The following is a 70,559-nucleotide window of genomic DNA, read 5'->3' on the forward strand; positions in this document are numbered from 1 at the left end:
GAGATTATCCATTTTTTACAGCACTCTGACTAAGTTCTAAAACTTGCTCATCCCAGTTCACTTCAACAAGTTCTACCAGTTCAAGCAACGCAGTTCTGAGATCCTATGTATGTTATGCAGATAGAATTGAACAGTGCAGGAATAATCTCTGACAGCTTTAAGAGCTCCGTTCTGCTTACAAACTCTCAGTCCAAAATTATTCGCAGTTTTAAGGAAATGAACACCTGAAGCAGTTGGATCATCTGCCATTTGCTGCATTCTGCTTCTTGGCATCATGATTAGCACAAAGGGTTTTCTGCTGTCCTGCAGAGATGGACGAAGTCCTGCTTACAAATGAACCAAGTTCCAGTGTACAGCAGAGTTTGTACCAGACTAACAAGCCACGTCATTCAATTCATGTGCTCAGGTTGTTATGCACTCAGAAAGGAAACAGAACTAACTGTTGAATTCTGAAGGTAATCTGTGGGGTCCTGTAGAGAGTGTTTTTTACAGCTAGTTAGCTGAGAAGGGTCGTAAACACGGTGCGGTTAATCAAGCAGCCATAACACCTGCAAGGACAGTGAGAATATCAGGATGCCCTGTGATGGTTAGAAACTAGCCATGGTTCTGGGAACTCAGCAAGGGAGTAGCTTTCAGGATGATAACAACAAGCTGTTAAGATACTCGGGGATGGTATGTAATTGGGAACCAATGATGAGCTCCACTTTTGCAATATGTATGAGCTAATTATCCGTATTATAAAGGTACACGCAGCCAAGGAATAAACGAGATTCGCTGATCATGTCAATGACAGGTGTGGTCGTCTGCTTTTCTCCCGCCGTTCTGCAACATCGTTGTTGTTTAGTGTCACTGGGTTTGTTAAACTGCTGTTCATTCTCAGATCGTTGGTTTTTTTTTTCATTTTTTCCCTCCTAGACCCATTCACAATCTCCCTTCCCTTCCCCTCTCGACCGCGCTGCACCGCGCTGTTAGAGAGGGGAGGTTCTTTGTTCCTTCTCTCCCTGGGTTTGTTCCCAGGTTCCCACTGTCACCGAGTGAGCTCTAGAGAGAACTCCGTGACACAAACTCATTGCAAAGTCTAAGCTAGAAGAAGCGTCACCTCAGTGTATCCCAGAAAAAGAACAGCGTTGAGATTTTAATTGGTTTTGGTTTTTGGTTTTATTGAGGGTGGGTTGTTTTTTGTTGGTTTTTTAGGGTTTATTTTTGTTTTTTTTGTCTTTTTTTTTTTTGAGGGGGGGGGGGGGCCGGGGTGGAGGGGTGCAAGGGGAAGGGAGAGGGAGGGGACAGTTGTTTGGTTGTTTTTAATATACAATAAAGCTATGCCGTTCCGCTGTCAGTCGCCTCAGAGAGTTCCCGAAGGAGCTCAACCACATTCTGCTCAACATCGAGTTGTTCCATTGAGTGGAGCAATGGTAGTCTTGCAGATGGAGCAATGCAGGAATTCTGACAGGATCTCCAGGTGTATCCAGTTCATCAACTGAAAGCTCCGCAATCAAATTGGAAGGGACCAGTCCTCTTGTGCCATCTGTCAGCTCTCCCTGAAACCAGCCATTCTCACCCACATCTCCAAAGACATTACGTTTTGTCCAGCAGTCAGAGGAAGCTCGTTTTCTGGGTCCTCATGAGGACCCTCAACAGGAATGTAGCTGTGTCGAGCTAAGAATCTTCAAACTGCTGATGATATCTGTCCTGGAGTATGCAGGATGAAGGACAAAAGCTCTGCTCTCACATTCAGGGCCGTCCTCTGACAGAAGGCAGCACTCAGGACTGTTCCCAAGGATCTCTTTCATGGCTTTCAGTTCAAGCTCCCGGTCTTCCAGATGACCTTGAAGACTTCGGGCCTCTTCAATGGCAGAATGGAACGGACTGGAGCTATTACGGAGATTCTTGTTTGACTGGGTCAGAGTCTGTCTCGTTGCCTTCCCCAGCTCCATCTGCTGCTTCTGCTGCTCTCTTTTCCCTCTTGCGCGCTCTGTGAGAATGAGTTTCACAAAGCACTACTCACTGACAGGAAATAAGGGGAAACTTGAAAGACTTTGCAACCTAAGTCCTGGCAGTGTACTGCCAGCGGCTGATTTGGCCGTCCAGGATCCTGGCACCACAAATGCTTCATTGCCAAATGCAGCAATAAGGTGTTCTGGGGAAAGGCCAACTCACAGGTAGTCTTTGAGCACCCATATCCCAAAAAAAACGGCCAGCACCAGCGCAGGCAGCAGCATCGCTGAGACCGTCACCGGAATGCGGCGCTTCCGCACAGATGTGTGAGCAGCAGCCTCTGTGCTTTTGCCTGTGTTCATCCCTGGAAGAAATGAGACAATGTCCCACGTTGCCTTCAGCTGCGCTACAGATAATCTCTCAGTGTGCTTCATGGACCCAAGAGGTCATTTTGTCAGTGGGTGCCTCCGTCTCTGGTGCCGAAGCACCGGAGGACAAGAAGGATTGCTTCCACCTCTCGTTGGGTACGGAGAGGCTGCACAGGCACTACCCGTGTCCTCCTCTGGGCCGAGAGCTGGGGCTGTACTCTGGGGTCTGGGCTTGGTCCGTGGGGAGAGCTACAGAGCAGAATCCCTCACGCTTTTCCCGGCATGCGTGTCCTGAGCTCCCCCTGTGGGACGCCCCCCAGGCTGAAGGTCAGGCTTCAGCCAGCACAGGGCACAGCCAGAGCCAGCCCAGGGGAGAAACACTCCTGCTTCTTTTACATGTGCTCTATGCTCACACGCTCAGGTCTGGCTGCTGACCTGGTGTGCAAGAGCTGGCAGCAAGAGCCTGCAGGCACGCAGTGACTCTGGTTCGTGACACCGTATGATCATGGGACAGAAATTACCTGGCATGCCGGTTGGTGCTGCCTGCATTCCTCTGTCCGGGACAGGCAGGGTGGGATATCCACCTTCCTGCAGCACATCCGGGACTGGCAGTGTGGGATATCCACCTTCCTGCAGTGCATCCGGCTCACTTTGTTGGTCCGTTCCTTTAGAAAGAAAGCAGGGCAGTCGGATTGGGATGTCACATGCCCTCATCAAAAAGTGAGCTTCTCCAATCCCAAGCTCAGGTAAAGTCCAGGCCCCCCCCCAAGTACACTGTGAGCCCCTCTGTTACCCAAGGGCATTTGGGCCCTCCCAGCTATTGGACAATGCTGACTCCCTCACACCTCTTGAGGAATCAGCTCCTGTGCAAGGCCCTCACATACTGTGCTGTCACCAGCCCGTCACAGCCAGGTATCTGCAGGCTGAAATCCAAGCTCTAACACACAGTCCAAGCCTTCAGAATTAGCATCTCCACCTCATTTCCAGCATTAGCAAAGGCAGCCAACCCTGCTTAGGACGCTCCTCCTGCCTTGAACTTGCTCAGCTGCACGGAGGGCTTTGGATGAACAGAAGCACAGCGCTTGCCACTTTGCCACTTGCTGCCATCTGGGTGCCAACGACTGCACAAAGCAGCTCTGACAAGTAATGGTTGTGCTGGGGGAGCAGCTGCCACTGGGTCTTGGCTGGATGCAGACCATCTGGCAGCAGACCAGCTCTGGTGCTTGACAGCACCTGCAAGGTGATACACGGAACACGGCTGCAGCACGGCTCTGACCCATCCCTTCCTGCTGTGCAGGCTACAGCCTGCCCACACCTGTATATCACACCTCAGCTTCCCAGGTCCCACAGTGAACAGACTGAAGTATACCCACCACGCTCTGCCTTCTCCATTTCCTTCAGCAGTCGCTTCAGGAGACGGGATGAGCCCTGAGAGTATTTTCCTCGTGTGGATTCATCCTCTTCTCTTTCCGGACCTTAACAGAATGTATGAAGTTAAATATCATGTGCATGAAGATCTGAAGATCAGCGGCGAGTCAGCCAAGTCAGTGAAGACAGAGTACTCACTGCTGGGATTCCAGCTGGGCTCCAGCACAGGAGGAAACCGATGACCGGGCAAGGCCCACACTGGGGACACTTCTGCAACCAAAAACCCATGAAAAGTTTTAGTCACACACTACAGCATCAACTGAGTAGCAGAGCGTACAGGGGACAGGGCCTGCAGACACAAGTGTGATCAGACACAGGTGAGGAGAGCTTCCGGCACATGTGGGGGCCTCCTTTTCCCTGAGTGACCTGTAGGGTCTGGCGGTGGTTGGGGAATGCCACAGCCCAAATACAAAGGTCTGGGCTCCCTCAGCTGCAGAGGGGCAGCGGTAACCTTCCCACTGAAATGTTGCAGCTCTCCGAGAGAAAAAATACTCATGGCTCATCTGTGCAAACCCTTCCGGGCACAAACAGGCTTGGAAGACCTGGAGAGGATCTCCAGTAAAATTGCACCCAGGTAAACCATGAGAGCATGAACGTTTCAGCCTCCAAGGAAACAGACACTCACAACTTACCCCTGGGTTGTCCCCCAGGCACAGGCATGAAGTCCGGATCCAAAGGAGCATCCGGAAAGGGAGCACGAAGCTCATCATCTAGAATCAAGAACAGATGAGATAAGTTCCCACTTATATACACTATATGGTGTGATCTCCTTCTCCCTCAGTAACTGGATGTGGGGCATGGGAGAATAACTCAGGTCATGATTTCCAAAGTTGCAGGGTGGACGGGATGACCCGTAGGGTGGCACCTGGCAGCGTATGCAGTGCTCTCTCCGGGCCACGTGCCACATCTCTCACAGATTACGTGGAAGAAGATGCAGCCCCCCAGGGCTTTCTTACTGGGAGGCCTCTGATGGACAGCAAGGTCACACTGAGGCACTGGAGGAAAGCACACCTGTCTCTTCCCCTGGGCTGTGGACTGGGGCTCTGGCTTGGAAACTGGGGAGTGCCATGAGCCTGAAGCAGAAATGCTCATGCACGCCCAGCACGCCTCTTCTGAACTCTCCCCGGGCATCTCCCAGGACGAAGGCTGTGCTGCAGCCAGCAATTAGCAGAGCTACAGCCTGGCATGGCTGGAGCCAGCCCTGGGGAGCAGCGCAGCCACGGGCTCTTGCCCGGCTCCTGCAGTGCTGCCCATCACCCCCTACCCAGCAACACCCCCATGGAAGGCAGGCCCCAGGCAAGTGTACTACAGGGCCGTGGGGACACAGCCTGACTTCTTGCTCCCAGCGCTGCTCAGTTTGGGTCCCATCTCTACCCACTCACCTGCTCCCCGTGCTCGCCACGGAGCAGCACAGCTCTCCTGGAAACTCATGGCCACCAATAGGAGGAAGAGGACAAGGCGGGCAGGGTCCATGGCCGCCCCCACACTTGCACCACGCTTCCAACACCACCGCTGCAGCCACAGTGAGTGTCGCACTGAGCCAAGCCTGCGGCCAGGCCTTGTGAGCTCATGACGCAGCTCAGCACAGTCATAGGATGGGGCATTGTGACCTCACATCTCTGTGATTCCGGGTGGTGGCTCCCCGCAGGCTGTTGCTCTTGTGATGCACTGCACCAGGGCTGTGTGGGGCTGGTGCTTACATCATAGAAATGCAGAATCATAGAATGGCTTGGCTTGCAAGGGACAGTGAAGAACTCAGAACCCCAGCCTTACTGCCTCGGGCAGAGATGCCACCCACAGAGTCTTGCTGCCCAGAGCTCCATCCAGCCTGGCCTTGAACACCTCCAGGGATGGAGCATCCACAACTTTGCTTGGCAAACTTTTGCAGAGCTTCAACAACCCCAAGAAGGCATTATTTCCAGCCTGGTGCAACACCTCAGGCCACAGGGGTAGTGACGCAATATGCACAGGTTATCCACGCGTGTGAAACGTGCTGCAATTAAGCAAGCCAAGCGGATAAATCCTCTCCAGTGTGGAGGATGATGGCTGAAATACAAGCTGAACTGCTGAACCAGGCACCAATGGGGCTTATGTGTTTGCGTCAAAAGAAAAAATACCAAGCAGAGAGCATGGGAATCAGATATTGTTTCTGAAGCAGAATTAAGTTTAAAAAAATTGATTTCACAGTCTGACATCAACCCTCCTCCACCCCTCCCATTCCCCCCCCAGCGCACCCCTCCCTTCCTTCCCTCTTTGTTTAACAAAGACTTTGAATAAAATCATCATATCAATACTACAATTGCTGGCCTGGGATTATTATCACGTCTTTCGGGTTCCTGGACAGGAGAGGTGCACCCCACTGATTTCAGCAGTCCTGCCTGGGTGGTGAGGTGACTTCACAGAATCACAGAATCACAGAATTGTAGGGGTTGGAAGGGACCTCTAGAGATCATCGAGTCCAACCCCTTTGCCAAAGCAGACTCCCTACACCATGTCACACAGGCAGGCGTCCAGGCGGGTCTTAAATATCTCCAGAGAAGGAGACTCCACCACCTCCCTGGGCAGCCTGTTCCAGTGCTCTGTCACCCTCACTGTAAAGAAGTTCTTCCGCACATTTGTGCGGAAATTCCTATGCTGTACTTTCATCACATTACCCCTAGTCCTATCCCCACGCACTACTGAAAAGAGACCAGCCTCACCACTATGGCTCCCACACCTCAAATATTTATAGACCTGGATCAAGTCCCCTCTCAGCCTTCTTTTTTCAAGGCTAAACAGACCCAGTTCCCTAAGTCTCTCCTCATAGGGGAGATGCTCCAGGCCCTTCACCATCTTTGTGGCCCTCCGCTGGACTCTTTCCAAGAGATCCCTGTCTTTTTTGTACTAGGGAGCCCAGAACTGGACACAATATTCCAGATGAGGCCTCACCAGGGCAGAGTAGAGGGGGAGGATCACCTCCTTTGACCTGCTGGACACGCTCTTCTTAATGCACCCCAGGATGCCATTGGCTTTTTTGGCTACAAGGGCACACTGCTGGCTCATGGTCAATCTGTCGTCCACCAGGACGCCCAGGTCCCTCTCAGCAGAGCTCCTCTCCAGCAGCTCTTCCCCCAGCCTGTACCGGTGCATGCAATTATTCCTCCCTAGGTGCAAGACTCTACACTTGCTTTTGTTAAACCTCATCCGGTTTCTTGCTTCCCAGCTCTCCAGCCTGTCCAAGTCTCGCTGAATGGCAGCACAGCCTTCAGGCGTGTCAGCCAATCCTCCCAACTTTGTGTCATCAGCAAACTTGCTGAGGGTGGTCACTATCCCCTCATCAAGGTCGTTGATGAAGATGTTGAACGAGACTGGACCCAGTACAGACCCCTGGGGGACGCCGCTAGTTACAGGCCTCCAGCCAGACACCGCACCGCCAACGACAACTCTCTGCTCTCTGCCAGTCAGCCAATTCTCAACCCACTTCACCGTCCACTCATCTATCCCATACTTCCTCAGCTTTGTTATAAGGATGTCATGGGGGACAGTATCAAAAGCCTTACTGAAATCAAGGTAGACTACATCTACCGCCCCGCCCCCTGTCCACCCAGCTAGTGACATCTTCATAAAAGGCCACCAGGTTGGTCGAGCATGACCTCCCCTTGGTGAACCCATGCTGAGGACTGCTGATAACCTCCTTATCACCCAGTTGTCTGGAGATGGCATCCAGCACAAGCTGTTCCATCACCTTCCCTGGGACAGAGGTGAGGCTGACCGGCCTATAATTGCCCGGGTCTTCATTCTTGCCCTTTTTGAAGACTGGACTGACACTGGCCGTCCTCCAGTCTTCAGGCACCTCCCCAGTTCTCCAAGATCTCTGATAGATTACAGAAAGCGGCTCAGCAACGACCTCCGCCAGCTCTCTCAGCACCCGCGGATGCACCCCATCAGGTCCCATGGATTTATGGACCTTAATGTTTCCTAGGCACTCACAGACCACCTCTTCCCCGACTAAAGGGAAATCTCCCATTCCCCGGACTCTCTCATCAACCTCCAGGGTCTGGGATTGCTATTGCTGAGGGAGAGTCCTTTCACTAAAGACAGAAGCAGATGATCCTGCGGGGTAAAAGCCCACAAAAGGCAAACCACAATTAATATCGAGACCCTGTTGCTTTTGTTGCAGAAAATACCGCGGTTTAAATGTGATAATGATCCAGATTAGAGAAACAATAGGGTTGTGTTACCTCCGCTTTAACATGTTAACTTTACGAAATTTGTTTTTGAACCATTGCTCCCCCTCCTCGTGTGTGTAGGAACATAAGGGAAAGAGATACCTAAGAAAATCTCTTAGGATGTATATTGGCATATCAGAGGGATATTGCTGGGGAACCGGGAGGGAATCTAAGCAAGAACACCGTCATCAAATAATGTAATCATTGGTGGTTAGTATATAAGTTGGAGGATGGGTTAAAATGATCCCAAAACCAGGAAAAAGGATAGGGAAAAGATGTTTAAATATTGTGTTAGATATGGCCTAGAGATCCACTACAGGGAAAATCAATATTTGGCCAAAATATGGATCTGATGAAGGTTGGGTTTGTCAGATCTCGAATTTATATGTAAAGAAGAAAACCCCTTTTCAAAGGAGGAATCAGAATATGCTGCCTGTTGGATACAAGAAATCAGCCTGTTATTAGTAAAAAGAAAAAGGCCTGGACCAGGAAGGAGAGGAATTAGAAAAAGGAACTAATCAATGGGACCCTCCTGAGAATCTCCCCCCCATATAACCCCAATGTAGCACAAAGGGAGACAGGCACTGCCCCAGTAAGAGGAAATGGTAAAGCACACAGGGACATTTCACAGAAAAGAGGGGCATGCTGGGCTCAGGAGAGAATTAAAACAATGTAAAAGGGACATAAAAATTTCTCCTTTCCCAGACACTAGCTGTACCAGCACCTCAGTGTACCCCTTATGGGAGGTCCCATTGGGACAAGGACAAATATGCTATGTAAACTCCCCACTCACTAGTGGAGAAATTAGAAATTTTAAGAAGGAAATGAAATCTTTAATTGAAGATTCTATAAGAGTAGCAGAACAATTAGATCAATTTCTGGGGCTTTCAAAACTTTGGTCCCATCAGGACCCCCTGGTAAATATAAAAGTGGGACCTGAGGGGGAAGAAGTTGTGGTTTTAGTTGATACTGGGACAGCTCGTTCATCACTGGCCCGTAAGGTGTCAGGACTCAAATTAACAAATGAGGCCTTAAAGATAACAGGGGTAGAGAGAACCGGGATGACAGTACCACTTTTTGAGAATACTGTATTAAAACTAGGGGATAAAGATGAAATTGGGAATCAAGAAAAACATGAAATAAGGCCATAAAGATAAGGGTGGAACAGCCCAAGGAACTGAATGATATGGATTGCTAAGGGAAAGTTATATGGTATTAAGGGTGTTTGTGGAAACTGAAAAATTGTACTGTTTGATCTGTGGGTTTTGAAGGGAATGGGACAAACTGCTTTGATGGTATAAGAAAGTGTAATTGCTATTGGTATACAGAAGTATAATTGAGGGTGTGTCAAAGTGTAACTGAAGGTACAAATAGTAAAATTGTGTACAAAGGAAAAAGAGTTAAAGAGAAAGTGAGTTTATGTGTGCTGGTATGAGAGCAACCCCCTGTATTGTTTCCCCCCCCTTGCAATAACTCTTGGAGTGAGAGAGAGCCGGGTACGGAGACTGTTGCTGTAAGCAGCAAAGGGGGGAGGTGGGGAGGAGGGGGCAATGGAAGTGAGAATAGCCTTCATGTGCAGAGGTGTAGGAAACCTGAAATCCCAGTGTTAGCACTGGACACCTGGAGAGAAGGAGGTGAAACTGAAATAGGATGTTAGTAGTTTTTGTAATGATGAGAGTTTGGAAAGTGAGAAAGTTTGGGACAGACACAGGCTGGAGGAGTAAGGACTGGCAAGGTATAACAGGGATGTCAGGACTGAAAAGAGGTGAACGATATGAAAACAAAACAAAACTGATTGACAAACAGATAGTAAGGGAATTGGTGATAATAACAGCTGTTACTGTTGTGGTGCCAGAATAGGGCCGTAGGACCCAGAGATCCCCTCAGGGAGAGGTGGGGGGAGTGGGGGCTTGAAGTGCCCAGGGAGGGCTCCGCCCCACTGAAAGGAAAGCAGTGTGCAAACTGCAACGGGAAATTGCATCTAGGGAAGCAGGATAAAGAGATTTATTTTCTGGTGGATATGGGTGCTTCTTACTACTCATAGATGGTTTTGTAACAGTAATAGAAGCTACTGCCCAACAGGAAAAGGTTTACGTTTTTTTTGGATTAATTAAATATAAACTAAGTAGGAATACAGAAATTCTTGTACTTGCCAGGTTGCTCTGGCAAGAAATTTAATAAAACTGGAGCTAAAGGTCCAACAATATTGACTGTTTAAAAACTGTAAGTCTGACATTAACACAAATGGGGAAAAACAATGTTGTACCCCAGGAGTCACAGCAATATCAAACATGATGCACTTAGGGGTGTGGGCATCAGGGCCAAACATGAAGCCCTGAATAGAAGTTAAAAGCAAGAGATTGCCCAGTCAGGGTAAAGTGGTACCCTATAAGGATACATAACTGTAGAAGGATAGAAGACTTTCTGGAGTTTGGACTCCAATTTTGCAAAAATTTTTGATAGCAAGTGCTGTAGTTTGGTACAACACTTGAAGGCAAGTAATAGAATTGTTAAATGCATACACTCAGTGGTGGCAAATCCATGCACTTTATTAACCCAGTTAAGGAATGAATAGGTGGAGTTTACCTTCTGGATTTGAAGGATGTTTCTTCTGCCTGCTTTCTGTATCACGGCTTTACAAGTCGGTGTGCAGGTTTGGAGGAGCTATCCCCCTTACACCCGGCGCTGCGCAACGCTGGAATAAACATACCTGCTTTACAACCCATCTCTGGATTATAGAGTTTGATTCCGCAAGTCAGCTAAACATTTGTGGTTGGTTTTTCTTTTCCCTAAACAAAGCAACCTGTTTTCTGCACTTGCTGTGCCTTACGAAAATGCACAGAAATTAGGCAAGCCTGAGACTCACCAAACACCACATGTGACGTTTTGTAAAAGGTCAGTTTTGCAGCAGAGAACCACATATAATTATACCAAGTGTGCAACTACTTTTCCCATGCAGCAGCAGGCAGCAATGAGGCTGTTCTCATAATAAAAATACCATTTGAGAAGTAGTGTAATTAAGTGTATATCATGATGTACCCAGTAGCAACGAGAGCTCTGTTAACAGCTTCTGGAACAAGTAGATCACTCCCATGCCCTGCAATGACTTTGCCTCCAATATCGCATGGCTGATAAATTGCAGTCTTCTGGATATGAAATATTTGCAAGTAATTTGCAAACTGCAGCTAATCAGAACCGTCTTCCATATTGTCACCAACCACTTCAGGCAGCATTGTTCCATTTTGACATCTGGCTATGAGGCATTCATGCACGGCATTCACATACATAGGTCAATAAATAGGAGGGAGGGTGATTTCAAGTACTTATGCTTCCATCAGTTTCTTCTGTGTACCTGTGCAGTAGCTGCCCATCTCACCTGGTAGGTACGAATGCTGTTTTCTACTCCAGGTCAATAAAAGCCTCCATGTTGACATCCACATGCAGATTTGCCCAGATAACACCATGGAGAAAAGCTTCTAAAAGTCAGTTCAAGTTTTTAATGAGATTGTTGAGCATAAAACCACATGATCCCCATGATTTTTCACAGATTGTTTTCTGCAAACCTGGATCTCACAAGCCTACAAGCAAGGAGAAAGCTTATCGGCACAGCAACAAATAGTACGATTGTGGGTTTTTTTAAATACAATCAGTATATTGTTCTATCACCAGCTGCTTTTAAGGCAATTCACTCCCATCAAACTCTCAAATATTCACCCAAGTCGGCTTTCATCCATGTTTTTACCTCCTGAGCAATTGAATCTATAGGAACTATTGGACTTGGAGACAACACAAGGACATACTGCCAGCTGAGAACCTTTCAGCTAATTCATCCAACAGCATCTAAAGGTTCGAAGCTCACTGAGGGGGAGAACAGTATTTGGGATATTAGAATTCCCCCCAAATGTATTGGGTTTATTTTTCTAAGTTTATTAATTTAAAGCTGAACTTGCACAAGTGAGGGAAAGCACCTTTCTTCCACACTGAGGAATTGGCACCATCTTCTCTCCAAAGAAAATTCTTTAAAAAGGCCCAAAAATTAAGTATACATAAATATTAATGTGTATTCATGCTCTTCTCTCTGCCAGAGTTCTGCTAAGTACACCAGTCACGTGAAAAAAGCAAGCCAGGCCATCCTGAACAAGTACAGTTATTACTGCACAATGGGTAAATAGCAATCAGTCCTAGAGATACTGTTCCTATACAGGGGAGGCAAGACAAAAATAAATAAACCCTTAACCACAATAAAATCCAAACCCAGTTTAAGAAAGCTTGTATTTATTTCAGCCTCAATGGAGTCAGTTTGAAACTGTCAGAGAGACACTGTACACCTATATACAAATTTAAGAACACAACGGAGTAACTGTTACTGTTTATTAACAACCAGTTTTAATAATACGATAAAAGTATGTCCTGAGAAAGGGGAACAAACACGCTTCTTCAAGGTTTTTTAGCTGTTCTGGATCTCAGCCGTCGCTTGATGATCAGATGATCACTTTCCTTCTTTTGTTCCTCAGATTCCTGAAGAAAACATTTCAAAAGTTACTCATCTTTTCACACAAGACTGACAAGCTCTTCTTGACCCACGCAAACATATTTCTTCCCCTAAATGGATTTCAGAATGGAATTTGCTTATTATATTTTATTCAGAAAACTATGGGATACCGAGATCATTTTAATGCAGCTTAATCACAAGGAACAAATATGGAGAATGTACAAAATCCTGTTTATCTTAAAAAAGCACACACATCTGAGGAAAGCCTGAAGGCAGCTTTCATTTTGACATACTTGTTTTCAAAAGAGTATTATAATACTTGTTTTGTGAAACATGAAGCGTTCAGAAAACATTTTTAGCCTCAATCCCTGTAGCTATGACTTGCCCAGAATTTCAGATCTCGGTTCAGTTCCATGTTCTCAGAACTACAGTGAGAGAAGAAATTGTCTCATCTTCTTCATCCTCTAACAAAAAAAATATAACATTTTGGTTTCTGCCCCTATCATTCGTCAAATCATCAAAAAATTCAGACGGATATTACAGTATGGGCAAATGATCACTTTGCTGAACAGAAAAAGGACTCTAATATAATTAAAAGATGCAGTTCCAACAGAGCAAGAATGTTCTTAGCACAATAGCTGCCGACAGAGTCATGAAACTGGCACATCAGATCCTTTGCAAGTTGGCTTAGACAGGAGATCATAGTTTAAGCATACCTAAAAAGCTGTCTAAGTTGTGCTCTAGAAAAGCATGTAGTAGAATAATCCCACTCCGACACACTGAAATTATCTATGATTCCAAATTAGAAGACATCTCCATGATTGCTACATCACCTACTTAGTAAACTGTAAGCCAGCCAAACACAGAGATCTTTGAGGACAAAATAAAACAGAACAGCAGGAAGACCAACAAGAATGACTTGGTAGAATAAAGAAATACCTCAGTACTTTCAACCTCCTCCTGCAAATAGATGAAACCTCCAGTCTGTTTGGACTCCTTAGTAGTTTATTTTAAGCCAAGACTACAGTATAATCGCTTACCGAAGAAGCAGGTATATCTAGAGGGCCAGAAACGACAGTGGAATACAGCTTCCTTTTGGATCGTTTTGGCTTGGTCTCTCCTTCTTCAAGACTTTCAGGTTCATTTGATTTAGGAGAACTTACTGCTGACATCAGCTTCTTGGCTAGAAGAAATTTTTTTTGATACGTAAACCAATCAACTTACTGGTTTTGTGAGTCTTTGAATCACTGAATGCAAAAAAAGCTTCGTAACAAACTTGGTTTATAAATGACACGTAAAATTTAAGTGAAAATACTCAGAAATTGTATTTGTTCATCGAGGTTCTTTATTGCTTCTATAGCTGAAAATGTTTATAGGTTCAGGTACGGCAGATTAAAGCACGCATTAAAATGGAGTATGAAAGACAATCATGGCTCAGAAGTCGCTGGAAGTCAGAAACTTCAGCAGGAGTTAAACAACAGGCCTAACTTTCGTGCTGACAGAAGCACAAGACAGAACCAACTTTCTCTGTATACTTGTAGGTTTTCACAAATGTAATAATGAATCTCTGAAGAGACGAATAAATGCATTTACTTCATAAATCAAAGGACAACTTAACATGGCAGACAAGTCTAAGAACACATACATTAATAGCCTACAGCAGAAACAAGCCATTCTACAATGTCTAGAAAACATGGAATAAAACTTATTCTACACCAACCTTTAGAGTGTATAATAGAAGGAGAGCTTTGAATAAAATCTCCAACTTTTTGCAGTGTTTCATCCTTCTTTTTAGTCAGTCTTGAAGCATGTACTCGCTTTCTCAGGAAGTAGTCTTTTCCAGATTTCTGTTCAACAGAGATGTGAACATGTGAAACAAGAGCGTTGTTTAAACTTCATTTTAGTTCAACGTTATTTTAAGTTGACATTTTGAGCTTTACTACTGACACCTCTGTTCATTATGCTGATGATACCACAACGGCAAGTAATGTAGACAATTTTATACCCTTTAGGGAGTTGTCAAAATCTCAGCTATTTCAAGGCATACGTTTCTTACAGTTTCTTAATAAGGCAGTAGTTTCTTTAAAAGTAGCTCCCAAGCTGTGGAGTTGTTTCTTACATAAGCTGTTCTAATTACATAAAATAAACAAACATACAAAACAGAAGACAACAGATGGGAAAAATCTACTACTCATACTCTGACCATGCCAAGGATACTGCTATCACATGTGAACATCTGTTTTTAATAACTGCCATGCATATTAATGATATGAACCTTAGTTTAATACAAGGTCTTCACTTACAAAAGCACACGATAATACACTAAAGCTTCTCTTCCCAACTATTCAGTGTGCAATATCCTTCCCTCCAAATCATTACACAGTACAGCCATTACACGCTCTGGGGACAGACTGACTTGCCCTTTGGTTAGCTTATGGAATTTAATAGGAAGAGCTCATAAGCATGTAAGATTCCCATTCAGGTATACACATAAGGATAAGACACTGCTTCTTTCGTGTGACCACACAATTACAGGAAGTCCCAAGCTAGCTTCAAAACTAGAACAAAAAACAACCATTTTCTCGTCACTTGCAGAGGGTGAATTAAAAGCCATGACAGATTTTGTATTTTTCGTGTTCTCATTTTTCACAAAATCCTGGGAAAATAAGACAAGTTTCAGCCATGATTCTTTTGGAAAGAACAATTGATGTCACAAAAGTGAACACTTTAAAAACTTTTGCTAATAGTAGGGAAGTATCTGCTGGTGGTAACTATTCCACTGTAAATCAAATAATAAATAAGCATTCAATTATAAAAACAGGACATTAAGATATCAGTATTAGACATCTCACAATGTCTAAAAAGCTGATTTATGTCTACAGGTTTCAAAGAAAATACACAATGGAGTTAAGAGAAATTCCCTTCTCTTAAACCATTATCACTGAGCTTCGCTATTAGTTTTGTTCATTAAAGCAGTTCATTGATTAAATTCTTCAACTACTTTACTGAGGTAGAAATAGCATTTTTTTAATGCTTAAATGAGAATGGTAAAAAGGCATCAGATATTTTGTTTTCTGTTGGGTCTAGGTCATACCTCATCCATGTCATCACTTCTTTTCTTTTTTGCCTTAGGCATTTTCACTCCTAAAGGTATCATGCTGCCGTGCTGCTTTATCTCCATCTTATCAGGTTGCAGAGGTGTCAGTGGGATTTCCAGCTCCGGTTTTGGGAACCGACTAGTTTTGCCATTTTCTGCGGACACTCCAGAAGAGTCGAGGACAGTTTCCAAATGCTCCTGATAGCACAGAAGAATTTTAAGTGCAAGTGTTAAGGTAGCCATGAGATTAAAAAGCTATAAAGCATCTGGAAAAGGATATGTAAGCATTCGATTTTCCTGCTGTAAGAACACTTGTAGGAAGACACAGAAGGAGTCTATTTCAGTTACAGCAGAGTTTTACCCCTCTTTCCTAGAACTTGTTACATTTAAAATTATTTCCAATCTATGATCACAAAAAAAGTTCTCCATGTTAAACTGAGCCTGATACTTTACAAGTCATTTTTTCTCAAGGGCACAGACAACTACACTTTTTTTTTAATAGAGAATGGTGGTAGAACTGACACGATTTTCTTCATCTCAACTCTGCTGTGTCAGAACTGGGCAGGAAAAGGAGCATTTGATTCAAGTGTTCGATTAACTTCCAGCTTAATCTTAGGGAATTTGCCCTTCCTCTTCTACACTAGAGATGTTATTTACATAAGTACGGTCCAGCTGGCAAGGTGCAAGCCCAGTACAAGTCATTAAAGAACTCCATTGCTATCTTTTCCCTGGAGAGAATACAGACATTCAAGCAATGACACCGTACTTAAGCTGAAGGCTATCATGTACCTGCTCATGGTCAAATGGCAGCAAATGCACAGCTAAGTGACAGGGAAATGTCAGTATGCATTTCCCCAGCAGCACTTACTGTCCACAATCCACGCAATCCTGTTTTTCTCAACAGGAACAACAAAGTCAGAACTGAGATCACCTGGACTCCTCCTTCTCTATGGCAGGAATTCAGCTAGCATATCAAAAATGAGTTCAGATGCTGGTAGAACACATGGAAGACAGGCTGCTGGGGACATCAGAAAATGGTAGATGGCTGCTTCTACTGCTGCTAGTAACTAGCAAACTCCAGTGTCCCAAACACAGACTAGCAGCTTTTACTACTTACACTGTTCCGACCCCCTGAGGGGAGTCTTCTTCCTCTCAAAAAGTTACCAAAGATTGTAGAAAGACAAAAAGTAGTCAGAGCCACTTTATCAGGCTCTGCTAAGAATCTGAATGGAGTATCACCACCCACTGTATTTCCAAGAATTAAGTTGGTTAATAAATCCTTTGTTTTTAAAATATATGTAACTGCTATTTTATGAAAGTTAGCAATTAAAAACTTATATAGGAATGATTAGCATCATCTGCTAACAAAACAATATCCAGAAATCCTGCAGAGGAAGAAAATAAGTTCAATTTGCTGTGCCCGTTTCAGTGGCTCCATGAATTTTTTCCAAGTAACTTATCTAATCATGAGCCACTTCATAAGCATTAACATGAGGAGAGTTTTCAACAGCACCTGACAAAAATTCATCACACAATTGTTTCAACAGCTTTTATTCCTATCAAAGGCTATAAAAACAGGTGATCTGATCACCTTGAAAGGGATAAATAAATTAAAACTTGGGAATTGTTTAGAGAACATGAGATCTTTTCCTACTCATTCCTTATCAAAAGCAATACAATCACAACATTTTCAGATCTGAAGTTTCATACTAACCTCAGATTCATTTAATGAAGTGAGGCTCCTAGTACATCGACGTGACAAATAATTGTCTTCAGCTTTGCATCTTAATGGAATACTTTCTCCAGTTTTAGTTTTGCTTTGTTGTTTCCTAGGCTGTAAATATTTAAAAGGAGTAAAGATTAGGCTATGCATTAGACCTCCAAAATATCTCGAGTTTTCTAAAGTTACAGTGTAAAACCTCAAGCTCAGACGCCACATGAACACATAAGCTGAAACACAGCACAAGTGTGGGAAGGTAGTAACATCTATTCATTGTGTGATCTTCATATACACCCTACTGGGTCTCACTAACAGTCTCAGGCAGTATTCTGCCTCCAAAAGAGAGAAAGCGAGACATTATTTCGGGACAAAATCTGTAACGCTGGTCAGTGACTGATTGGAGACATATGGGGAGTGCTCCCAGAGTTCGTTTGATGAAACAATAAGGGCACCCAGACAAGGAAGGCGAGGTTTGGACTTTCCCTGTGCAGGACAGTGATCCAGCTGAGGCAGTGCAGGAGTCTCATCCCTTGACAGAAATCCTGGAGCTGAAATGGGATTCAGCTCCCTACACACCCACAAGAGCTGGGATTCCTCTGGTTCAGTTCAGAAGTGCACAAGGAGTTGCCTGCATGTGAGCTCCTGCTCTGAGTCCTTGGTCCTTCAGCTGGGAGGCAGCTGCTCACACACAGACACTGGGTGATGCCCAAGGTGCCTGGGCTGCTCCTGATGTGTGCCAGTGCTTGTAAACCGTGTTGGAAATCCCTGAGATAGACACCTCCTTCCTGAGCATCAGCTGAGGGCCAGAGAGGGGATAGCACCGGCTGTCTGGTGAATTCACTCGCAGCTGCAATTGCAGCACAGGGCCTTCAGCAAAGCCATGACCTAGGAGTGTCCGTGTTGCTTTGTCAACTCCAAGACCCATGATCCGTCTAACATCTTTGTGCCACCTTCTGCACACTGATATCATAGATAAGCTATCCAGTCAGGCTATGTCCAGTGATGCTTTTCAATTAGGATGTTTACTTCTGTGCTTTTGCACTAATGCAAACACCAACACACAAGAAGCTAGAAATCTTGGTAGAGCTGCTGGCCTGAGCTCCTGTTTGGACCACAGGGACACAGTTGAATGGCTTCCACAACTGCACTGTAGCACAAGGGGGATACAGAGTCTTTAGGATGGATGGGCGAGGAGATAAAGAAGGGTGAATGCCCTCTGTGAGAGTGCACCGAGCTCTGCCTGGGGATGGAAGAGCAGACAGGTCAGAGCTAATGGAAATGGCCAACAGAGGAGACCATCAGTGTCTTTTCCTGTCTTCCTGATCAGGGAGAGTAAATGGAAGGTGCCCTCTGCAGACAGATGGGAATCTGATGTTGTCTGTCCCTTGTCCCATTTGGTGGCCTTTGTCACTCCATTATCTGCGGCAGGGACAGCACAGCAGGGCATGTGGCATCCAGCAGATCCCAGGAGAGAACAGATGGCAGCTTCTTGACCAAGCCATGGAGGAACCAAAGAGGAGAGGTGCTCTGCTGGATCTCATACTCTCCGGCATGGAAGGACTTGTGGGAACTGTGAAGGTCAAAGGGGCATCAGGCCATGTGCAAGATGCAAATGTATATCTTTTAATTAATTTATTTATTTTGAGGCTGTAAGCTTAATAGTTGATCATAAATGTCAATAAAACTGAAACAAATAATTGAAGACAAAGATGGAAATCAATGAAAATGTGTTAACCCTTCTCAACATGAAAAATTCTCATGAGTCTTGTTCCATTTTAAGTTGTATATATGAATCTTTGAGGTGATTTGATGTCTTTTTTTTTCTTTTACTGAAACTACAATGTTTTCCAGAACTGTGTTCGCTGGACACAAATGCCTTCAGGTTCAGAGACACAGACAGCGGTGCTAGTGCCAATGCCCTGTGACTATAGCCCGGTGCCCAGCACTACTCTTCCCTGCTGCCTATTTGATGTGCCTCATCCTCCAAGTTTTTTCAGCTCTCCTAAATAAATGGCCATGGTTAAGGGCATGTTTTCAGCAGGCCATTTGGGCACACACTATTCCCACTGCCCTCCAGATTTCTCCATCCCTTGCTCTTTGTTCAGTCAGATACCTCCCAATTATCTGTCTGATTTCTGACTTTCAGGGGGATTACTGGAATTTGTTCCATCTCCCCAAAGTCTGATGGAATGTGTTGTCAACTCCTTCACTGTGATTTGATCTATCCCTTCCTATCTATTCTTTTTCTTTTTCTTCTTATACTTTTTCTTTTTTTCAATCACTGTCTCTTTTTTATTAAGGCACAAAGTCTGAAAGATGTTCATTAATGTCAGTAAAAGTGAAAAACAGAGTTGGAGACAAAGATAGAAATCAATGAGAATGTGTTAACCCATCTCAATGTGTGAAATACTCACAAGTCCTGATCAATTTTAAGTTGATACCTCTCAACTACCTGGCTGATCTATCCCAGGAAGATTACTGGAATTTGCTCCATCTCCCAGAGTCTGATGGCCTCTGTTGTCAACTACTTCACTGTGATTCAATCTATCCTATGCTACCTCAGTCTAAATCATTTCTTTTAAAAGTATTCCATATGAAAGACAAACATCAATAGATGCCGCTTGAACATGGCATGCAGTTGATCACTGTGTTTTACTGTTCATTCAATTGCATCACCTTTCCTTCCATTTGCTGGCCAGATAAAAAAGAGAAATCTTTCCTTTTTCCATGTGCAGCTGGTTCTCTGAGGAAAGCCAGTGGGAGTTGGTGCAAAGCAGTTTTAACACTGAGCGGATGAATGCAGAGGAGAAGAGTGATGTGAAGAAAAGTGATGCAAGTCCCATAGGTCCATGAGGTTGAGAAGGACCTTTGTCAACACAGTAACAGTACAGAACTCATTGGGACATCCTGGATTGGTATCAGTTGCACAGTGCTGCTTTAATGTCTTCTTTAAACCCAACTATAAATAAATAGACAATAAATTTATAGTGGATTCTTAAAGCTCTCTCCAGATATCCCTCCTTTTTGCTGAACAAGTTCTGATAACCTGAAGAAGATAACAAGATGGCATAAGGCACAGGAGATTCTTTAGGTTATAATGGCCCCAGGGTGCATTTGATGCTGAGTTCATCAGCCTCCAGTGCAGTGAGAAGTTTGCACAAAGTGCTCAACAAGACAAAGTCAGAAGTAACAGTGAAGTTTCTTGGAGTATTAATGGGCCCAGTGAGGAACATTAACAAGCAAGCTTCCCAAGGGACTTGTTAGAGAAGATAACTGGAAGCCATGACTACAGGCAGGCAAAGGCACTGGCATGCTAAGAAACCTCTCCTTTGCCTTACAAAGCAGACAGGTCAAGCCCTGATTGCAAGACCAGTGGTAGAGAGGTCCTGTATCTCATGTTGGCTCAGGGCATTTCCTGGGGCAATGGGTTGGAGGTATGTATGATGTTAAATGAAAGACACGGGGACAGAAGATCCCAGGCTCTACATGTGGTGCAAGGACGCTGTGAGGTTCATGTCCCATATGAGACCTATGTTTCATTGCAGGATGTGAGCAAGGATGTGAGAAGGGCCCAGTGTGAACAAGCAGTCAATCCCTGTAAAACTCTGAACTTCAGATCTCTCAGTTCCAGTGCCCTCCTTTGCACATTCTCCCAGAGTTTGAAGTCCTTTATGTTCTGCGGTGCCCAGAAGTGCACCTAGTGCTGCTAGTGAGGCAGTAGCAATGCAGAGCAGAGAGGGATGATCCTTTCCCTCACCCAGCTGACAATAAGTTGCTTCATGCACTCCAGGGGACTGTTGTCTTTCCTGGCTGCCTTGGCACACTGCTGACTCACATTCAGTGTGATGCTGACCAGCACCCCAACCCTTTCCAGTCAGACTTCTCTCCAGTGTCCCATATCCAGTCAGTGTGTATGTCCAGCATTGCCCCTACCCAGGTGCACAATCAGGCACTTGTTCTTGTTATACTTTATGCACTTGGTGCTTAGTACCAACTGGTACCCAGTTCTCTGACTTGTCCACATCTCTCTGCAAGTCCTCTCCACCCTCAGTGGAGGCAACAGCACCTCCTCATTTGGTCTTATCAGCAAACTTGCTCAGAACATCTTCTAGTCCTGCATTCAAGTCATCTGCATAAACATGAAAGGAAAGTGGCCCCAAAATGGAACCCTGGGGACCCCGACAGTGACCATCTACCAGCCTGATGGAACCCACTGATTATAATCCATTGGGACTGACCTACTGGCCGACTGCTCACCCACCACATTGTGTTTCTGTCTAGCCATATGCAGAACATTCTGTCCAGAAGGTTGTTGTGAGAAACAGTATCAAAATTTCCACTGAAATCCTCAAGGATTACATCAACTGGCTTCCCTTGGTCAACTAAACGGACAACTGTGTCACAGAATGAGCTTAAATTTAACAGGACCTTCGCCTCACAAACTTGTGTTGGCTGCGACCAATGACAGAATTGTCCTTCAGCTGTTTTTCCAAAACTCCCACCATCACTTTCTCCATAATTTTACCAGGCACTGGACTAACAGGTCCGTAATTGCCCATGTCATCTTTCTTGCTCTTCCTTACAATGAGACAACATTTGCCAGCTTCCTGTCAGCTGGCATGACCCTAGACTTCTTTAGATGCAATTGAAATGAGAGCCCAGAGCATACTAAGGTGTCATCATTGAAAGAAAGTAGATGTGCCATAGCTTTGCAATGCCTTGAACTCCAGAGTATGCCACAGATGGAGCAGAGGGGAAGATTTGCCTCTTCTGTAGTGAACTCATTCATTTGGTAAGCAGAATAACACAACCTGATACACGGGGACTGTGTCTCCACTATTCTCTGCTCAGCTCACAGGGCAGCGGTGCAGGGTGTTGCTCTCATGTCAGTGCAGGTAAACTCACTTTAACCCTTTTTCCTCTGTAAATGCATCCTCTATTTCTATGCTCAGATACACTTCCACATTCCCTCAAGTACACTTTCATACATAATTAACAATTACACTTTCTTATACCATCAAAACACTTTGTCAAACAGTACAGTTCTTCAGTTCACATAAACTCCCTTAATACAGTCTGTATTCTTCAGTTATAAACACTGTGCCACAGAACCAGCACTGATTGAACCACCTCCCTCACACACTTCCTCGCAAGCAGTACATAGTATTACATAAATGGGTTGACACTCATTGGTCGGGTGGAATGTACACCTCTCCTCAGGACAATCTTACTAATCTACAGAGTACATACTCCCGTCTTTTACATACAAGCAGAAAGTACTTATGAGTGGACAGACAACACAGTCTTTCACTTTGTCCGTGTCTGGCCATTTCCCTCACAGGAGGAAGGAAACACGGGTCGGGACTCGGCACTCACCCTGCAGCTGTTCTGTGTCTCACTCACACCACACTCACTCTGACATTTAGATCAAAAACCATGGTTTATTCATACTACACAATGCTGACAATGTTTTCTAGATGGAATCTTAATAACACTCATACTCTGGTCGACCAGTAGCAAACAATGTTTTTCCCAGAGTCGGCTTGACACACGGTACCAGACACTTAAAGCAGATGTTAATATTGAACATACAACCTATAAGCCCCATGATTACACCTTTGAGAACCCAGGCTACCATTTGACAGGCTATCCACTATATCCCATACCCGTAGGAGACACCAACCTAGGTCCCTCCTATTGCCAACCACCTGGGAGAGAGTATTTGTTCTTGTTTCCATTCATATGACATACAGTTCCCTTTCATAGGAACTCACCCAAGGAGTCTTCCTACCCCAGCTGGCAACCAAAGCCATGAGCTCACCTCCCTGGGAGCAGCACGTATGGCTGTAAACTGTGTAGGATGTCTCCTCAAGACATATGGGCTCCACTTACCATACACATACCTGGTCCACCTATGGGTGGTCCTTTCTGTCCCTGCAGTGATCAGGTGAGGAAGGGAGTCCTTCAGAGAAATCTCAGGGTGCGCCAAAAGTGTCTCCCTCTCAGCTGGTCCTGCAGCGAACAGAGCTGGTCCCACCTGGGCCGCCAAATTGACTACAGGAATTGAACTCTATAACCTCTATAACTGATACAGTCTCCCATGACATACTTATACCAAAGCTGAGGAAGTATGGGATAGGTGAGTGGACAGTGAAGTGGGTTGAGAATTGGCTGACTGGCAGAGTGCAGAGGGTTGTCGCTGGCGGTGCAGTGTCTGGCTGCAGGGCTGTAACTAGCGGCGTCCCCCAGGGGTCTGTGCTGGGTCCGGTCTTGTTCAACATCTTCATCAATGACCACCCTCAGCAAGTTTGCTGATGACACGAAGTTGGGAGGATTGGCTGACACACCTGAAGGCTGTGATGCCATTCAGCGAGACCTGGACAGGCTGGAGAGCTGGGCAGTAAGAAACCAGATGAGGTTTAACAAAAGCAAGTGTAGAGTCTTGCACCTGGGTAGAAATAATTGCATGCACCAGTACAGGCTGGGGGAAGAGCTGCTGGAGAGGAGCTCTGCTGAGAGGGACCTGGGCGTCCTGGTGGATGACAGATTAACCATGAGCCAGCAGTGTGCCCTTGTAGCCAAAAAAGCCAATGGCATACTGGGGTGTATTAAAAAGAGCATGTCCAGCAGGTCGAAGGAGGTGATCCTCCCCCTCTACTCTACCCTGGTGAGGCCACATCTGGAATATTGTGTCCAGTTCTGGGCTCCCCAGTACAAAAAAGACAGGGATCTCTTGGAAAGAGTCCAGCAGAGGGCCACAAAGATGGTGAAGGGCCTGGAGCATCTCACCTATGAGGAGAGACTTAGGGAACTGGGTCTGTTTAGCCTTGAGAAAAGAAGGCTGAGAGGGGACCTGATCCAGGTCTATAAATATTTGAGGTGAGGGGGGCAAAGTGGTGAGGCCAGACTCTTTTCAGCATTGTGTGGAGGAGGGACAAGGGGAAACAGACAGAAACTGGACCATAGGAAGTTCTGCACTAATGTGTGCAATAACTTCTTTATGGTGAGAGTGACAGAGCACTGGAACAGGCTGCCCAGGGTGGTTGTGGAATCTCCTTCTCTGGAGATATTCAAGACCTGCCTGGATGCCGAGCTGTGCGACGTGGTGTAGGGAACCTGCTTTGGCAGGGGGGTTGGACTCGATGGTCTCTGGAGGTCCCTTCCAACCCCTACAATTCTGTGATTCTGTGAATATCATGGGGTGGTTTGGATGGGGAAAGACTACCCCTTTGAATGACCTTTTGTCAGGGCATGTCCTGGGATTCCTAGGATCCTCAAAATGCAGCATTGCTTCTGTCACTGAAAAATGGGGCCCTGTGTGGGACGGAGGGAGGGTCCATGAGTCCCTGGCCCACCTGACTGAGTATTTCCATGGTCTTAGCAAAGACATACGTACAACTTGAGAATGAGAGTTAGCTGCGTTCATGGTGGCATGGCCACTGCTGATGGCCTTGAACTGTCTGAACATAACTGAAGAGGCTCAGGCTGATGCAAATCAGCTATTGAATGACAGTGTTGAAAAACTGGAAAGACAGGTGGCAGTTTTGATGGGGAAAGAACCTAATTCAATCATTCTCCTATGGAAGATCAGGAACATCTCTCTGGAAGACCATGGGGACCCTGTACAAGGGAATCTGTATAAAATGGACTCTGTAAATGAAGGCACTAAAAGGTCAGATTTTGAGGTTCCATTTGGACTAGATCTATTTGAGATCTGACTGATTGTAACCCAAAAATGAAAAAAATAAATAAATAAATGCAGGATAGGCTGGTGGGAGTGCCCTGACCAGTGTCCAACCCCCCAAACCCTGCTGCCCATAATACAGCAGATGAACTGATGGATATAGTACAGTGGTTTAGACAGAAACCAAGAGAGCATGCCAGCATAGCTGCTCTGGTTATGGGACATGGAGGCAGAAAGCGCTGTGGTGAATGGACTGGAAATTTCAAAACTGACATCCATTACTACTCACCCTGCCCTCAGGCAAAGACTGTATGCTCTGTCCAACATAATGAGGATAGCCATTTGATCAGTGAATGATTTATGGCTGTGTGTCATATAACATGGCCAAATAAGAATGACATACCATTAAATATGAGCCTGTGGTCCTCTATGGAGGACTAACAAAATTATATTAGAGAATTAGGCATGAAAGAGGCAATCTATGAAGATGATTTTGAGAGCCCAGTCAATAAATTTTTCATCAGGAACGAGGGATCTCATCCTACAGCCATCACCTTTACATCAGTATGGGTCTATGTTATCCATACTGAACCCCCCAGTGGCCCTCAGGTGCTGTAATACAACAGGCTGCCCAATTGATGGGGAGACAAGAGTGCCTACGGCCAGATGCAGGCTCTGAATGGTGGTGAAAAGGTCAGAGAACCATCTGCTGCCATGACTTAGGCGTCCAGCCCCTAAGGTAATCCAGTCTGGACCCATTAGGGTCTTGAGACAACAAATGTTTAAAGACCAGATTAGAGCAGGAGTTCAGTTTTAAAAGATTGATGGACAGCATAATCAGGAAAAAATATCTGTTAAACAGGCCCAAGCACTGAGTATTTTCAGTCCAACCTTTTCAGCCAAACTAGATGTGAATGTAACTCACGAAGGGTCTGGATGGGGGCTCTGGCAGAGCCAGAGTTCTTTGTGAACCCCTATGAGGTTTTGGTCACAGGTTTGGCATGGAGCAGAATAAAGATACATCACAGTTGAAAAGCATTTATTGGCTACCTATTCTACACTACAGGTGGTAGAACCAGTAACTCAGATTTCAGAGGTTATCGTTAAACAACAAGGCCAGTCCAGGGGTAGGTAAAAGATCTAACACACATCTCTATGATGGGGGTGGCCCAATCACAAGCAGTGGTGCGCTCAGTTGTTCTGCTTGCCTGCTCCTCAAGGAGTTAGGAGAAATCTGTGCCTGCTGCGTGTTCGAGTGCATGCGCAATGCCATGTGGAGGGCTTATCGCAATAAAGATTGGCGGATTTGCTGCGTAGACCGGTCAGAACTCAGATCTGCGTTGTGCTTCCTGCGGCACCAAACGCCCAACAGTGGCAGTTCCGTGTATTGGCCAGCAGGTGGCAGCAGAGACCACGGAAAGAACGTCTGCGGGACAGACCCTGGGGATCCTTTCTCTTTTGATTATAGGGGAAGAACACAAAGATGGAAGAGGAGGGAAGGGGAAAAAAAAAAAAAAAAAAGAAAAAACCAAACCACAGCAAACAAATAAAAACTTCTCCAAACGTAGCAAACGTGAATGTCTGTCAATAAATAAATGAGTAATTGAATTGATTTCTGTTTCCCCTCTCCCCCGCCCCCCTCAACTTCCGAGATGAAGAAACACCTGGTATCAATTGGACAAATGCACACAGTGAAGCCAGGGATGGTCTGAAACGCAAAGCAGCTGAGCAGCTTTTAGAAGAAAACAGAGTAGTAACAACTTCTGTACCTACATTCACCACTCTGAGATCCTGTCTGGGTCACCCAAGGCTTGTAAATAACCACTGGGTCGGTTCTGATGTCGAGTGATTTGTTGTCGGTTCTCTCATGGTTCTCCGGTCAGTTCTCCGGTGCCAGGATCTGCCACAGGGCATTCTGACCACGGGCATCATGTTTCTACGCTGCCGCCTGCATTTAACAGGCAATGGGACTGCCCAGCATGTGCAAGGCAGCACCTCTTTCACACCACCAGAATGTTTAAGGCTGTTGGGATTGTTGTTAGCGTCCCATTAACACTGAGGCTAGAGATACCCTTAGGATTGACATTACTATTAGCATTACTTTGATGGTGCCCTATCTGGGTCATTTCCAGGGGATGTCAGGAGTAAGGCACAGTGTCAGGAGAAAAAGAACAGACTCTGTTACTTTATAAAAGTGATAATAGAGAGAGTTCACTGGAAAAAATACAACTCTTAAATAATACAAAGCATGCTTCTGATTGGATGCAGGCATCATTTGGGCTCTGATTAATATTACTTTTAAGGTAAAGATTATTGTTACCTTAATGATTGTTTTTTGGATTATGATCAGGGTTAAGGTTCCTTTTGCTACAAACTTCTAGCATCATTTTTGTTGTTACATTTGGAGTTAGAGACGATTTTAGAATCAGGGTAAGGGTTAGGATTAGAGTTACATTGCGGGTTATTGCTGTTATCTTTACAGCTCCTGTGAGGGTTGGGGTCTGGGTCAGGTGTTTAAAAAATGAAATGAGAAAAGAATAAAAAAAATATATTGAAAGCTTCAGATTTCCTTAATCTTTGTGGGAATCATATAATGTGCAACTCAGATCTACCTCTTCGTGCAGTGACTGCCTGTAAATTTGCTAGAGCCTAATATAATATGGCCTTGTGCTTTCCGCTAACTCACCTTCATTTCATTTTCATTACATTTGCTTGGTAGTCAGATTTTGGTGTGTGGATATTTTAAAACAATCTAACTGACATTGGCAAAAAATTAAAAATAAATTAAAAAATGCACGACAGCATCGTATCAATTTTTATAGATAAGATACAGAAGAGCTGTTTCCCTTAGTTTTCTGTGCCTCTTTACTTTCTTACCCTCTCCCCTTGTGTGAGAAACTCTCAAAGTCAAAGATTTCTAGTTAGGCAAAGATGGCAGCGATAGCAGCAGTGCTTATTCATTATTGCAATACTGCGCGCACATCCCCTGTTGGCAAGGGAGAAACTGCACACCAGTCAGTGAAATCAATTCTGTTCTATGCCCTAAACCCACTGCAGGTGATGCTCTCATGGCTCTCATTGGTTGAGCATCTCAGGCTCACACACTCCTCGAGACTGTGGCTAGGATTCATTTCCATATAAGGTCAATTACCAACCTCTTGTTTTTAGGTCTGCCTTGTATTTTTCTGCGGACAGAGAAGGGCAATGTTTCCAAAAGTCAGTACATTCATTCTGTCCTGTGCTGGGCTCTACCCACCCTGTGTATTTATCTTGTGCTTGTCTCAATTCTCCCCATGTCAGAATGCCCCCAGTCTGAACTTAACTCTGTTCAGCAACTTTCTTGGTGGAAAAACTACTTATACAGCTGTTTTACAAGAGGGTTATACATTCAGTTAGGGCCTACACTATGTACTGAAAATACTGGAAACTTCCACTGCAAAAACACAATCTACCTCTCCCATCTGTGCAGCCTTGCAGACCCAGAGCATGCCAGGTTATTTCTGCTTTCATAGCATTTGCATGCTGTAGGGTGAGCAAAAGGTTCTGCTGCTTGATTCTTCTGCAAGAGCTGCCTACCGGCAAATGGTTGCAGGGATGGAGGATGTGACAGAAAGCATCTGTCTCCACAAGAGCAGAGTTACATTCAGTGCAGAGTGTGAGAGTCAGGTTGGTGTGGAAAAGCACTGACACGCTGGGGATGATGCAGTGCTCACATGTCTAACACTCACAGACATTACTGTCAGAAGGATGGTGCTGTGTTGTGCTTCTACCTTTGGCAGCCCCTGGAGAAATGCTGTGGCACACAGAACACCTTTGTATTGCACTGACTGCTGCCATGCAGCATGGATTTCACACCAAATCCAGAGGAGCACGACTGCATCTAACTGCCCTGAGAAAAACTACTGTAGCTGAAGAGATGAGGAGGCAGCTGCTCATCTGCAGAACAAGCAGCACTGTCAGACACTGGGCCAGGTGAGCACCTCCTGCTGCAGCGTGATGATGACAGGGCTGGAGATGATCTGCAAAGCCAGCTTAAAAGTGGGAGACGTGAGTCAACATGGCAGGAGGACAGAGGTGTTAGGGAGCAGCCAAGGCATCAAAGAGTATCAAAAGGCTTTGAAAGGTGTCACAAAGCGACAGCCAGGAAGACTGGGATTATCATGAGCAGCAACCTGGATGCTAGAGATTATTTGCTCCCATACAAAATGGTAGAGATCTTGCTGCAGACATCCCAAAGCCAGGCAAAATGGGAACCCAGAGCTCTGCCTGCACGAACCCCACAGCCAGAGTGTTGCAAGCTGAGCTGCCTTGCTGTTTGTTGCATTCATCGCAATCACTGTGAATGAAGACTCAGAATGCAGTCAAGGCGATGACTGAGCATGAGAGTGACTTTATTCAATAAAAGACAGGAGGGCTTGAGAGGTCAAGGGTGAAGATGGGACTCCTCTTGTCATGATGAGAGTGGCTCAGAGCTTGTGCTTCTGCCTGGTGCCTGGGACTGGCAGCCTGACTCTAAGTCCCCATCTAAGATGCTCAGCTTCACCTCACTGATGCTGACCTGCTCCTGCATGGTGGTGCTGCTGCTGGGGCACTCGGGCTGTGCTTGGGATGGGCAGCACTGCAAAGGCACTGGGTCACAATCCAGGCAGGTGACTGCTGTGTCTGGCAGGCTCAGGTCAGCATCTTCAGCAGAGCCAGGAGATATGAGAGCATGAATGTGGATGAGCCCCTTGTGTCCATCACTGTTACCATGTGGAAGGCTGTCATCCGAATTGCAGCGATTCGTGCTTAATAAGAACTCTCCATTGATGGAAACACACTGCACATCACTACTTGGTTTGGATCTTTGGGGTTGACAAGGGCTCGAATCACCTAGGAAGGCATAGAAACACAAGGGTTAGTGTCAAACGTTTGCAAGTTGAATCATGAAAGAGGCTGTTGATACTTGGTAATAGAGTGGCGGCAGGAAGAAGCAAATAGGCTTCAAGCAGCAGAGCCACTGTCTTGAAAGTGATCCTCGTGCAGGTCCAGCTCGTGTGTTGTTTCACTGTAATCTGCTTCTTTGGGTCTACCTAGTGGGCAGCAACACTCGAGTTGTTACTGATATCATTGAAAAGAACTGGAGACAATTGTTCTATTCCTAAGAGCTTCAAGGTGCCTAGAAGCACAAATAGAAACCAGCAGTATTTCATCACTTCACCAAAAGGAAGGTCAAACACCTGAGCTGTGAAGAGCAGTTACAGAACCTATGCATAAGATCACACCAGACATACTTTGTTCTAACAACAGTTATGGCACATAGTCCATTTCCTTCAATATTCCCAAAATGAAATGATGTGGAGCATTACAGGGAAAGAAACACTGCACACAGACACTATGACCCTGATTATACTCAAGCAGCAGACTTAAAACAAGTCAGAGTTTTAGATTCCAGGATATTTCAGGACCTATCATGTGTGAAATTCAGTTACACAACAGTGCCTAGGTGCCTGCGTTTCAAGCAACTTTCAGATCACAGCCATGTAAAATAAAAACAAATTCAGTGCAGAAATAGCAATCCTGTACCTTAATACTCATGAGATTATCCATTTTTTATAGCATTCTGACTAAGTTCTAAAACTTGCTCATCCCAGTTCACTTCAACAATTTCCACCAATTCAAGCAATGCAGTTCTGAGATCCTGTGTATGTTAGGCAGATAGAATTGAACAGTGCAGAAATAATCTCTGACAGCTTTAAGAGCTCCGTTCTGCTTACAAACTCTCAGTCCAAAACTATTCACAGTTTTAAGGCAATGAACACCTGAAGCAGTTGGATCATCTGCCATTTGCCGCATTCTGCTTCTTGGCATCATGATTAGCACAAAGGGTTTTCTGCTGTCCTGCAGAGATGGACAAAGTCCTGCTTACAAATGGACCAAGTTTCAGTGTACAGCAGAGTTTGTACCAGACTAAAAAGCCACGTCATTCAATTCATGTGCTCAGGTTGTTATGCACTCAGAAAGGAAACAGAACTGACTGTTGAATTCTGAAGTCAATCTGTGGGGTCCTACATTACCTCCTGATTCTGGAAGAGGAAATTCTAATAGCAAATGCAGAACTTTGACCTTTGTAGACATGAGAAGAGCTGGCATTTAGGAACATTCATTTCAGGGAAATCAAATGATGTGTCTATATTTTTACTACAGATAGTATAGGGAGCAGCCAGTTGAAGAACCAGATACAAAAAAAATCCAGCCCATTGGCAGGAAAATACTTCTCCTTAAATTCTGTATGCTATCATGGTATAGAATCAGGCTACAGTGCCACATAGGCCAACCAAGCGTAGAACCAAATCCACAAAATACTGGTAGACAAAACAGCAAAAACAGGGACAATATTCAGCAGACAGGCCTTTCTACCCACAGCTCAGCATGTTCTGCCATCCGAAAAGCAAGGCCTCTTGTCAAGCTCTGCTATTTCCCTTCTCAGTGTATTCTAGCACAACTGATACCCACTGGTATCCTCCTGTAGAGTGCCATCATATTGTCATCATCCAAAGGGAAAACCCACACAGCAGAGCATACAGCAGTACACCCATGCTCCAAATATCCACCTGAGAAACAAAAAGACAAGCTTACAAACCTGAAGCACCTCAAATGGCTTCCTGACAGACTGGATTGTCTGCCCTTGCCAAAGCCCACATATAGCCCATGAAAAGCTGGCTCTTTCCCTCAGGAAAAAAAACCTTACGTCCCAGAGAAAGCATATAACCCTAATTCAATTGTTCTTCCACTCAGCTTAGAGCACTACTAAAACCAGCATCTTCACCTTAGCTCATCACACTGCTGCAGTTCCTTTTACAAGGATTTCACTGGCAAAATTTAAATCAAAGCCGTCACAAGGGATTTAGCACAGTTACGTGTTACTGGCTACAAGAGCTGTCAGCACAGTCACCTGTCAGGCTTTGCTGCTGTTCTCTTTATGTAGAGGCACAACAAGGTTCAGACACCTCACAGTGCAATTCTCACTTGGACTGTAAAGAAAAAGGAGGCTTGAAAAGCAGCGTGTGGAAAACAAAGAAACAAGAATTAGAACAACCGTGGGGCCATGGCACTTGTAGGAATTGCTCCGCCTTTAACAGCGATTCAAGAAGGATGAGGGCATTCCAAACCAGACCAGTTTGGACAGATTAACAACTGCAAGTAGTGGGTTCCAAAATTCCAGACATCTCTCAGTTTTTAGTACACTGTGCATTACAATGGAAACAAGTCTTCACCTACAACTTGGAAGCTAAAGACACGTCTGACAAAACAGACTGCACAAAAATTATGGATAATTAACAGAGCAAATTGCTCTTTCAAAAACTTAGTCATAGAAAGAGATCTCTGAAGCTGCTGTTCTGTAGAGCCCCAAAGCAGTCGCTTGAGGCAGTTCAGGATTAGCCAGAGACAAACCAGCCAGCTGTGTGAACTGAGACCAATTGCACTTTTCTAGTCTGTGGCCACTGACAGCTTCTGAGAGCTACCAAGCAATGCAACCTAGCAGAATTCAGAAGGGAAACCAAGAGAGCCTACCTGAGCTCCACTGCCTTGAAATGCTCTGTGGAGAGGGAAGGGAAAGAGGGGAAAACAAACACCGCTCTACATCCCTCTGAGCCAATATACGCTTTGCCCTGGATTAGCTCTGGTGCTGCATAAGCTGGGCTTCCACAGCATGTGTTCAGGTGCTAATCAAGGCCTCTCTGGAAGAACACAAAAAATAGAGAGAAACGTTTGCTTTAACAGAGTTTATGTCTTCTGGTCATTACACTTCAGGAGCCTCAGAGGCTTCTTCTCCTGTGTATGTTTTCATTCACCTTATATTTTGCTTTCATTCAATGTGACCTCACTCAGCAAATATTGTCTAAGAGCATGAGTATCACATGAATGTGCAGATCTCAAGCTGCTCACTTATCTAGTACCCTTGGCATGATGCTTTATTTTCCTCAGCTGATCATCTAGATAGTGCCTGTTGATTGTGCAACAACAGCCTGTTGGTCTCGATTACCTGTGAGAGGCTCTAAATTTGGCCAGGAAAAATCATTTGAGGGTAAGTAATTCTCTTGGAATCAGTAAGGCAGTCTTCCCGTGCTTTCATAACAGCACCCATCTTACATGTTAATAAAGGCTTCTGGAAATCAATTTGAAGATCAAGAAACAATTCAGTTCAAGCATATGCAATCACAGGATTTTTACGTCACCTGCAAAAGTCATTTTATTCTATCCACAATCTCATCCTACAGACAGTTCCTTAGAAGGTTCCTTAGGCACACCAACCCCATGCTCCTATTACAGACCCTTGCATAAGACAGGTGATATACCTACAAGATTATCTACAGCTTAGACTATGAAAACAGGGAGTCTAGCTAGAGAAAATTATCTACCTGTGCTTCTGAGCAATCTGTTAACCACTCTCACACAGTTCAGGCCATTCCAAACAAGATGCAATGACATGTCAGCCACAGAAACAGCTTTATTTTAGGGTGTTTGTTTGGACAAGCCCCTGTTGCATACAGTGCTCAAACATGCATTACTTGGGGGCACATTGTATTTGATTTAACACATCCTCTTACCTTTGGCTTTGCACAGAGTCCAAAGTCTATCAGCTTCAAATTGTCAATCAGCAGATTTTCCCGGTGGATGAGAAAGCAGTCAGGAATGATTTCCACCCAAGTGCCCAAGGAAACATCTTTTCTCTTCTCTTATTTCCTGCTGTGGACAGTGGTTCCCAGTCTACTCAAAGCTCGCTCGCTCTCGCTGTCTCAGAGATCTTCACTGACTGCTGGCAAGTTCCCATCTTCCAATATCCCAGGTGGGAAATACTAGCTTGTATCTGTTGGAAAGGACCTGGGGACTAGGAGGACAAGTGGTGAGAGACCACAGGCTGAATGCAAGCCAGCAGTGTGCTCTGACAGAAAAGAAGTACAACAAGATCATCAGCTGCATTAAAAAGCAGCACAACCAGACCAGGACAAGTCATTCCTGCTTCAACACTCATTGCACCACATGTACAATACTGTATCTGGTTTTAGGCCAGGAAGGATAACAACCTGAAGCAAGTTCTGTGGATGACCTCCAGCCTGTGCAGGGGGCTGAAGCTCCCACTCAGAGAAGAGAAGCTGGGGAGAAAGATGTTTGTTCAGAGTGCAGAGGAACCTCATGGCAGCTTCTCAATGCCTACGGGGTGGGGAGAGGGGGTGCGTATGAAGATTGACTGAGGCTCTGGCCAGCAGGTCACAATGGGATTGTGACAGGAAACAGTCATACACCTAAACAGCAGACTAGATAGAAGGAAATAGCTTTCCAAGCACTGAAGTTATTACCCAGAGAGAACATGGAGCCTCATCCCTCGGACATGTACTTTTTTTTCAGTGGGGAAAGGTTCTGTAGATATAGGGATTTCATAAGATGCCTAGGAAAATGCTCGTGCTGTAATGATTTGCTTTACTGAGTGATACCAGCAGCTTACAAAATGCCAAGCTCTAACCTATTGGTGAGGAAATATTCAAGCCTTCCAGTACCTAACCTGTGCTTCAAGACTTCAGAGACAGAAAATCCATTGGATGGGGCCAGAGGAATGCATCTCACCCCATACCCTCTGTATAGCCACCATTTGTTTAAAGGATCACTCTTCCTTGAGGCACAAAACTAGAGCAGGTTACACAACAGACTGACACCACAAGGGCTTCTCTCTAGATACAAACTGCAGCAAAGAGCATCACAAAAATGTGAAACCAACACTCAGATCAGATCTGTGTCTCTGCTCCACTCATTAGGAGCATCATGTTTTACTCCCCTTTCAGAGGAAGATACTTCTTCAAGGATAACAAAATCCAGCTCAGCTACAGAACATAGTACCAAATAGCAATAATTATCTCACATTTCCTGTAGGGAAAGAATCCTAAGCACAAGTTATTCTCTGAGTTTCAGCTGGGACTGAATTATTTTCTTCAGTGTCTGATTTAATACTACGTTTCATTCTAGAGAAACAATGGAGATAGCGCAGTGATGCTTACAGCTGCTGCCAGGCAGCGTTGTACAGAGCCACAGTCAATCTCAGCTGAGAGCCCAAGGAAGTGAGAAGGGACAGAACTAGGACAGCTGACTTAAACTGGCCAAAGGATATTCCATACTATATGACATATTGTGGAAATAATATGTGCAATAATAATGTAATGTAATGTAATAATATAATAACTTCCTCCATTTTACAGCCAGAGAATACTGCCCTCTGAACAACCAGCAACAAGATTTGTGGTGCTCTGTTAAACTTTTTCCAGCTCTACAGCATCTTTCAAAAGGCAATGGGACCAGTAGGCTGCATTCCTAAGTACCATCCCACCTGCCCCCGTGTTCTTGAGAACTCCACAACTCCAACAGAAGATATTCTCATATTTAAATGCCTTTTGGCTTACCCCTACAGTAACTTTCTCCATGATTTTTAGTGCAACTTTTTCACCAGTAAGAAGATGCCGCCCGAGTTTTACCTTTGCAAAACTACCTACAACTCAAAACACAGTTGCTTAAAGTTGAGTGTGAATTCTTCACTATTATAATATTACAAGTAAAGCAGAGTACCTAGCATACACTGTGTGTAATGCTTTAATTAGAGGAAGAGGTAATCAGAACCATCAATTTCCAACTGGTTTCAAAAATCCAATTTCAAGTTTATACAAATGAAACCTGACTTAGAGAACTGACAAGAGCTGTCAATCTATTCTCAGATTAATTCTAGAGTGGTGAGACAGACTGTTAGGCGTGCTGTTTCTGTACAAAGATGACACTTACCCGTTCCAACTGTTTCATGGAATTCCTAGTACTTGAGAATTTCCTCGTAGTCACTGACAGACATCCTGAATGTGCAAGAACTGAAGATCCTCCAAGCACGTGCAATGAGGAAGTGCCAGCAGTGTTCACATCCTACTTAGGACATATTCTTAGAGGCAGAAGCGACACTCGTGGCAGATCCAGCAATGCTCATCTTCTCACCAACGTGCATCCCCCTCTCACCCAGCAACAACAAAACACAGTGCATGAAGCTGGCTTCACTTAGGTTAACAATATGGAACATCCCTCAGGGCTTTGTGCCACAGAGCAGTAGCAGGGCTGGACTACAGCTTTAGGAAGCAGTGAAAGCCTTTCCCTGTATGGTTACAGTGTCCCTGCACGCACCCCACAGCCAGAGCGTTGCAAGCTGAGCTGCCTTGATGTTTCTTGCACTCATCCCAATCTCTGCGAATGAAAACTCGGAATGCAGCCAAAGTACTGATTGAGCACGAGCGTGCCTTTATTCAATGGAACAAAGGAGGGTGTGAGAGGTAAAGGCTTTAAGATGGGACCAGTCGTGCTGTTGCCCAGAGCCTGGGACTCTTGGCCTGATTCTACCTCCCCCTCAGAGATGTTTGGCTTCTCCTCTGTAATGCTGACCTGAGCCTGCATGGTTGTGCTGCTGTCGGGGCACTCGGGCTGTGCTTGGGCTGGGCTGTCCTGGAAAAGCACTGGGTCCAGGCTGGTGCCTGAGGAGTCTGGCAGGCTCAGGTCAGCAGCTTCAGCAGGTATGGGATGAACGAGAGCTTCAATGATGATGGCATTCTTCTCTTTATAACTGATGTTATACGGAAGGCTTTCATCTGAACTGCAGCATCCTGTGCTTAGTAACAGTTCTTCATTGATGGAATCACAGGATGCTGCATCGTAACATGCCTGGCGTCTTGGAGATATACAAGGGCTCGGGTCACCTAGGAAGGAGTAGACGCACAGCAGTTAGTGTCAAAGTTTCACAAGATGAATCATGAAACAGGTTCTTGACATTTGGCTATGCAGTGATGGTGGGCAGAAGCAAATAGGCTTCTAGCAACAGTGTCACTGTCTTGAAAGTGATCCTCGTGCAGGTCCAGCTCTTGTGTTGACAAGAGACTCATTTGGGAAAAACAGGGGTCAACTGAAGATGTCAGGCACAGGCTTGAATGCCAGAAGGATGTACAAGCCCACTGAAAGCATGAATTCTACCTGTGTTGCTGACAAGCAGTGCTTTGAAAGCTGGATTTGCATGCTTACCTGCCAGGACCAAGACTTCAGCTTCAGAGGGCTCCCTAGCACTGCTCTGCAGTTGGCGTTTGGCCACAGGGGATGGTTTGCCCAGGCAGAAGCAGGAACGCCAACTGCAAGCTGCTGACTCTGCCCTCTTACTGGGAGAACTCATTCTGCAGAGAAAACAGAGCATGCTGTCAGACGTGGTGCAGGGTGAGGGAAGAGCTGCACCGAGCCCTGGCCAAAAGTTGCCTGTTCCGGGCAATGCCTGGTTTCTGCTGAAACACAGCTTAGAAACGCGCTCTGTTTCAAACAGCAAAGGACGCTTCCTTTCCTACAGCTCAGCCCTCAAGTCCTGTTGGCTAAATACCTCTCAACGATGTCAAGCAGGGACATGGATCCCGAGAATGTCGGAGGCTCCGGCTGCTTCGCTCTCCTGGGGCAGGCCTTCAACAGGGAACGAAGGCAGGAGATGAACTTGCCCCGTTTCTTTGGCTCTGCGCAACAAAACAAAGAAACAAGTTCATTTCAGCCCTGGCTCGGTTGGACGAGGCTGAGCGCAACGCATTCAACAGAACACGTAACAACAAAAAGCATGTTCCCAACAAGGACACACAAGAACGGATTTTCCCCATCCCTGGAGGTGCCCAAGGAGCTTAATGCAGTTCTCTTGCTGTACTAGGGCATTAACGAACCCCCTGAAAGCCACGTTCAGACCCCATTTTACTAACCCGCATTGTCAAATGTAAAATACGCACCTGGCTTTGGCAATGAATTGAGGATGGACTCGGGCAGTTTTCCCCTGATGAGTTCCACGCACTCACCAGGGAAAAAACCAACCTGTAATAAGAACAAAAAGACAGGTGGGCATTAGCCCAAGCCCAGAGCCAAAGGGAAGGTCCTCTGACACCGACGCAGGGCAACTGTTTGCATCCAGAAGCCATCCTGTGCAGGCAGAGCAGCTCCAACCAGAGATTCTAGACACTACTGAAGCTGTGCTCTCTAGTCAAAAATGTGTGCCTACCTCAAAGCCATGCTTGCCTCTCCAAAAGGGGCTCATCTCCTTTGGTGGCATATCAATGATGCACACCAGATCTCCAACCTGCAAGAGATTGAAACATCAATCCCAGCTTCAGCACAGCTGGCAGGAAAGCACAGCTAAAACAACAGCCTTCTTCTACGACACAAAATATGAGAGCATTCCCGAGGCGTTCACACTCTATACTACTCCCTGTGCACAACAACAAGGAACGCCTGGAACTGCTTACCTCCAGAGAGAGCTCATCCGGCCCCTGGGCGACGTGGCACTTGATAACATGGGCTGCTGCAATCGCTGGTACGTTGAGAGATGACACAGCACGCACCAGCTGCGGCTCCCGCATGTTATCAGCCTGCAAAACAGAGCACAGGCCGTGGTCAGGAGCTGAGGACAAGCCAAGACGATTTCAAGGTGAGGAGCACATCTCCAGAGAAAGCTGCAGCAAATGTGCTCCATCCTTATCAGGAGCACTTCAGAAGGAGCTGCACGTCTCATCACAGTTATTTCCCTTTCTGGCGTGCATTGCCAGGCCATGCAAAGATGCATCTCTCTCTACCCAGACTAATCAGCAATGGCACTGGCGCAGACAGCTGGCCAGGCCCTTTTTGGCCCATTCTTTCCTGCAGGAGAGTACATCTGCAGCTACTTCTAATGGCTCAACACAGGGAACAAAGACCAGCCAGAGCTTCATACTGTACCTCCGTCGCCGCCACCTCAGGCTCACGGCTGATCTTACTGCACGCAGCACACATCACAGCAAGTGTGAAGAGCTGGAACAGAGCAGAAACACACTTCTGTTTTCTCTATTCACACAGCACAGGATGGACAGACTTCTTCAGAGCTACCCGCGCATACCCTGCGGCAAAACCATGCGGGCGGACAAAACATAGCACGTACCTGGCAGTGAGATCACCTCAAGCTATATGCAGCAGTTCCTTGTCGCTTTGCTCGGATGATATGAGAGCAAAAGCTGCACCGAGGCAGCGGGTGGAGGGCGAGGAGAGGAGAGAGAAAGAGCAGGTCAGTGAGAAGGGCTAAGACATCCATGGAATAACACACACAGCACAACCGCCCCACCCACTTCCTGCAAGACATGCTGAGTCTCAGACTACGTGATGCCTGTCCACCCAGCAACTTTACGATGCTTCCACTACTGAGCAAAGACAATGGAAGAAGCACGGGACAGGTGCCAACTTTACTGATATCCCCTTTGGAACGTGTGTACCAGGGGAAAATTACGTCTGATGGTCAAGAGTAAGCAATACGGTGCTGTGAGCTCCGACAGCCAGCAGTTCTCAACACCTCACTGCCCACCCATCCATCCCATGCAGGTTCAGCTTACCTACAAGCTGCTGCACACGACGGTGTGAAGAAAAAGGCAATAAAGTCACTAACTAACTAACTAACTAACTAACTAACTAACTAACTAACTAACTAACTAACGGCACTAACTAGCTAACGACACTAACTAACTAACGACACTAACTAACAACACTAACAAACAACACTAACTAACTAACAACACTAACTAACTAACAATACTAACTAACTAACAACACTAACTAACTAACGACACTAACTAATTAACGACACTAAAGGCACAAGAACAACAAGTCAACAACCACTCCGACCACTAGCTCACCCACAAAGGAACACAGAACGCACCGCTCCTCCCCTCATTCCAGCCGCTTATGACATCACCAACGGCCAACAGCCTGGTCCACCATGACCCCCCACAAGGCGGGGAGCCAAGACCACGTGGTCACATCTGATTCCAACACGGCACCACAACATTCCAGGACTCAGTGTGGGCTTGGAATTCTATCCTGGTGTGGCAGCGCAATGGGAGGTGTTAGGGCACAGCTGAAGAGCTGACAGACAACGGACGTTTCCAAAGGAGGGTGCCAGATTAACTCTCAGCATTCTCTTGCGGGGCTCTTAGGAATGCTTCAAACCCATTTTCACTGCCTAGCTCATTTCTAGAAAGTCCAGTTGAGAAATGCTCACTTTGTCTGGGGAACGCCTCTATGCATCATGAATGAAAAATAAAATAAAATGGGCATGCGACCCTATGAAACTTACCTCTCTGCTCTTGCTGTCAGCCAGACACCTCAGATGAGCATGACGTGTCCCTGCTCCTGAATGAAGATCCACCCAAGTCTGTGTTCCTCTCTGCTCCATCTCTGGGTCTAAAAGAAACACAGACAGAGATGATTACAAGATCCTTTGTGGAGACGAAAGACAAGGGTGCACACGAATTCTGTTTAGCAAGAAATACTACAGTCCCAATGGACTGCGGTGGTAGTACTTGAATCCTCATTTGGGACTGGAGCTCAACAGGTCAACACATCAGAAATAACACAAAGTGCATCTGGAAGACGTGTCTCAAAGCCCAGAAAATCCAACACGGGAGGGGGCTGGACAGTGGACCACAAGTGTCCATTTCCATTGCAGCTCCCTGTAGAGAACAGCACCAATCAGCAGGCGTGAATCAATTCATTCACAAGCTGCACAATGACTCTGTTCTTTACGTGATAAAGAAACACAGAGATTCCTGACCAAAAAGTTGGGAGTTAATAACGACCAAAGAGGTTCCTGTTCCTACGCCTCATCCTCTCACCCCAACTCCTGGGTGATGCCCACAGGCTTCAAGTCAGCACTCAAATCCATTGAACTCCAGTCACAGAACTCCATCAAGAAGGATGTCACACATGTGACACTTACATACATTTTGCATCAGAAACAGTGATGCCAGCAGGAGCAGAGAGGTGACTGTCCCCCTGTACCCAGCACTGGTGAGGCCACAACTCGAATTCTGTTTCCAGTTTGTGGCCCCTCACTGCAAAAAAGACACTGAGGCTTTGGAATGTGTTCAAAGAAGGGCAACAAAGCTGGTGAGGGGTCTGGAGCACAATGGGGCCATATGAGGAGAGGCTGCAGGAGATGGGAATGTCCAGCCTGGAGAAGAGATGGCTCAGGGGAGACCTCATTGCTCTCTATAACTTCCTGAAGGGAGGTTGCAGTGAGCTGGGGGTCGACCTCTTCTCTCGTGTCATTATTGATAGAACTAGAGGGAATGGTTTTAAGCTGCAGCAGGAGAGGTTCAGGCTGGACATTAGGAAATATTACTTCTCAGAAAGGGTGGCCAGGCACTGGAATGGACTGCCCAGGGAGGTGGTGGAGTCACCCACCCTGGGGGTGTTCAAGGAATGACTGGATGTTGTGTTGAGGGACGTGATTTAGTGGGAGCTAGTGGTAATAGGAGAACGGTTGGACTGGATGATCTTTTAGGTCTTTCCCAACCCTGGTGATTCTATGATTCTGTGATTCATACGCTAAGAAGCAAGGAGAGGCTCTTTTGTTAAATCTTTCAGTAGAGAGAAGAGTTGATATTTGCTTCTCCCGACAACAGAAACACGGTACCAGCTTTCTAAGCCAACCCACCTACAGCAGGCAGACAACGCATATGTAAAGGAGCACGCACATCCCCTCCGGCATCACTTGAGACGACAACCCACCTTCAGATCTCTGTGCATTTCCCTTGTTTTACAAAGATGCAGCCTCGCTGCAGCTCCATGGGTGTCACACAAGGCCTGCAGGACCTTCCTCCACAAACCCCATTTGCAGGCCTTGCTCCGTGAGGATTGCCACCGGCCCTCCTGAGCAAAAACAAGCACTAAGAACAAGAGCAAAGCACACTGGATTCGCCCTGGCCTGGCTCAAGCCCCAGTCTTACCAGACAGACCCTGGGATGAAAACTACTCCACAAACACCAGATGGACACCAGCAAACAAGAAGTTGATCAGATCTAACCCCAAGCAAGCACCAAGCCTCCCCAGGAAGCTCTTTGCCATCTGCTTTGTCATCACCTTACCTTTCCCTTTCCCTTTCCCTTTCCCTTTCCCTTTCCCATTTCCTTTCTCTTTCCCTTCCCTTCCCTTCCCTTCCCTTCCCTTCCCTTCCCTTCCCTTCCCTTCCCTTCCCTTCCCTTCCCTTCCCTTCCCTTCCCTTCCCTTCCCTTCCCTTCCCTTCCCTTCCCTTCCCTTCCCTTCCCTTCCCTTCCCTCCACACCTCAATCCCAAAGTTGTTTCCACACCTGCCAGCACGTGTTACCTCCCACCTGCTCATCGCACAGAGCTTCAACAGCACCAAATTTGCTTCCGGGGCCCTCCTTCACCTCACTGTGCTAACACTCATGATTCAAATTACACAGAAATCCTAGCAGAAGTTCTCAGTGAGAACTGCACCTAACATTCCTCCTTCTACAAGCAACAGCCACAACAAGTGGTCATGAAAATGCTTTCATCAAAAAGAAGCAGAGACGGCACGGCAGGACAGATGTACTCTGTGTGCACGTCTGAAGCCTTTTGAGAACCTAGTCGTTCTTCCTGCAGGACCCCTGTCTTCTGTTAAAAGCTGAACGGTCCCCAGAGCACCTGTTTCCATCAGCTGCCACCATCCAAAGCAGCCAGCCTTCTTACAGTCACCTGGCCCAAACATCCCTTTTGCTCTACACTTGATTCATGCAAGAGATGGGAGCTTGGCACGCAGACCATCCTTCCAACAGCACATCCCAGCAGCAAGGGATCACAGCGCTGGCACAGCTGAAACAAAAAGGGTGTGCGAGTTTCCTGTTAGCACTCAGTGTGAACAAATCTACCACTGAGCAACACCGTGAGCCCCCACTCACCTCAGCACAGGTCAACCTGTAACCCCAGCCTTCCCCTATCCATGTGCAAACGCACACCCATTCACCACCCTGCCTGCTTTGCACACCCCCATGCACGCACTGCATCGTGTGCCCTCCTTTGCATTCACAGACGTGTGCCAACCACCCCTGGGAACACGTACGTGCATACACCTTCCACAAACACCCCTTTGTGTGCACCTGTGTGCAACCCAACTCCTCAGCACACGCACGCGTTTGTGCCACCCTGTCCACGCACTCACCACGTGCCCTCCAGCACCCAAGGATTGCAGAGATGCTCCAGACTGTGCCAGAAATGGAATCTCAGAGTGCTGGGACATTATTGATCACTAAGGAAAACACTTGGAAGCATATTCAATCTGCAGAAGCTGTAATTACTGGGCACAGTTAGCTTTCCTATGGCTCAGCTGGAGGAGGCGGGTGCTCTCATACATCTGAGACACTCGCACAATGTTGGGATCATTCTGATGGAAACTATGTCTTCAGATATCATGGTTAAAACCATCCAAGATGATCATGCAGAGCCTTAGCTCTTGAGCAGCACTTCTTCCCCACCCTTCACTACTCCAAGCAGCTCCAACAAACTTCTCAGAAGAAATCCAGGCCAGCACAGACCTGGCAGACCAGAACCAAGTGCAGCTTGTGGGAGGGCAGTGCCCACTCCTTGCTTCCACCCTGCTCCAGCAGGTTAAGGAGTCTGAGCCTCACTGGCCTTTGACAGCTCAAGACTTTCAGCACCTCATGCCAACATTTCTCACTAAGATACACCTCAGGCATTGAATTCTCTTCTCACTACCTCCTCCCAGTCCTCCCGTAACAACAGAAACCATTCAGATTCTACAGCAAACTACAGCATCTACCCTGCAAGAGCACACTGAACCACCTGCAACAATGAAACATGGTTTTGGAGAGTGGGTATGAAAACACACCTTTAGACAGCTGTCTCCCTGTAGCCAAAAGGAAACCAAGAAGGAAAAGAAAAGTCCAGCCTGAAACATGCCCATGCTACTAGCCCAGGTTTTTCACAGTCAATGCAGAATCCATCCTGTTCTTGAGGTAACAAATGACCAGTGAGTCTCCCGTTGCTCCACCCCTTCTCCTTCAAAGCCCGAAAAAGAAAGAATAAACAAGCAGAAGAAACCCAGACGTACCTTTCCACACACAGAGCAGAAAGTGGAACAGCAGTTGTCTCCTTTCTGAGACATGGTGGGGAGCATCCCAGAGGAAGCCCAAGTTCTTTGCTTCTCTCCACAGGGACTTCAAGCACTCTTGGCAAGAGCTGCTTTTGTTCTTTCTTCAATTGTTTCCATCACCAGAATCTCCTTTGGAAAAGGAACCCGAAAGAAAGAATCAGCAAATGAAAAAGAATGAGCAATAGCCACTTTACCAGCTTTCTTCTGACATGCAATTAAGACTCTTGACTCGGGCAAGGTCTTAAAATCAGCTGGTTACAAGAACTGTCCCAAAATATATCCAGCTTCTGTACAGCTGCCGTTATTTCTGACAGCATGTGTAATCACAGAATCATAGAATGGCCCGGGTTGGAAGGGACCTCAAGGATCATGAAGATCAATCACCTCCCTGTCCCTGCTGGCCATCCCCTCTTCTGATGGAGCCCAGGGGACCATTTGCTCTCTGAGCTGCAAGAGCACGCTGATGGCTCACGTTCTGTTTTTCATCCACCAGGACCCCCAGGTCCTTCTCTGCGGGGCTTCTCTTAAGGACTGCTCCTCCCAGGCTGTAGAAATGCCTGGGATTCCTCCAGCCCAAGTGCAAAACCTTGCACTTTGCTGTGTTGAACCTCATTAGATTCACCTAGGCCAACCTCTCGGTTGAGCTCCCACTGAATGGCATCCCTTCCTTCCACTGCGTCAGCCGCACCACTCAGCAAACAGCAGAGGGTGCACTCCATTGCATCATTGGTGTCTCTGATAACCATGTAAAAAAGCACTGGTCCCAAGACAGACTCCTGGATGACACCACTTGTTATCGGCCTCCACCTGGACATCAAACCATGAATCACCACCCTCTGTCCTCTACAAAACCTCTTTGTCTTCTACTCCTGCTGCAGCTGCAATGGCTGCACCAGCATGACTCACATGTTTGACAGTCCTCCAGCTCTGGCCTAGCCATGCACAGCAGCAGTCCGTCTCCCTCCCAGTTCACTCACCAGTGTGCTGCTGTGCCCCAAATTCAGTGCAGCAGCACTGAGAGCAGGCAGCACCCATCACCCTCCTCTAACTCTCTCTGCCAGCTGCGATGAGGACTGACACAGCACGCCCACCCCAGCCCAGCTTTTCTGCTGAGACACCTCCCAGCAACCACCCAGCACCAATCCCAGTTGCTGCAAGCTGTCTGAGAGCCTGCTGGAGTGCACTGACCATAACTTTGTGGGCCAAGCATTAAGCACACCAAGCAGAAGGGAAGCATTACTGGACATGGTGCACAGCAGGGGTTAAGACTGGAGGTGGTCAGGGCTGTAGTGACCATGCCCTCCTAGAGTTCCTCATCTCAAGGAATGTGGGCCTGGCAAAAAGCAAAGTCAGGACCCTGAGCTTCAGGAGAGTCAGCTGCAGGCTGTTCAAAGAATTCTTGCATGAGAGACACTGGAAAACTGTTTTTAGGGGTAAAGGAATGGAAAAGAGATGGTAACTTTCTCAGAAAACCTTTCTCAGAGCTGGAGCTCTGAGCTCCATCCCGACCACACGAAACACAGCAGAGGAGGAAGGAAAGCAGCATGGCTGAACCTGCTGGTTACAGGGAGCAACAAGAAGGAAATGGAGAAACAGCGGAAACGGAGACATGCAGCCTGGTCGCTTTGGTGGCCTTCTACAGTGGAGTGACAGCATCAGTAGGGAAAGGAAAAGCAACTGACATCACTCAGCCAGACTTTTGCAAGGCCTTCGATGTTGAGCAAGTTTCCTGATAGAACTCAGTGTGAACAAATCTACCACTGAGCAACACCCTGAGCCCCCACTCACCTCAGCAGAGGTCAGCCTGCACCCCAGCCTTCCGCCTATTCTGCTCCATTGATGGAAGCACACCGGGCATCATTGCTACTCACCCGACCAATGATGATAGGGGCAGAAAAGGGAATTCCTCTTTACCTTTCAGATGAAAAATTGATGACTGTGTGGAATCTTCCCAGTACAGCTGCGGGGCCTTCCTTTACTTGTATCCTGCTGCTCCGTGTCACAGTGGGAGAGCTGCTCTGGCCTCTCCTCTCAGCCTGTGCCTCCTGCAGTGTGAGCAGCTTTGTGGATAGAGGAGACACCCACACAGACTTGGGCCTGGATAGAGAACTGTGCCCTACAACATAGAATAGCCCTTGGTACATTTACATCACGCTCTTTTCCTTGTGTGTGAGCAATCCTTGCTCTTTTCAGATGGTACTATGAGCGTGTGACACCCCAAACACATAGTTAGCATCTGTCCATATCATTAAGGCTCTCGTCAAGGCAGTTATTTCAGCCTTCTGAAGGGGTAGTCCCCACGGCTGATGGTTGTGCTTCCATTCCCTGCTCAGTAGCAGTTACTGCATGTCCTGCCTTAAAGCCTCCTTGTCTCACAAAACTGCAGCTGCTGGTAAACCAGGCGTCTTCTGCATCTTCTAAGGGTTCGTCCTTCAGCTCCGACTGACTGGATGTAATGTGCAGCATCAGTTGTTTCAAAGCAGTGATGTCATCCTGGTTCTCCACCAGGGGAGTTCCGCTAAGGAAAGATACTGGGTTGGCAATAGTAGTTACAATTATTTCTATATCACCCTGCTCTACCAGGATGGCCTGGTATTTCGGGAATCTTTGGGGTGAAAGCCAATGTCCCCCTTTTGCCTCCAATACAGTAAACACTGCATGAGATATTAAAACTGGTATCCTTTGGCCCAGTGTAGATTGATGGGCTTCTTGAATATTGAGCACCAGTGCATCCTGGATATCCCTTACTCACTTCAAGCTGTTTCAAGTTTACCATCAGTCCGTAGCTGTGTATCCATGGTCGGCACCCTCCTGACATTCCTGGCAACGTATGGAGTTCCTTGGCAGTTTGCAGCTCAGGGGTTGAGCAGATGGCTTCTTTCTTGGCAGTCCTTAAGGTTCAAAGTCCAGCTGTCATCTCCTATCCCAAATACATCACTTGCTGCTGAGTTAGTTGTGCTTTCTGTCAACCAAGAAACTCAGCAAACTCTCAGTCTATTGTACACAGTCCTTTTGTTGCTGTGGCACCCACATGCTCCAGTAAAGTTCCACCCTGGGATGGAGGATCCCAGGTCTCAGGCTCACGAGTTGACCAGTTCTCAACAATCATTCAGCTGTTCTCACAACCCTGGGTAACACTGTCCAGGTTCACTGAGTCTCTTCTCCCTCTACTAGGGAGAACAGATACACGCAAGTACTCGTATGCTATCATGAGGAATCCAGTAGGTTACATTTAATTTAGAAGCATGATGCAATCAAAAGCTCGCTTAAATAAAAGCATAACCTTTTCTTTCACTCAAAATAATAGCCCAGAAAAAAATAAAAACAAAACAAAACCCTCATCATAATTGTTAAAGAAATTATCTACTAGATCTCAATGGAGAGTGGAGACACATGCTAGTTTTAGGAACACAGCACTTATCTCATTATCTGAATGCATCTCAAAGCATGCTCCTTGTGAAACTGTGAGAACTTCTATCATTAACAGACGTGTACCGTGCCCTGATATATGGTTAAACCGCTTGCAGTGCACTGTCAGATGTACAGGATGGCAGCTGTATGTGCTGTGACCAAATAAACCCCACACTGAAACCTTTCAGAATTTTAGGATCTACAAGTATTGCATTCATATTTAAAGTAAAAAATTCCTAAGCTACACATGTTCTAGGTTTCCATTTGTTAGATACAACATACCTTTGGAAGTAGGCGCCTGAAAGGATATGCCTTCTACTTGCTTCTCTGTCTGGCTCTTCGAAAAGAAGGCCTTTGGAGCAGGAAATGCAAAGGGCAGCTCATTTCTTAACGCTGACTCTGCATCAACATTCTCTGTGTTTGCACGCTTCTTAGATGCCACTTTTCTTGTCACTGGAGTTGACAGTGTGAATTCCATATCACCCAGTTGAGTATCATGCCTCGAATGCTGCCAGAGACGGAACAGAAGGTTTTCTGATCACAGCCAGAGAAGTTACTGTCAAAGAAATTCTAACAGCTGAGAAGGTCAGACACAATGCTTATAAAAATATCATACATTATTTGGCTATTGAACAAAACAGTTGAAAACTCTGATTCTCTCCTAGAATAAGTTCGTTTCTTATAGACTGTCAAACGCCATTTTTTGATTTGTTCATCTCAATTCTCCATTGAGGATTAACCCTCACCAGCTTATCTAAACATAAATATGAATTATCACTTGGTTTAGTTAAAAATTTGAATAATATCACAGTGGATTTTGTTGTCCAACACAGTAAGATTGAATTTCTTTCGGTACCTTTCAACCTCTGCCTACCTCCAGCCTAACTCCAGAATCTTATTAACTGTGCCTTATCGCTTCCCATTGTGTTTTAAAATCCTCACTGACTCCTTTACTTGTTCCCTTGCTTGCTGTTTCTGTGCAAACCAAACACTGGAGTTAGGGATCACGTCAAACCAACCATGGCCTACAGGTAGAAGGCAACAAAATTTATGCTTAACATACTTCTTTGCTCTATCTTTATCTTCCTTTGGTCAAGGTCCACTAGATACTTAAATATGGAGTAAGCACTAGATACAATGAGAAGCAGATTTCTAGATTAAGAGCTGTATTTTTTCTGTAAGAAACTAGCTGTACATCTTCACACACCTGCTTTGTTTTCTGAGTATTTAGATCGAGTGGAGATTCTTCAAACACTGAAGCTACATCAGAAAATTCCATGGATCCAAACGCATCTGGCACATGGCTGCAGTCTGGCACATCTTCATATGCCAGAGCCTTTTCAGACAGAAATGTTCCATCGAGATTCTTTTGCAGAATTAGAAGGAGGATTTCATCAGAAGATTTCAACACCAAAGTCTAAATAAGATTGCTTTGCAAGTTCCAAACTATGGCTAACAGCTAATGGAAGTCCACAGGCCAGCAGCACAAACTTTTATATTATCTTCTTAATATTCTAATTGTTGATATGATGTTCCTATCAAGAGCAGAAGGGAAATTACTCTTAGAGCTCAAGTCATCTTTCACAGCCTGTGTCAACAAGAGCAGCACCTCATAGCCTTTGGTTTCAAGACCCGGACCACAAGCTAGCTAATGATTTTACACAGAATTCCAGAGTTCAAGTCACTGTTTACATTAGGGCTGAAATTGTACTGAAAGCCTTCAAATTCATCACACTTAATTATCACTGGCACCACACATAACTCCACGTTACATATGTGATCACACGCAACCTGGCAACTTCAGACAATTTCCAAAGCACTCCACTTGCACTTGGCTACTAAAGTACAGAAAAAGGAATTAACATCAGAAATAGCTGCAGTCAAAACCATCTAAGAATCCAAGTCTCCAGGAAACAAGGAAAGCAAATCCTCTCCAGGACTGTGTTCTAAAAGGAAACAGATCAGAAAGGTGATTTCTTCCCCCCTTTGACCACCCACTCATGTAACGTCCATGTCATTTCTAAGTATGCTGCCCAGACCAAGACTGAGGATGCTTCAGAAGAAGACCTTCCCTGCTAAGCCAAACAGAACAAGTAAGGTAGCAAAATATGTAGAGCCAAACGAGGAAAGGTGCTCTAAGAAGGTAAGCATCACAAGAGACCAACAGGAATACTTACACAATCCAAACAATGCACAATTTCTGTTCCACAAGCTGCCAAGAGGAATGTGTGCAGTACTCACAGCGCACCATGTACACTGCTTACTGCAGTCATACTGCTTCGTAGGACCAGCCCAACTTACTAAAACATTTTAATGAGCAATCCGAACTGTCTGGATCAGCACGGTTCACTTGGAAGGGACCTTCACAGATAAACCTGAAGAGGTGAGGCGACTGCACTATCTAAACCTTAAAGCATATAGGACCTTAAAGCATAAGCTTAAAGCACAGAAGCATGACCAGCAGGTCTAGGGAGGTGATGCTGCCCCTTCCACACTCCTCTCATTGAAACCCCATCTGGAGCACTGCACGCAGTTCTGGAGCCCTCAACACAAGAAGGACTTGGAGATGTTCAGGCAGGTCCAGAGGAGGGCCATGAAGGTGATCAGAGAGGGCTGAAAGCACCTCTACTATGTGCACAGGCTGAGAGAGATGGGGCTCTTCAGCCTGGAGAAGACTCCAAGGAGACCTTAGAGTGGCCTTCCAGTATCTGAAGAGGGCCTACAGGGAAGGCTGGGGAGGGACTTTTCATAAGGGCAGGTAGCAACAGAATGAGGGGAAATGGCTTTACATGGGAAGAAGGTAGATTAGGATTGGATATTAGGAAGAAATGCTTTACTGTGGGTGTGGTGAGACACTGGAGCAGGTTGCCCAGCAAGGCTCCAATATGATTGCTTTGCAAGTTCCAAACTATGGCTAACAGCTAATGGAAGTCCTTAGTCCAGCAGCACAAACTTTTATATTATCTTCTTAATATTCTAATTGTTGATATGACGTTCCTATCAAGAGCAGAAGGGAAATTACTCTTAGAGTTCAAGTCATCTTTCACAGCCTGTGTCAACAAGAGCAGCACCTCACAGCCTTTGGTTTCAAGACCCGGACCACAAGCTAGCTAATGATTTTACACAGAATTCCAGAGTTCAAGTCATTGTTTATGTTAGGGCTGCAATTCTACTGAAAGCCTTCCAGTTCATCACACTTCATTATCAATGGCACCACAAATACCTCACAAAGAAGCATTATGACACCACAAAGGGGCATTATGACGTCAGAAAGGGCATTATGACATCACAAAGGGCATTATGAATCACAAAGGAGCATTATGACATCACAAAGGAGCATTATGACGTCTCAAAGAGCATTATGACGTCACAAAGTAGCATTATGACATCACAAAGAAGCATTATGACATCACAAAGGGGGATTATGACGTCAAAAAGGGTCATTATGACGTCTGAAAGGGGCATTATGACGTCACAAAGGGGTGTTATGACATCACAAAGGGGTATTGTGACATCACAAAAGAGCATTAAGACATCAGAAAGGGGCATTAAGACATCACAATGGGTCATTATGACGTCAGAAAGGGGCATTATGACATCAGAAAGGTGCATTATGATGTCACAAAGGGGTGTTATGATGTCACAAAGGGGCGTTATGACGTCACAAAGGGGTGCTGGGAAAAGATCTCTGTGTGGAGATTGCTTCTACTAGAGGTAGTTCTATAAGACTGTTATATAGAGCTGTGCAGGGGCTGTAAATCTGTCTGCAGAGGGTGATGATCAGTTCCAAGTGTCTGCAGTCAATGCTCATGGACAGAGCCCATCCAACCTGGCCTTGAATGCCTGCAGGCCTTGAATGGGGCATCCACAGCCTCCTTGGGCAACCTGTTCCAGTGCGTCACCACCCTCTGAGCAAAAAACATCTACCTAAGATCCAACCTATACCTCCCCAGTCTCAGTTTTAAACCATTCCCCCTTGTCCTATCATTATCCACCCTCATAAACAGCCATTCCCCCTCCTGTTTATACGCTCCCTTCAAGTACTGAAAGGCCACAATGAGGTCTCCCCGCCGCCTTCTCTTCTCCAGGCTAAACAAGCCCAGATCCCTCCACCTTTCCTCATAGGAGAGCTGCTCCAGCCCTCTGATCATCACAGTGGCCCTCCTCTGGACCGCCCCCCCCAACAGCTCCACATCCTTCCCAGGCCTGGACACAGTGCTGCAAATATGGCCTCACAAGAGCTGAGCAGGAGGGGACAATCACCTCCCTCTCCTGCTGGCCACCCCTTTTTCAGTGCAGCCCAGAACACACATGGATCTATCTTTTCCATACGGATATTCCCATCTGTGTACATATATATACCACACCTACACCCCCACAATCTGCTACAACTCCATAGAATTTTCAAGGTTGGAAAAGACCTGGATGATCTTATGATCTTATGATCTCAGATCTTATGATCTGGATGATCTTATGATCATCCAGTCCAACCATCACCAATACTTCCCAGTTAAATCACATCCCTCAACACAACACCCAAACTTTTTGTGAACTTCCCAGGGTTGGTGACTCTACATGAGAGAAAAGGGCACTCAGATAAGGGATTCTGCATTTGCTATTAGCAGAGGTGGGATGAGACCGAGCACTGCCCCAGCTCCTGGGATAACGCAGAAGGGCTGAGACCTTCCAGCTGCTTCCACCCAGGGTCACACAGCAAAGCCGACCCTGCAGGAGTCTGCATCATTCTTTGCATGGCATTGCTAAGAGGAAGATCCCCCCCCTACCCTTGGCTCTACACTCCAGCTGCTGTCTGCCATCTGTAAAGCCACCACAGCTCTCCTACTGGAGTTCCCATCTGCACAGTGACAGCTTGGTTTCTTCTTACTGTCAAAGCAGCCACAGCCTCAGTGCTTCTCAAATCTCCCCTTTTCAGCTGATTTCCTCTTTCTGGTGGCTGGGCAATTCCTCCCTCTCACAGTCATCCCTCTGCCCCACTCTGTGCCCACAGACCCACAGAGGGCACACAGAGCCAGCCCTGTCCCAGCTGCTGCTGCTTCACATCTGACAGTCTCAGGAGCTGAGATCCAGGCCGAGACAGCACTGCCCAGACATGGTTTGTAGGACGTTTGTGATAGGAAATAGGGAGGTTTGTGATTAAACCTGCCCCCTAAGGAGGAAGGCAATGCTGCCTGCAGCCCCAGCAGGCATTACAAAACATCCCCATTTACAGGAGGGTTTTACATAGCACAGTTCAGGAACTACAACTGCACAAATTCCCGCATGCCCTGGAATAAGTTTGGGAATGGACAAGGTTCTACCACCTGTGCAATGCCATAGAAAGAACAACCATCCACCTGTAAACCTCCATCCTCTCCCCTGCTGCACAAAGGGAAGCTCAACAGCAGTGCACAAATGTCCCAGCAATGTCTGAGCACTGCTCTGTGCATCCCAACCTGCTCATCCCATCCACTCCTGGCTGGGCAGCAGGATTGGGGTGGCACATTGCAATGGGCACAGAGGAACATGGAAGCCCCACACATGTGAGGAAGGGGCTGGCTGTGCTCCACACTCACGTTATCAGACGTGATTTGCCCTTCTGTGGGGAGCCTCTGCTCTTTCCCAGCTCATCCTCCAGCGTCTGGGACTCCAGGATCTCATTCAGGCTGTTGTTGGCTGCGGGGCAGCTCCATGAAGAGCCGCCCCTCCACCGACCGGCACACAACAGCCGCTCCCGCGCACTGCGGCTCAGCCAATCGGAGCCGTCGGAGCTGCCGCTGCCCGATGGGACCCCCCCCCCCCCCATATTGACCCCCCAGACGAGGAAGAGGAGGAGGAGAGCGACGAGGAGCTGCCGCAGGAGCTGATGTTGGGGCGGGGGGGCAACGCGGGGGAAGGGTCGGCAGTGGGGGGTGGGGGAGGGGGTGGGGCAGCATTACCCCCGGACCCCGTGGACCCCCCCCCCAGCCAAAGTGCTGCTCTCCGACCCCCGCGGGCTCTTTGTGCAGCCGCTGCCCTCCAGTTATAGGACCCCCCCCGCCCCCCTATATTGCGCTTTGCTCACCCCCATCCCCCAACTCCGGAACCACCCCCCCCTCCCCACATTGCCCCCTCCCCCCGGGTGTGGTTATGGGGGGGGGGTGTCGACGATGTGCCGTAAGCCGCGGCGGGGTCGTGTGCCAAACCCCCCCCCCCCCCCCCCTAAAGATGAATGGGGCGCTGTGGGGGGGGGGGGGCTCAGCCGTGGGGATAAAGAAGGGGGTTAATGGGGGGGGGGGCGGCGCTATAGGGAACGCAACTGATCTAAGCCCCCCCTCCCACATTAACACCCCATTGTGTGTGGGGGGGGTGGGGTGGGGCACCCAATAACCCCCCCCAGTGCCAAACAGCCCCAACCCCCCCCCTCAAAGCCGCTGCCTTACGCTGTGCCCCCCCTGCATGAAGGGGCCCCCCCCATCGATTGAGCCCCCCCCAATCCCATCTATAGTTGAGAGCTGTGCTTTTTGTAATCCCCCCCTTTTAAAGCCCCCCCCCCCCCCAATGTTGTGCACGTTGTGCTGCCCCCCATGAGCCCCTGACCCCCCCCTTAAAAGATGGGGTGTGGGGGGGTGGTCTCGTACCCCCCCTCCTTTAAACGATGGGGTGTGGGGGGGATTGTCACTGCCCCCCCCCCACCAAAATGGACACCCCCCTTTTAAAGGATGGGGTGGGGATGGGGGGGGGGTGAAGGTGGTCTCGGCTCCCCCCCATTAAAACGGACCCCCCACCCCTTTAAAGGATGGGTGGGGGTCAGTTATGGGCCCCCCCCGGCGCTGTGTATGTATGTGGCCCTCTCCCCGATTTCCCCCCCCCCCGTGTCGGAGTGTGCTGGGAAAGGATCTCTGTGTGGAGATTGCTTCTACTAGAGGTAGTTCTATAAGACTGTTATATAGAGCTGTGCAGGGGCTGTAAATCTGTCTGCAGAGGCTGATGATCAGTTCCAAGTGTCTGCAGTCAATGCGCATGGACAGAGCCTGTATCTGGAATTCCCAGGGGGCGTGCACCTTGGTAAGCACAAAAACCCCATGAGCAGCTGTGTTAGTTCCCTAAAGATGTTTCCTTTGACTTTAAGGATAGTAGTGCATTAACACACCAAAGGCTTTCCTTTATTCCTAGTTCTCCTATCTCCTATCAACCTCCAGCTACCACTGAAGTGATACAAGTTCTGTTTCTGTGACAGAGACATGAATATCCTTATCTTTTGATATCTCACATGTGCAAGAGGCAGAACTTTCTGTAACAGATCTTAAGCATAGAAGTGCTTCTTCCAGCACTCATGCAGAGGGAGAAGTAGAAATGTACCTATGATTTAATCTTCCATTTCTAATTGAGATACCAGACTTGCATCTCAAGAGCATTAAGACATCCATGTTGTTCTTCCTCAGGACCAGTCCTGGCTGTGAAATCCCCCCTAACAACTGGTGAAGCTGTACCTGGAGGGGACGCCATGTTTACTATTGACCTTACAACAACGTGTTGCGGCACTTGGTACCTCAGTGGTAAAGTCTTACAGGAAAGCGAGACCTGGATCATCAAGAGAACCCAAACTACTCACAGCCTAATCATAAAGAACGTCACCAAGAACGATGATGGAGCAGAAGTGAAATTTGTTGCCAGAAATGTTGATGTCAGCAGCAAGATGAGAGTGAGAGGTATTTGCTTTGATCCTTCTCCTTTCCTCTTACAGTCAAGGCATAGTTGCTGTGATCTGATGATTAGAACTGGGGCTGCAGGCATTCACTGACTGTACCAAATACCTGAAACTGCATCCCATGGACTGACGTGAGTCCTGGTAATGACCTAAACATGATAGCACTGAGTGTAGGGTAAGCCAATCTACCCAGCTGCTTGGTATCTGAACCAGATTGCTTCATGCCAGCTGATGAACGTCTGCAGTTCACAGCTATTGGCCAGTGCATTCAGTCAGCAGGTTTACCACTGCATCACCATAGAGCAGTACTTTCAGCTCCAGGTTCAGACAGCTTTTCTGATTGTGCTGGAATGGGTTAGAAGTAGGGGAGCAATCATTCCAATAATATCTCTATCAATCAGCTTTGCATGACAAAGTAGAACAAATAAACATTCATGATGGGAGTTCCTGTTTGTCATTGGGTGGAAACCTCTGCAGAAGCATGTTTAGAGCATTCTTAATCAGTAGAAGGAGATGTTTGGTTGATTTTTACTTAGTAAATCCGGCAAGAAGACCAAATGAAATATCTTGAATTGCTCAGCACTGACACAATGATGAGTGCAGGAACAGAAGGTGATACTTTTTCAGAGATCTTGCAGCAAACATTGACCACATTAGCCTGATATAAATTGAAATAACGCGGCCTTTGCTCCTGACAGGTGCTGCAGTGAGATTTACCAAGAAGAGCAAAGATGTAGAAAAGATCTGCGCTCGGCTGCGTGAGGAAGCCAAACTGCAGGCTGAGCTTTCAGACACAGGCGCTACTGTGGAGTGGATGAAGGATGGGAAGGAGCTCAAGGCCAGTGAAAATTATGAACTGCAAATTGTGGGGAAGAAACACACCCTGAAAATTCACAGCATCTCTATGGATGATGCTGCAAGTTGTCAGTGCTTCTGTGAGGGGGATAAAATGCTCTATCAGCTTTCACTGAAAGGTATGTGACAGTCTGGGCTGTGCTCTTCCTGCCCAGGGCCAGCAGACTGCATTCACCTGACTCCCCGACAGTCCAGCTGTTGTCAGACAGCATCTGGGGTGTTTTCAGTGGCTGTTTTGACTTGAACTGGCCAATCTGCTTTGTAGAGCCATTTGATTTCTCTGTTGTGTCCTGTGATTCGTCCCTAAGATATAGAGGAAATCAAGGGAAAGATAGGAAAAAGAGCATCCCAGCCTTCCTGCTCTTCTGTCAGGGTGGCCACAAGAAATGATGTCAACAGCTCTTTTTGTAGCAGTGATCCCAAATGTAGAAAACACCTGTGAAGAGTCACAGGGACTAAATTGATGGAGAGCAGAACTTCCTGCCAAGGCTTGTCAGCTAGTCTTAATTTTGCTTTTCTTCTCTCTCTTTGTCATGTTAGCATAATATTTCATACTGGCAGGTCTGCCCACAGAATTAACTGGCACAGGCTGCCCAGGGAGGTGGTGGGATCCCTGGAGGTGTTCAGAACTGTGGAGATGTGGCCCTGATGGATGTTACCAGTAGGCATGGTGGGGTGGGTTGAGGTTGGAATCAAAGGAGGACCCCCATGTATTCCAGCAGGAAGCACTACTGGTAATAAGACCTTTGGAGCAAATCCTGGTAGGGCCACGCTCAGCTGGTCCAGTCCGGAGGCTGTTCCTCCTTACTGCAGTATCTGCAGTGAAAACCAGCAGCTGCTTTTGTGTGGTTGGGCTCACATCCAGCAGTGGTGAGGGGAATACAATGATAAGAGACAGTTCCTGAACAAATGAATTAAATTTGACTGTATGATAGGATGGAGTTAAATGTATTGACAGGATCCCAGCCATCCCAGTGTCCATCAGCTGGCTCTCGAGCTCCTAAGAGACAGGTGTTCTGTAGAACATTGTTGAATTTGTATTATACATGCGTGTTCTTGGAACTTCAGAACAAATGCATGCATAATCCAGACATTGATTTCAGCAGCTCTGACTGTGCTGTCTCAACAGACCCAACTCAGTTGTGTGTGCTGTTTTGAAATGATATGTTAACAAGAAGTTGGAAAACAAACTCCATTACCCGGAGTAAAATAGGACCGTGGCCTTAGGCTTAAACTTTTGGCTAAGACAGTGGTGAGATTTTGAATTCTTGAAGTCAATTATTCCACTGTGTGTTAATAGGGGCCAGTTTCATCATCTAACTTTTGCACTCCAATTAATTTCCATAAAGGAATTCTGTTTTTCTTTTCAGTCCTAAGTGATATCTCCATCTTTTAGGCTCGATTTGTTTGCCAGGGGGTTACAGTGCAGTAATAGATACCCCCTCCATTGATTTCCTTCTAGTTTGCTTGTTCCAATTCTTTCCTCAGGTTTCCTATTTCAGACATTTTCTTGAAGCCTTGGGCTTCTTCCTTTGGCTCTGTCCCCTGTACAGTGTATGTCCTTCAACTTGTGGAGATAAGGTAATCTGGTACGTGGTTTATAAAAGCTGCCAATTTGCCAGCTTCTGAATTAGAATCTAGCAATTAGAACTAGGATTAAACGTGCACGTTTGATCTTATGATAAATGAATGCCTCATGGTCACCAATGTCCCTGCAGTTCTTTACCATCATACATATTTTGAGTGTCCATATTTTGTTTCAGCACTGGCAGACTTCATAAACAAAGAGACAACTGGAGGAGTTATCAGGGCAGTTGCTGGAAAACACGCTGTATTTGTTTCTGAGACCTCTGAAGCTAATGTCATGGTGAAGTGGTACAAAAATGGCAAAGAAATCACGACCAGTAAGAAATTCACAATGGAAGATAAAGGGAAACTGCATAAGCTCGTGGCTTCAGCTGTAACGAAAGAAGACGAGGGAACATCTGCAAAATTGGAGATGACACTCTGGTTTTTGATTGGAAAGTCTCAGGTAAGTTTGTGAGGCAAACATGGGATCACAATCACAGAATCACACAGAATCACAGAATTACCCGGGTTGGAAGGGACCTCAAGGATCATGTAGTTCCAACCCCCCTGCCTGGCAGGGCCACCAAACATACACCTTTACTAGATCAGGTTGCCCAGGGCCCCGTCCAACCTGGTCTTGAACACCTCCAAGGACGGGGCATCCACAACCTCCCTGGGCAGCCTGTTCCAGGACCTAACCACCCTTCTAGTAAAGAACTTTCCCCTAACATCCAACCTAAATCTTCCCTCCTTCAACTTAAAACCATTTCCCCTAGTCCTGCTATTATCAGCCCTTTCGAAGAGTTTACTCCCCTCCTGGGAGTAAGTTCCCTTCAGGTACTGAAAGGCTGCAATGAGGTCACCCCGCAACCTTCTCTTCTCCAGGCTGAACAAGCCCAACTCCCTCAGCCTGTCCTCATAGGGGAGGTGCTCCAGCCCCCTGATCATCTTTGTGGCCCTCCTCTGGACCCTTTCCCAAATCTCCATATCTTTTTTGTACTGAGGGCTCCACACCTGGACACAGTACTCCAGATGGGGCCTCACAAGAGCAGAGTAGAGAGGGACGATCACCTCCCTATCCCTGCTGACCACCCCTCTGCTGATGGAGCCCAGGATCCCATTTGCTTTCCGGGCTGCCAGAGCGCACTGCTGGCTCATGTTAAGTTTCTCATCTATCAGGACCCCCAGGTCTTCCTCTGCCGAGCTGCTCTCAAGGACAACTCCTCCCAGCCTGTACAGGTGCCTGGGGTTCTTCCGGCCCAAGTGCAAAACCTTGCACTTTGCCATGTTGAACCTCATTAGGTTCACCCGAGCCCAGCTTTCCAGCCTGTCAAGGTCCCTCTGAATGGCATCCCTTCCTTCCACCGTATCGACCACACCACTCAGCTTGGTGTCATCAGCAAACTTGCTGAGGGTGCACTCCATTCCCTCATCGATGTCATTAATAAAGATGTTAAAGAGCACCGGTCCCAAGACAGACCCTTGAGGGACACCACTCGTTACCAGCCTCCACCTGGACATAGAGCCATTGACCACCACCCTCTGTCTGCGGCCTTTCAACCAATTGCTTATCCATCTAGTTGTCCACCCATCAAATCCACCTCCCTTCAATTTGGAGATGAGGATGTGATGGGGGACCATGTCAAAGGCCTTGCTCAGGTCCAGGTAAATGACATCGGTCGCCTTCCCTTCGTCCACCAACGCCGTCACTCCATCATAGAAGGCCACAAGATTAGTTAAGCATGACCTTCCCCTGGTGAAGCCATGCTGGCTGTCTCGGATCACATGCTCGTTCTTTATGTGATCAAGCATGTTGTCCAGGAGGATCTGTTCCATAATCTTCCCAGGCACAGAGGTGAGACTCACTGTCCTGTAGTTCCCCGGGTCCTCCCTGCTCCCCTTCTTGTAAATGGGAGTGACGTGACCCTTCCTCCAATCATCCGGGACCTCACCTGACAGCCACGACTTCTCAAATATGATGGAGAGCGGCTCAGCAACCACCTCAGCCAGCTCCTTCAGGACCCTGGGATGCACGCCATCTGGCCCCATAGACTTATACTCATTCAGTCTAAGGAGGCACTCTCGGACTTGCTCTACCCTTACAGTGGGGAGGGATTTACCTCCTTGGTCCCCACATAGAGGTATGGGGGTGCAAGATTTAGGGACGTGAAAAAGACTAGAATCCTGGCCACCAGTGAAGACCGAGGTGAAGAACTCATTCAGCACCTCAGCTTTCTCTTCATCTGTTGAAGCCATTTCTCCTTTTAAATTTACCAGAGTAGGTACGCCCATTTTGGCCTGTCTCTTCTGGCCAATGTACCTGTAGAAGGTTTTCTTATTGTTTTTCACGTACCTCGCCAAGTTCAGTTCTGCCTGCGCCTTGGCTTTCCTGATCCCACGTCTACAAGTTCGGACGGCATCGCTGTATTCTTCCCGGGTGACACAGCCTTGTTTCCAGAGCTTGTACACCCCTTTCTTCACCCTCAGTTCTCTCAGCAGGTCCTTGCTGAGCCATGCCGGTTTTCTACCTCTCCTGCCCACTTTCTTAATCAGGGGAATGGAGACCTCTTGTGCTGCCAGGAGGGCATCCTTGAACAGTAGCCAGCTCTCCTCAACGTCCTTATCTTTGAGGGCAGCACGCCAGGGGATATTGGCCAGCATTCCATTGAGTATCTTGAAGTCTGCTCTTCTAAAGTTCAGCATCCTGGTCCTGCTCTTTGCCAGGCCCACATGGCTTGAGATCACAAACTCAACCAGGGCATGATCGCTGGAGCCCAGGCATCCTCCAACCTTGACACCTTTGATGATCTCCTCAGCGTTGATGAGCAGCTGGTCCAGCAACGCTTGACCTCTGGTCGGTCTGTCCAATACCTGAACCAGAAAGCTATCATCAATGGATTCCAAGAGCCTTCTGGAGCTCTTGCAGCTCGCGGTGTGGTTTTTCCAACAAATGTCCGGATGGTTGAAGTCCCCCACCAGGACAAGAGCCCGTGAGCCAGATGCCTCACACATCTGGAGCAAGAAAGCCTCATCAGCAGCCTCCCCTTGATCAGGTGGCCTGTAGTATACCCCTAATACCAGATGACCTTTATTAGTCCCATCTCTAATCCTAACCCACAGGCTCTCAACCTGTTCTTGACTGTTTCTCATGAGGAGCTCCTCACAGTTTATCCAATCTCTGACATAAAGAGCAACTCCCCCACCCTTCCTACCTCGCCTATCTCTCCTAAAGAGCCTATAGCCATCGATGGTAGTATCCCAATTGTGGAAGTCATCCCACCATGTTTCTGTGATAGCAACAATGTCATAATTTTCAGAGTGCATCACAGTTTCCAGTTCCTCCTGCTTGTTACTCAGGCTCAGTGCATTAGTATAAAGGCACTTCAGCCGGGCTGTCCGTCTCACCACCTTCATAAGCGATCCAGGATCCGCTAGAACAGCAGCATCCCCAGCATCCCCCTGCCCTACTCCCTCCCTTTGCACTCTGCAATCTTTGCCCACGGAGTTTGGTACAATCCCTTGAATGCACCGTTCAACCCCTGTAGCCCTTATTTTGCCCCCTTCCCCCTTCGTTCCTAGTTTAAAGACCTATCAATGAGTCCCGCTAATTCTTCAGCTAATACCCTCTTACCCCTCAGGGACAGGCTGCTTGCATCAGCAGCCATCATTCCAGGTGCAGTGTAGATTGCCCCATGGTCAAAATAGCCGAAATTCTTGTGCCTGCACCAGCTCTTAAGCCATCTGTTTAAGAGATGGGTTTTTTGGATCCTCCCTGTATCTTTTCCTGACACCACGGGCATAGAAGAAAAGATCACCTGCACCCCAGCTCCTTCAAGTATTCGCCCCATTCCCCTGAAGTCTTTCTTGATGGACCTCAGGCTTTCCTTGCCAACTTCCTCACTGCCAGCCTGAATTATGAAAAGTGGGTAGTAGTCTGAAGGATGAATCAATCTAGAAATTTTCTTTGAAATGTCCCTGACCCGTGCCCCAGGAAGGCAGCACACTTCTCTGCGGGTAGGGTCAGGCCGGCATATAGGGCCTTCTGTTCCTTGCAGAAGGGAGTCACCTACAACAATCACCCTTCTGTCCTTACGTGTAGAAGCAGTCTTGAGGCTTCGGGGTGACCGCTTCACCTGAGGCAACCTCATGGGTGCACCTGTTTCCACACTCTCACTAGTCCCCCCCTCAAGTTCCAGGGCCTCAAACCGGTTTCGCAGAGGCACCCGGGGAGCTGCGGATGGTCGTGATGGAGGATGCCCCTTCCGTCGAGCAGGTACCCGTTTCCACTCCTCCTCCCTTCTCAAATTACTGCTGGGGGGAAGAGAGGACAGGGGGCTCGCTGCAGTGCTGCCAGCTGGCTGGTTCCCCTTTACCACCTGTTTGTGAGGTGGCAGGGGCTGACATGCTCCATTAGGAGCCTCGACTGTGTGCTGAGAACTTGAGGCTGAGAGGGACTGACACCACCAGTCAATCTCCCTCTCACACTCTTTTATAGTCCTCAGCCTCTCCACTTCCTCCTTCAGGTCAACTACGAGGCTGAGCAAGTAGTTCACCTGGTCGCAGTGAACACAATCACTGCCTCCCTCACCCAGCACTGCAAGGGCCATGCTCTGGCACTCAGTACAGCCAGAGACCTGCACACCAGCATCTTGGGTTGGGGGCTCAGTCTGAGTTTCCTCAGACATTTTGGCAGCAGCCTTCCTATAAGGCATGTGCAGGACCTCAGTCTGGGTCTCTGCAGTCTTCTTGGTTGCTGCCTCCCATTTCTGTGAGATCGGGACCCTTGTCTTGGCCTCCTCAGTATTTCTGGCAGCAGCCTTTCGCCGGGGAGCACCCATGTCGGAGCAGAACTACAGGCCTGTCAGCTGAACCTGGTACCGGGGAAAGTTACGGAACATATCATCTTGGGTGAGATCATACAGCTTCTGTGTGGCATCTAGAGGATCAAGCAAAGCAAGCATGGGTTTGAGAAAGGCATGTTGTGCTTGACCAACCTCATTTCCTTCTATGACTGGATGACCAGACTGGTCCATGAGGGAAGGGCTGTTGATGAAGTCTACCTAGACTTCAGCAAAGCCTTTGGCACTGTCTCTCACAGTATTCTCCCAGGGGAACTGGCTGCCAGTGGCCTGGACAGGTATACCCTTCTTAGGGTAAGGAACTGGCTAGAGGGTCATGCCCAGCAGGTAGCGGTTAATGGAGTTAAGTTCAGCTAGTGACCCATTACAAGTGGTGTCCCCCGGGGGTTAGGTACTGGGGCCCATCTTGTTTAATATCTTTATTGATGACCTAGATGAGGGGATTTAGTGTACCCTCAGTAAGTTTGCAGATGACACCAAGTTGGAGGTGGTGTCGATCTGCTGAGGGTAGGGAGGCCCTTCAGAGGAATCTGGATAGGCTGGATCGCTGGGCTGAGGTGAATGGGATGAGGTGCAACAAGACTAAATGCTATGTCCTGCACTTCGGCCACAATAACCCCATGCAGCACTATCAGCTTGGGGTTGAGTGGCTGGATGACTGTGAAGAGGAAAGGGACCTGGGGGTGTTGCTCGATGCTCAGCTGAACATGAGCCAGCAATGTGCCCAGGTGGCCAAGAAGGCCAACAGCATCCTGGCCTGTATAAGAAATAGTATGGCCAGCAGGAGCAGAGAGGTGATCATCCCTCTGTACTCAGCTCTGGTGTGGCTGCATCTTGAGTACTGTGTTCAGTTTTGCCCTCCTCACTACAAGAAAGACATTGAGGCCCTGGAACGTGTCCAGAGAAGGGCAACAAAACTTGTGAGGGTTTGGAGCACAAGTCTTATGAGGAGCAGCTCAGGGTGCTGGAATTGTTTAGCCTGGAGAAGAGGAGGCTCAGGGGAGACCTCATTGCACTTTACAACTTCCTGAAGGGAGGTTGTGATGAGGAGGGACTTGACCTCTTCTGCCAGGCAACAAACAGGACCCAAGGAAATGGCCACAAGTTGTATCAGATGAGGTTTAGACTGGACATACGAAGGAACTTTTTTTCTCAGAGAGTGGTCAGGCACTGGAATGGCTGCCCAGGGAGGTGGTGGAGTCACCATCCCTGGCAGTGTTCAAGAAGCGTCTGGGTAGGGAGCTAGGAGATATGGGTTAGTGGTTTTCTGTAAGTATGGTAAAGGGAGGATGGTTGAACTAGATTCCCTTGTAGGTCCTTTCCAACCTTGTGATTCTATGATTCTGTGACATATACTGCCACACTTCAAAAAGTTTACTGTGAAAGTTTTGGGGTTTTTTAGTTAACATAAATCACAGATGGTTTCAGTGATGGACATTTGAGCTCAAAAGAGAATTCTTCAATTGCCACTTTTTTTCTCAGGGTGTTTAGATATGTCCCATGTGAAGTCGTTTCTGCTGGAAGGCAGAAGGGAGGGGCTGCAAAACGGGGCCGATGGCTCTTGGTGGATGACTAAAACTTCTGTTGGATGATAATATGTCCATGAGAACAAGTGCTGAATTTCTCTTGTTCCTTTAATCTGTAATTGCCCACATTTCATTTTCTTCTTCTTCTTTTCTTTTTTTTCCCCTATTTTCTAAGCCTCACATTTCCTTTTGGGGAATTATCTGCTATGTTCTCTTTGCTGCAAGGAAGCATGACACAAATCACTGCAGAAACCAGAAATAATTACTCTGAAGTCAAACACAAATCACAAATTCCATTCAGCTTTTGGCCACCTGTATTCCAAGGCAAACTATTTAATAATATTGGTTTGCCCCCCCCTAGGAAATTACTCGAGGTGATTTTAATGAGGTCTCAGTAGATGTGGTTAAAAAGTTGGTGCCTGACAAATGACAGTGATGCAACTCAGCGCCTGAGTTTAAGCTTGTTTAAATTGTCTCCACTGTGCATTATTAGAGTCTCAAGGTTTCTCTCCTTGAAGTTAGCAGCTCTCCAGTTAGGCACCCAGGCTTGACTATGGCTCTAATGTAGGGGACAGCAAGAGACTGCCCCAGAGGAAATATGGCCTATGAGAACCGGAAAGATATCTACAGTGCTTTAGTTAGATCCCAAGAAAAGTGAAGGTACTCTTGTCTAATCAGTGCAATTTGTAAATCCTGGGTCAAGCAGAGCTAGCTGCATGTTGGTGGCTGGTTCTAATGCTGTTTAGAGTGGGCTGATTTCAAACAGCTTCTAACTCTCCCAGTCTCAGAAATGGTTCTTAGTGAAAATAAGGCCAATTGAGAGCACACCTGGTCCTCCCCCCAGCTGCCCTGGGGCTCCCGTTCTGCAGAACTCTCATGGCCATTCCTTCTTCCCAGACCCTGTATGGTCATTGTTGGAGAGAGTGACACTGAACGTGAATAAGATGTACACTAATGATTTTCCGCTCTACTACAGCTAAGCAGCAGCTTAGGTGTATGGGAGATCCACCACACACATATCTCCAGGTTGCTTTGAGGTGAGGAAAACTACTTGGGAAATTGGAATTTGACTTGAGTCTGAATAATGCCTTCTCTCCAGGCAACATATGATGTGCAGGCATTTGGACTTAAGACCTCATCCTTTTTCCTGAACAATATTTCAGGGTTGCTGCAATGATTGCACATGTACCGAACATTTCAGTCTCTGGTGTATGCAGAGGCAAGAAGTCTAGCCTTATAAACACACAATTCACTAGGCCTTGGTACGCATGTTGTTAATAAAACTGATAAAAATATTTGCATGACACAACACAGCTGAGGAAGCATTTGGTTACTGATGACATTCACAAGAGTTTAAAGGCTATGTTTGCACGTGGTAGATGGGAGTGGTGTGTGTGTAGCTCATTATGACCTTGGGACTTAGTGGTACCTTATCTGCAAACCTGGATATTTGCAGTCTTATGGGAACAACATGGCAAGTAAGCTCTGCTTCTGCTGGTGGGTGAGGCTTTCTCATCCTCTGGCTAAAAGTAGCTAGTAGGGTCTTCCTTTGATTGACTTGGTGGAGGTCCACAACTTGCAGCCTAAGGCATCAGCAAACTTAGACACTTTTGCTGAGCAAGACACATTAAGTTCTGTATAAGTATTATACAATATAATGCTTTTGTAAGCTTTGATTTGTAGCTCACTTTGAATGCTAAACAACTGAAGTCCTATTGGGCTATAGGCAAATACACTTGGGGAATGTACTTCATCAATTGTGGAGGCTGAGTTATTAGCACTGGGTTGTTAAGAGCAGGCCTGGGAGTTGGCATACCAGTAAGCAAACAGCCCCCACACAGAGTGGAGGCCCAATCATGATTCTACAGACTTGCAGGATGTCTGTCACTTGTTCTTGGGACTGCTGTCAGTTTACATGGGCCTTATGGCTGTGGTGATGAGTTAGCTACATAGAAATTTTGGCCCTAGTACAGGCAGAGCTGATGGCAGGAGTCAATGCCCCGCCAGGTGTGCCCGACCCAGCCCAGCTGGGCAGGGATAACAAGGTAACCCACAGGGCCATTGGCTTAGGCTGCAGCTATCTTACACTGCTGGAGGTTGTTCCAGCCTTGTCTCTGTGCCTCTGCTGGATCCAGAGCTCAAGATGGACGAGCAGAACCTCTGTGGGAGTTGTGTTTTAATCCATCAGGTGCTTGAGCAACATATGCTCATCTGCTCACTCCCCACTCTTCCTAGTGATCACTGATTAAGAGAGGGTGTCACTGGTCATCAGGGGGCTTCATTGTTCATCAGGAGATTTGAGGCGTCCATGGGAGGGGATGAGCAGACCTTGTTCTGGGAGATGGGGCACTGACGCAAGAGGACTAAAGCAGACCCAAAGGAGGGACAAGTGGCTGCAGAAAGACTGGGGGTAAAAGGAGGGTGATGTAGTCACGCTGTGTCCACGGATCAAAGTGTAACGAGTTTGGGAGGAATAGTATGGAGGAGCTGAGAGAGAGCAGAGGGAGGGTACTGGGGCTGCTTGGCAGCATGAGGATCTCCATCCTTTAGGACTTTGAGGCAGATGATGAGAGAGGGTGGCGAAGCCCACAGAGGTGCAGGACATGGTGCGCATGGCATGGAGCTGGGGAAGCTTCCCAGCACTTTGAGGTGACCACTGCCAGGCAGAGACAGATCCAAGCAGTCCATACTGAGCATGAGAACAAGGACACAGACACACAGAGTGTAGCTTTGCTGAGGGATTTATTGATCATCAGAGGGTGTCATTGATCATCAGGGTCTTCATTGGTCATCAGAGGGCAACACTGGTCATCAGAGGGCAGCAATGGTCATCAGAGGATGTCAGAGGGCATCACTGGAAGGGAGAAGCCTTGTCCCTGCAGGGTTTGTCCCCAAGGACTTAGGGCAGGCGAAGGACTGGCAGCAGCCAAGAGACCCAGGGCAGGATGTGGGTCCCACGGGGACAGAAGCCATAGCCCCTGTCTCAGCTGCATGGTGACTCTGGGCCATCCATAGGGCACCCTGAGCCTGCCCCCTCCAGATCTGTTCCTCTGCACATCGCTGTAGACTGTAAGGGAAGGGCTGGAGGTGAGAGTGCCCAGGTCCCCCTGGAACAGGTCAGGGACAGTCCCCTCCATACCATCAATTCCCAGCACCTGATGCCCAGTCCTCAGGGCTCCAGATACAGCCAGGGTCCCCTAAGTCCCCTGTGGGGTTGTAAGCATCCCTGTGCTGCTCACCTAGACATGTAAATCCAGGGCCACACGTCTCACGCGCGGGGGATTCTCCTCTGTCCTGCTGAGCACATCCTGGGGAAAAAGGGGTCGTTAGGGACACACAGAAGGTATGGGGAGAATGGAACACACTGGGAGCAATAAGACACAGTGGGACACCCTGAAGGTGCAGGGACCCATTGTGGGCACAAGAACAGTATGGCCAAGGCACGGTCCTGTAGCCAGCTCAGCCCCAACGGCCCCTCATTGCCTCCTCCCCCTGACCATTGCCCTCCCACATCTGGAGGGAGCCCAACAGAGGCTTTGGGGCGGCAGGAGTGTCTCCAAGTCTCAGGGGAACTGAGAACAGCAAGACATCCCAGCCCCATCCTTGCCCCATGGTCACCCAACTCACCAATCCAGGAAGGGCAACAGCAACAGGTGGTGGCACCTGGGGAAGAAGAGCCATGAGGCAGCAATGAGGGAACTGTGAGTCTGGGGGATCACAGGGTGACCCCATCCAAGCAGCCTGGTTGGTCCCAGGGCTGCCCCCAACCTCATGGTTGCCAAGGTCTTTGTGCACCTCTGCCCATGGAGGAGCCCAGGGCTGGGGCTGGGGCTGGGTATAAGGACAGAGCAGGGATTTGGGGGGCCAAAAGGAGGGGAATAGGGGTGCCAAGAGTCTTGAGGGTGCTAAACAGAGAGGAACAGAGAATGAGGGAAAATGAAACACAAGGGATTGGGGACCTAAAGAGATGAGAATTGGGTTGCCAATTAAAGGAGATCTGTTGGTGCAAAAAGCATGGGATGTGGGGACCCAAAGAGAGGGCATTTGGAACAGCCAAGAAAAGGGATTTGGGGGAGCCAGAGAAAAGATGACTAGGGTGCAAATGGAAGAAATTTGGATGTGCCAAATATAGGGGCAGCCTCTGCCAGGCAGGGACAGACCCCACCCTCTCCTTCAGAGCTCCCTGCAGGGCCATCCTTGGGCACAATCAGCATGGCTGCCCAGGCACTCACCACAGCAACTTCGGAGTCTGGCACTTGCACAAGTGACTGTGGGGAGAGGAGTAGGAGAGAGAGTGAGAGATTGCGTTGGGGATCCCCAGTAGCCCATCACCTCCAGCCCCAGCCCACATCCCCCACAGATGCTTCACCTGAGCTTCCACTGTGCAGCACAGGGCAGCAAGGAGCATCACGAGGCTGAGCACAGCTGCCTTCATCTTCCTCTGTGCTCTGGGAGCTGGGTGAGGCTGCAGGAGGCAAGGTCTGCATTTATCCTCCCTGAGCCCCTCCCACTCCCCAGATGCCCCTGGGCTTGGCAGACTCCCCTGACATGGACTGAGCCCAGCATGCAGCCGTCCCCTTCCTTGGCCCCAGGAAACATGAGGAAGCCAGGGATCAGAGGAAGAACACTGAGTGCTGGGATCCTGATGGCATTGAGCCCAAAGCCCTCAGGTCCCAGCACTCAGCACACACGGCCTTTCTTTCCCCCAGGACCACCCAGAGATAATGCTGTCCTCATATCATGTCTTTGTCCAAGGACTCATCCCTGAGTTCTGTCCTGTCCTGTGAGACTACAAGGTGTGAGGCTGATTCTTCTTGGGAACTAGGATACAGCATTTGGGGACACTGGGAGGTGAGAGGGCAATAGGGACATGGGTAGTGAGGAACTTATGGAGATATTTGGAAGGCAAGGGGACACAGGGATATGAGGACATGAAGATATGAGAACATCATGTGATACGAACACATCATGGGAACATGAGTATGTCACGGCAGTTTGGGGAAGTCATGGAGATATGGGAAAATGGGGACGTGCAACCAAATGGGAACTTCTTGGTGACAGGGATCTGGAAGTTTGTAGGTGGGGCCATCATGGCCAGGCTGGATGTAGCTCTGGGCAGCCTGGTCTGGTGATTGGTGACCCTGCACATAGCAGGGTGATTGAAACTAGATGATCATATGGTACGTTTAACTCAGGCCATTCTATGATTCTGTGTGGGCAGTGGGGACAGTTGGGTGATGGGGAAACATACACACAGGAAGGTTGGCAGTGTTCACTCAGTGCCTTTGTCATCATGCTGGAGATCAGGAGTGAATAACAGAACTTGGCTATGGCTGATTGGTTTCCTCCTCATTTATTGCTTCAAAACCCAAAGACCATGCCTTTTAGAATCATGGAATCTCAAAATCATGGAGTACCTGAACCATGGAATCACAGACTAGAATCAGCAAGTCATGGAATCACAGAGCCATGAAATCACAGCACCATAGAACTATAGAATCATGGCATCATTCAGGTGGGACAAGACCACTTAAGTCACGTCAGGAGATGTGTCGTGTATTTTCTGCTGTCTTTACATAGCCAAGTGCAGAAGTCCCCATGTTACGTCCAGATATCTGCATTGCATGTCTGAGATGGCAGTAGTGCTGTCACTGTCCACGAGGACAGTTTGCCATTAGGACACGCAGGCACGGAATCCAAGGCTGGGGGTGAAAACTGGCTGAAGGTACCTGAATAAGTTCTGAAGTCACTGGGCTGTGTGCCTGAGCTTCAGCAGAACAAAGGTGTGCTACGGGTTTTGTTCCCATGATGGTCCAGCCTCCTGTCATGGCTTCAAAGAAAGTGAGTCTTGTTGTATCTGGATGAAAGGAAAGAAATAATAGAGAGCTGATAAATGGCTTAGAACTGCAAACAACTCAAGGATTCTACAAGGAAACATGATATGCCAATTTGAAGTGCTTCATCTGACAGAACAGCCAGCTGGTCACAGCTTTCACGGGGCATTTCCCATAAACAGGAGAGCTGCTGTGGACAGTCTCTGAGAAGAACACTTGAATGTTTACGTTGGAAATTGCCCAGAGAGCAGCCAGCTGGAAGAGTTTCCTTTGGGCTGCTTCTGCTCTGTGCAGTATTTGTCAGAGCTGATCAGTGCTGCCTCATTCACTACACTTAAATGTAACGTGGCATTATCCCTACTCTGGGGTTCTTTTGGAAAGAACCAGCCAATTGCCCGTGCTGCCATCAGTGAGGAATCATGACTGAGGTGAGGTACAGGCTGTCTTTGAGATCAGTGTAAAGTAGGTGGATGACATTTGATAGCAATTAGATGTGAAAGGTTCTCCTTGGGAAAACCCCTCGGCTGGTTTGATATCTAAAAAGAAACACCCAGGCTTTTGTAACAGTCAAACACTGAACAAGTGAAATGTGACATGGTTGGAGTTCTCAGGTTGCTCAGCCAACAGCCTCCCCTGCAGTGATTTCCCCATCACAGCATCATTTAGGTTAGAAATTACCTCTCAGGTCTCTAACTGTTAACTCAGAGCTGTATCTGTGACACGTCACCTGATCTGTGCTATGGCACCCTGCTGGGCCCTGAACTTGTGGTGCTGGGGAACAGGTGTAGGGACTTCCATGGCAAAGCATGTTCTTGGCTGGGCTTGATGACCTTAGAGGTCTTCTCGTACCTAGAAGATTCTGGGATTCTAGGACTTTCAGGTTCCATCACGATAGTAG

At 47.2% G+C, this 70,559-nt stretch overlaps 3 protein-coding genes and 1 long non-coding RNA gene across 7 annotated transcripts; all 4 read right to left on the bottom strand.

The window, feature by feature from the left end:
- Positions 1-12,585: 12,585 nt before the first annotated feature.
- Positions 12,586-17,499, bottom strand: LOC146753065 (kinesin-like protein KIF20B). Of its 3 annotated transcripts, XM_085531104.1 has the most exons (5): positions 17,243-17,499; positions 15,526-15,726; positions 15,007-15,087; positions 14,152-14,278; positions 12,602-13,614 (listed from the first exon to the last, which is right to left on the bottom strand). In XM_085531104.1, the coding sequence occupies exons 1-5, from the start codon at positions 17,465-17,467 to the stop codon at positions 13,442-13,444; spliced, it is 807 nt and encodes a 268-aa protein (XP_085387230.1). In that variant the 5' UTR covers positions 17,468-17,499; the 3' UTR covers positions 12,602-13,441. The 3 variants fall into 3 exon arrangements, with proteins under 3 accessions (XP_085387231.1, XP_085387232.1, XP_085387230.1); XM_085531105.1 differs by lacking the exon at positions 15,007-15,087 and having other exon boundaries at positions 12,586-13,614; XM_085531106.1 differs by lacking the exon at positions 15,526-15,726 and having other exon boundaries at positions 12,600-13,614.
- An 18,292-nt stretch (positions 17,500-35,791) lies between these two features.
- LOC146753066 (uncharacterized) lies at positions 35,792-38,368 on the bottom strand. The gene is made up of 6 exons (XM_085531022.1): positions 38,249-38,368; positions 38,005-38,082; positions 37,739-37,820; positions 37,351-37,477; positions 37,008-37,153; positions 35,792-36,688 (listed from the first exon to the last, which is right to left on the bottom strand). The coding sequence occupies exons 1-6, from the start codon at positions 38,360-38,362 to the stop codon at positions 36,171-36,173; spliced, it is 1,065 nt and encodes a 354-aa protein (XP_085387148.1). The 5' UTR covers positions 38,363-38,368; the 3' UTR covers positions 35,792-36,170.
- A 386-nt stretch (positions 38,369-38,754) lies between these two features.
- On the bottom strand, positions 38,755-41,929 carry LOC146753067 (uncharacterized). The gene is made up of 4 exons (XR_014940334.1): positions 41,538-41,929; positions 40,102-40,208; positions 38,917-38,989; positions 38,755-38,789 (listed from the first exon to the last, which is right to left on the bottom strand). It is a non-coding gene; the product is annotated as an uncharacterized LOC146753067 (long non-coding RNA).
- A 24,623-nt stretch (positions 41,930-66,552) lies between these two features.
- Positions 66,553-68,329, bottom strand: LOC146753068 (uncharacterized). 2 transcript variants are annotated; one of them, XM_085531182.1, is made up of 5 exons: positions 68,197-68,329; positions 68,060-68,095; positions 67,455-67,490; positions 67,067-67,135; positions 66,553-66,681 (listed from the first exon to the last, which is right to left on the bottom strand). In XM_085531182.1, exons 1-5 carry the CDS (start codon positions 68,312-68,314, stop codon positions 66,659-66,661), a joined length of 282 nt encoding a protein of 93 aa, XP_085387308.1. In that variant the 5' UTR covers positions 68,315-68,329; the 3' UTR covers positions 66,553-66,658. The 2 variants fall into 2 exon arrangements, with proteins under 2 accessions (XP_085387308.1, XP_085387307.1); XM_085531181.1 differs by having other exon boundaries at positions 66,553-66,894.
- Between the last annotated feature and the right edge of the window lie 2,230 nt (positions 68,330-70,559).

This window comes from Coturnix japonica, unplaced genomic scaffold (genome assembly GCF_054131305.1).
Source record: "Coturnix japonica strain WE unplaced genomic scaffold, WE-NBRP24 Scf040, whole genome shotgun sequence".
NCBI lineage: Eukaryota > Metazoa > Chordata > Aves > Galliformes > Phasianidae > Coturnix > Coturnix japonica.

Coding starts and splice junctions, on each gene's coding strand:
- LOC146753065 (XM_085531104.1), bottom strand. CDS start 17,467: ATGTGGCGTCTGAGCTTGAGGTTTTACACTGTAACTTTAGAAAACTCG. Junction 15,727..17,242: donor CTTCATTAAATGAATCTGAG/GTTAGTATGAAA, acceptor CTGTGCTATCAG/GAGCATTTGGAAACTGTCCT. Junction 13,615..14,151: donor TTCTATTATACACTCTAAAG/GTTGGTGTAGAA, acceptor AATTTCTTCTAG/CCAAGAAGCTGATGTCAGCA.
- LOC146753068 (XM_085531181.1), bottom strand. CDS start 68,314: ATGCAGACCTTGCCTCCTGCAGCCTCACCCAGCTCCCAGAGCACAGAG. Junction 67,491..68,059: donor CAGACTCCGAAGTTGCTGTG/GTGAGTGCCTGG, acceptor CTTCTTCCCCAG/GTGCCACCACCTGTTGCTGT. Junction 67,136..67,454: donor CTGTTGCCCTTCCTGGATTG/GTGAGTTGGGTG, acceptor CTTTTTCCCCAG/GATGTGCTCAGCAGGACAGA.
- LOC146753066 (XM_085531022.1), bottom strand. CDS start 38,362: ATGCGGGAGCCGCAGCTGGTGCGTGCTGTGTCATCTCTCAACGTACCA. Junction 37,821..38,004: donor GAGGCAAGCATGGCTTTGAG/GTAGGCACACAT, acceptor TTCTTATTACAG/GTTGGTTTTTTCCCTGGTGA. Junction 37,478..37,738: donor CAATTCATTGCCAAAGCCAG/GTGCGTATTTTA, acceptor TTTGTTGCGCAG/AGCCAAAGAAACGGGGCAAG.